At 47.8% G+C, this 72,089-nt stretch overlaps 2 protein-coding genes and 1 pseudogene across 2 annotated transcripts in view; 1 reads left to right on the forward strand and 2 right to left on the reverse strand.

Annotated features, from left to right (window-relative positions):
- Positions 1-6,258: 6,258 nt before the first annotated feature.
- NMT2 (N-myristoyltransferase 2) lies at positions 6,259-54,007 on the reverse strand. Its single transcript, XM_040434553.1, has 13 exons — positions 53,849-54,007; positions 48,249-48,384; positions 39,636-39,674; positions 39,188-39,332; positions 30,080-30,198; positions 25,708-25,799; positions 18,242-18,358; positions 17,279-17,449; positions 12,568-12,676; positions 11,884-12,054; positions 8,251-8,418; positions 7,321-7,458; positions 6,259-7,000 (listed from the first exon to the last, which is right to left on the reverse strand). The coding sequence occupies exons 1-13, from the start codon at positions 53,956-53,958 to the stop codon at positions 6,980-6,982; spliced, it is 1,536 nt and encodes a 511-aa protein (XP_040290487.1). The 5' UTR covers positions 53,959-54,007; the 3' UTR covers positions 6,259-6,979.
- Positions 54,008-54,488: 481 nt separating this feature from the next.
- LOC121002923 lies at positions 54,489-54,593 on the forward strand (annotated as a pseudogene).
- An 11,388-nt stretch (positions 54,594-65,981) lies between these two features.
- FAM171A1 (family with sequence similarity 171 member A1) overlaps positions 65,982-72,089 on the reverse strand; it is a 107,718-nt gene continuing 101,610 nt past the window's right edge. The window contains exon 8 of the mRNA XM_040434554.1: positions 65,982-68,249. Coding sequence (XP_040290488.1) covers positions 66,680-68,249 — 1,570 coding nt within the window. The 3' untranslated portion in view covers positions 65,982-66,679. The remainder of the gene's footprint in view (positions 68,250-72,089) is intronic.

Here is a 72,089-nt window from a genome sequence, read left to right on the forward strand (position 1 = left end):
ATGAAAGAAGGTTTGTACACAAACATAGAAGAGGATTCTTTACGGTAAGAGCAGTGAGACTATGGAACTCTCTGCCTGAGGAGGTGGTGATGGTGAGTACAATCAAGGAATTCAAGAGGGGCCTGGATGTATTTCTGGAGTGTAATAATATTATGGGTTATAGTTAATAGAGAAGGATCGTTGATCCAGGGAGTTATTCTGCTTGGAAGGAATTTTTTTCCCCTAAAGTTGGGAAAATTGGCTTCTACTTCACAGGGTTTTTTGCCTTCTTCTGGATCAACCTGCAAGATAACAGGCTGAACTGGATGGATAGATGTCTTTTTTTCAGCCTTATAAACTCTGTTACTATATATGTTACTAGGATTGTCAAGAAAAGGCCCTTCAAAAATTTGCGGGAGATTCACAGGAGTGGACTGCGGCTGTAGTCAGGGCTTCAAGAGCCGCCACACACAGACACATCCAGGACATGGGCTACAACTGCTGCATTCCTTGTGTCAAGGCACTCATGAACTCGAGACATTGTCAGAGGCGTCTTAGCCGAGTTCAGGAGAAAAAGGACTGGACTGGTGCTCAGTGTTCCAAACCCTGTTTTCAGATTAACAAAATTTTGCATTTCATTTAGAAATCAAGGTCCCAGAGTCTGGGGGAAGAGTGGAGAGGCACACAATCCAAGTTCCTTGAGGTCCAGGGTGATGTTTCCACAGTCAGTGATGGTTTGGGGAGCCATGTCATCTGCTGGTGTTGGTCCATTGTGTTATATCAAGTCCAGAGTCAGCGCAGCCGTCTTCCGGAAAATGTTAGAGCACTTCATGCTCCCCTATGCTGACAAGCTTTATGGAGATGCTGATTTCTCAGCAGGACTTGGCTCCTGCCCACACTGCCAACAGTACCAATACCTGGTGTAATAACCATGATATCACTCTGCTTGATTGGCCAGGAAACTCGCCAGATCTAAACCCCATAGAGAATCTATGGGATATTGTCAAGAGGAAGATGAGGGACATCAGACCCAACAATGCAGATGAGCTGAAGGCAGATATCAAAGCAACCTGAGCTTCCATAACACCTCAGCAGTGGCACAGGCTGATCTCCTCCATGCCACGCTGCACTGATGCAGTAATATATGAAAAGGGAGCCCTGGCCAAGTACTCCGTGCATATACTGGACAGACTTTTCAGCAGGCCAACATTTCTGTATTAAAATTATTTTTTTAATTGGTCTTACATAATATTCTAATTTTCTGAGATCCTGACTTTTGGGTTTTCATTAGCTGTAAGACGCAATCATCAACATTAAAAGAAACAAACACTGGCAATAGATCACTGTGTGTAATAAATCTATAGAATATGTGAGGTTCACTTTTAGAACTGATTTACTGAAAAAAAATTAACTTTTTGATAATATTCTAAGTTATTGAGATGCACCTGTAAATCCTGTAGAATAGCGTCTCCCTGCATTCACCATAGTGAGCGGCGACTGGTTGGTTATTCAGCAGAATCACTCACTGATGGCGCTGGCCCCGCTGATCAGTGACAAATAGCAAGGAGAATAAATGTATATTTAGAGATATTCATCTATTGTCCAGTATGTGAGGGAGCAGCCGTCTTCGGTCAGTCCTGCTCTCTACTGTACTAGGAAGAGAGATGTGCCTTAGAAATGCTCATTTCGAGAACGTCACGTAGGGCGCATTCACACGACCGTGCCGTGTTTTGCAGTCCGCAATTTGCGGAACAGAATGGGCGGGGCATTATAGAAATGCCTATTCTTGTCTGCGATTGTGGACACGAATAGGACATGCTCTATATTTTTTGTAGGGCCACGTAACGGAAGTACGGATGCGGACAGCACAGTGTGCTGTCCGCATTTGTTGCGGATCCATTGAAATGAATGGGTCTTCACCCGCTCCAGAAAATTGCGGAACGGATGCGGACCCATTCATATGGTCGTGTGAAAGAGCGCTAAGGGACATTTCTGGGCAAGTTTTCTGCTATAAATATACAATTTCTCTAAATGGAATGTACTAGAAAAATGTTCCCCATCACTGTCCCTACACATTAGAAAAAAAAAACAACAAAAAAAAAAAACAAAACACGACAGTTACACTTTAAAGATGTTTCTAAAATAAAATTTTACGGGGTTAAAAAAATCTTTTTAAGAGCAGTTTCACCCATGGAATTTATTTTTATTTTTTAAAAACTAATTTTTTGATGTTTTTTTTGGGTCCTTCCTTTATATTTTTCTTACCTTTGAATTTTAGCTTAAAGGGGTTATCCAATCCCTATAATGCCCCCCAAAATACCTGGGCACCACATACAGGTTATACTTACCCTGCTCCCCCCCTCCTAATGCTCACACGGCCGCCACTGCATCGCACCATCTCGCAGATCAAAACATCCTGCGACAGGGAGAGGCAGCAGCGGCTGTGCAGGCATCAGGAGCAACACGGGTGTCGGGGAACGGGGTAAGTATAACCTTCATTTGGTGCCTGGTGCATTTTGGGGAGCATTAAAGGGGTTGGATAGCTCATTTAAAAATAGGAATTAGACTTACCGGTAATTCAGTTTCCAGAGAGTCCCTCATGACAGCACAACAGGAGGTTGTTCCCCTTTAACCTTCTTGGGACAGGAATTAGAGAGGTTAAAATCTCCCTCCCATCTCCACCCACCAGTGTTTTTCCAGATTACTACACCTGGAAGGATGCAACCGATTTATTAAAATCATAAGAAAATCTTATATGCAATATGTACACAGTGGTTAGTAAGGGAGGGAATGTACGGGTGCTGTCATGAGGGAATCTCTGGAAACCGAATTACAGGTAAGCCTAATTCGTATTTTCCAGCTCATCCTTCATGACAGCAACACAGGAGACGTACCAACTTATAATTTAGGGGAGGGACCAAGTCTAAGGACAACATATCTCAGATATTTATCATTATATAAAAATATAATTTCATAGAAACAGGTTCTGTCTCGGGTTTATTCCTTTTTGATTCTGCCATAAAACTAAATCTTGAAGACAGAATTTGTGAACCCAGTCGTAACTCTGAAATGTCTCTATATCTGCATCCTTGATACATTCTGTTTATAGACTTAGAGGAAGAATAATCATCTTATTAGACATCGACCATAAAAAGGATGTCCTTTACCTCTAAGGCTACTTTCACACTGACGTTTTGGCTTTCCGTTTGTGAGATCTGTTCAGGGCTAATGCATTCTGAATGGAAAAGGATCCGCTCAGAATGCATCAGTTTGCCTCCGTTCCATCCACAGTGCCATCCACAGATCCCCCTCTCCGACGCTCAAAGGAGTATACATTTATTAACTGTAATCTGTAACTTTAACTTTAAATGAGCGCTCATCTCTTTACTAGGGTAGCTTACTCTCAGCTCCGCTAACAGGCAGTGCGGGCGGCGCTCACTTACTGACGTCACGCGCCTGCGCCGCCTAGTGGGAGGAGCAGGCACGTAACGTCAGTGAGTGAGCGCCGCCCGCACTGCCTGTTAGCGGAGCTGAGAGTAAGGTACCCTAGTAAAGAGATGAGCGCTCATTTAAAGTTAAAGTTACAGATTACAGTTAATAAATGTACTCCTCTGAGCGGCGGGGCCCTGTGTATTCTAACCCCCAGGCAAGCGTCCCCGTCCCCATGGGAACGCCTGGGGGTTAGAATATACCATTGGATCTGAGTATACCCGGCGTATAAGACGACCCCCGACTTTTGAAAATAATTTTTAGTGTTAGAAAGTCGTCTTATACGCCGGCATATACGGTATGTAAGAAACCGAGCCAAGCTGACCGCACTGGCACACGGCAGGCATGGACGTAAATAATGAGGTAACCAAACTGTACCATTTACTTCATACCGGTCCAGGACAAGTTTGGGATCCCGTACCAGGAGGTGTTAGTATGAACTCAAGCGACAAGAAAGGAGAAAAAACCCTCCCAACGAAACCAGGGCAACAGAGAACCCACCTGCCCGTATAAATTCAAGGTGGCACTAGCCAGGAGACACAGGGACTGAGGAGTGGCAAAAGGTTACAGGACCAGTGCAGCGTACATAGCCGCAGCTTATATGTGTGAGCACGGCTGTAAGTGTGAATGTGGACAGAGGAATGCACAGTCTCTATCGCCGTTTTGTAGCTCCATGGGTTGGCGTGCAGTGAGGGGAGTCTCCTTCCCGGAGGCGACAGAGGTGCCCTTGAGGTTATGGGTATTAGGTGCAATGAAGGCAGGGTCCCTAATGTTCGTGACATCAGCACCCTTAGGTGCAAATAGATAGAACAGGGAACAGTTTAGTTGGGATAGCTATAATCCATACAAGACGAATTCCCAGCCAGGATGGTGCTGCCTCTCATTATAACAGGTCTGGGTAGGATTCAGTGCTCTGGTCAAACTAATGTTCCTTTCAACTTTTAGATTGAACTACCACTCATCTCTACTAGGCTTCCCCTAATCCCCTGTCACACTGGGTCCTTACCCGATTTCTTCACCTTAGGACCCCTTTAGCTTTAACTTAACTTCCTGCCTTCTACCTTGTTACTTTTATGCGTCAGGCCCTTCAAAAAATTGGGGGCACCAGCAGGACGCAAGGGTCAGCCGGCCACTGACCGGAGGCAGCAGCCCCGCGCACGGAGGCAGGCCATGCACAGACACAGAAGCAACAAGCCAGGCACAGATACATTTTTTCCTAGATAAAGGAATCAAGTCAGACATAACTAAGCCAGGTTGGTAGACCTGAAAGGTTTAAGTCTGCGACCTTGCCAAAGCAAGCACCAATAATGTCATGCAGCTTCTGCCAACACTTGCATACGGAGCATTGGTAAGGAGACAAGGCCCCATCCAGCTGCTGACTGTTTCAGATGCACTGAGGCGAGATTCTGCTGAACTCCATTAAGGAACAGCGGATCTAAGCTCCATGAACCCATAACCGTCCATAGTGCGGTAACCACCAGCTGCATTACCCACTTCATCAGGGTTAGGAGCAAGCCAGGGGACCTCCGCATAAGAGGTACTGGCACAGCCACTTACAGGGTAGGAAGGATGAGGATGAACCTAACGATCGAACCCAGGCCATTAGAGAACCCACCTATAGGCTCGGACTCCGCCAGGTGGGTTCCAGGCTGCTAAGGGAACTCTACCCCGAGAGGTGTTAGCAAGGTTATTCGAGACCTGGAAGGAGAGGCCGGACACTCCCCGATCCTAGTCACAGCCTTAGGCCCTAAAAGTTCTTGTAGAATCTCTTCAACCCAAGAGCAGGGAACCTCTCTGCGTCTATCCCATCGGGACAGGAAGAACACTGGTGGGTTGAGGTGGGAGGGACCTTTTAACCTCTCTGTTTCCTGTCCCAAGAAGGTCAAAGGGGAACAACCTCCTGTTGTGCTGTCATGAGGGATGAGCTGGAAAACAGAAATGCAAGGCTTTGAGAACCACCACCACAACAGGAGCCTAAGTAAATATCCAATAGGTCTTTCACACGGTCAGTATTTTTGTATCAGTATTTGTAAGCCAAAACCAAGAGTGGGTCCAAAACACAGACGAGGCCCAGATATTTCTAGTATACCTTTTCTCTCTAGGTCCCACTTCTGGATTTGGCATATAAATACTGACCGTGTGAAAGAAGCCATAGGCAGATATCCAAGGAGGACTCCCAATACCCAAAAGCCAAAGTCTGAGGCTGATTTTTTCCATGAAACCTTCTGCCGCTGTGCCCCATGACAACACTTCCTGACCAGCTGGCAGGATTGTCGCTGACTTAAGGCCTTGTACACAGGCTGATGATCCGGTGAAGGAACCTTCCTATACATGATTGTTTCCGAGCATGCCGGGTGTAAACATGTCCTTCAATCAACGCTCGTTTATTGGATAATCGCTACTTCTATACAGACAGAAGAATCATTATTGGCGGCTTGTGTAAACAGGATGTGCTGCCGACAAATGCAAACTGAACGGGGAAGAACAATCGTATTAACAATTGTTCATCCCTAGACATTTTGCATGTTATCATTATTGCTCAGCTAAATGGGGTTGTCTCATTACCAATGTATACTCTCAATGATGCCCAATGATAACAAAGCACTGCCTGGACAAGGAACAGGAAGTGTTGTCATAGGGGCACAGAAGCTCATCTAACACAGGGTTTAATAATTACCCACATTATGGGAGCATTCAGCGTCTGATATTAAAGGGATCTCCTCGTTTTTTTTTGGTCATTTCAATATGTTTTACTTAAAGCTCTGAACGGAATTAATACTTTGGCAGGGAAACGTCAGAAGAAGGAATAATCTGGAGGACATGAAGGCGACACCGCTGAGCACATGGCGAATGTTCTTACCGCATTTACTAGAAACATGACACCAGCTCGCCCATAGTTTTTTTTTAACAAATGACCAGATTTTAGTATTGCCAATTTGAGAGATGCGGCTCGGTGATCCTTGGACTGACTCTTCTCCCGGCGACTGCCGATTTCCCGGATTTAATGACACAGACAAGCTTTAAAGCAAAAACCAGGGTGGGCGCTAACATTACAGACACCGGGCGGCACTGACCAGCCATCCACTGTCATTTATTTCTGGCCCTCTGACAACCGCATAGTGGAGACGCTCCAGTCGACGGTGCATTGCCAAATCGGAAAAAAGTTTATTTTACATGCAATCCGTAGTCCGATCCATATAAAAAAGGATGGTGATGTGAAGACCGCAGGACCGGTCGTGTCCTTGAACAGTTTAACCCTTTCCAAACGTATAGGAATGTGTGCTTCAGCTTGACTTTCGCTCTGTGGGGTGGATTTTCTTCTGTAAATAAAGTGTGTGCGCCGGAAGGAAATGACGACGGCGCTGTATAACGTCTGGGCGATGGCAAAGCTCCCCGGCCGCTGCGTCCTTCACACCACCCGGCTCCAGCATCTGCAGTCACTTTGTGCTTTCCTGAAGAGCAGCTCCTGACTCACGAGTCCAATGACTGAGAAGGTCTACTATGGCGGGGTTTACTGTAACACCAGGCCGACCTGAAAAGAGGAGAAGGAATACGTAAGCGTCCTACAGTCATTTTTCACGTCAATCATGGGATAACACTAACTAACTATCTCCTGGCTCTGCTCGTCCCTCTCTATTCTTCTAATAGTCTAAGGGGAGTAGGAAGGAGAAGGTAAAATTAATGCAAAAATAAAATACATTTTTGGCCACTGTTCGATAGGAAATCGCGACCACCTTGTCTCCTCAATGTGAGGGACAACCTATGAGGCAGCTGACGCAGTTTGACAATGTGAGGATCCCGCCAACCATCTCCCCATATCTCAGCTTCCAGTCCAGATGGGTCAAGTCTCACCTTTTCAGACTCCATAGCCGGGCATCTCCAGTTGAACAAGTAGTACTGCAAATTACCGTCACCTATGCCAAACTTCAGCTTTTCCAAGAAAGTCTTATTTTCCATCAGATCAAGAGCGTTGAACACATCAAATCCTTTCTGCCGACAGACGAGAAGACGACAAATTAATGGAGGCTCGAAGTCATCGGTCAAATTGTAATTCTGCTTTAAAAAAAACTTTAGTTTTAAAGCAAATAAAGAGTTAAAGAGGTGCTCCAAAAAATATAAATTATTAATGAAAACCTTAAAAGGGGTTTTCCATGATTTTAATATTGATGACCTATCCTCAGGATAGGTCATCAATATCAGATGAGAAGGCCATGTGAGCGCAACCTTCCCCTCATTGGTAACCTGCTCTCCGTCGACATCGCAGCAGTGTAATTACATAGAAGTGAATCGGACGGCTCTTTCCTATTCAAGTGTATACTACAGAGCCGTCCCATAGAACTGAGTGGGACGGCTTGTTTTCACCTGCTCACTGCGGCGATGTCAATGGTGAGCAGGTAAATAATGAACGGAAGGCTATGCTCGCATGGTGTGCACCTTCTCTTCATTCAGCTCATAGGCGGGTGTCAGACATTCGCCGATCTGATACTGATGACCTATCCTGAGAATAGGCCATCAATATTAAAATCCCAGAAAACACCTTTAAAGTGCTGCAAAAATGTTAAAAAATATATCTTTTCTCACTGACCCCGGTGCTCCCATTACAGCATTTCCAGCCCCCCACTGACTGGTCTTTACTTCCTTGTGGCATGCAGAAAAATGGCTGCTCAGCAGATCACTGGTTGAGGTGGTCACCCCCTGGGCCAGTCGTGTCATTTCCTGCACGTTCAAGGCCGGACAACCCGTTTATCTCTGAAAAGCAAGAAAAGAGCAGAATGCACTTACTAATTTGGCGATAATCAGTGCGTCGTTCATTAGCTCCAGCAGAGGCGTCTCCGTGTGGACGTTGTAGAAGGAATAAGCTGCTTTGAGGGTTTTATGCACAGGATGATGCATGACTGTGGAAGGTAATGTGTAAAAACTGAAGAAGTCCGTCAGGACGCCGTTAGAGCTCTGCAAGGAGAAAGAAATACGCCAGTTAACCCCTCCAGGACTAGGCAATTTTCCAATTTTTTGCATTTTTGTTTTTTACTCCCTGACTTCCTAGAGCCATTACCTTTTGCTTGTTTTTTTGCAGAAGTTGCACTTTCTAATTGCACCATTTAATGCTGCATACGACGTAGTGGGAAGATGGGAAAAGTGTCACCGTTTTATGGGTTTTGTTTTTATGGAGTTTCCAATGTGATAGAACAGACCGGTGCCCTTCATTCTCCGGGTCAGTACGAATACAGCAATACAAGATTTGTATAGTTTTTCTTGCGTTTTGATACCGAACAAAAATTCTAAACTTTATTTAAATATTTAATTTCTTTTTCTTTTTATGTCCATATTTTGACCCCCGCAACTTTTTCATATTTGTGTCCATGGAGCTGTATCAGGGCTCATTTTGTGCTCGGAGATTTGTATTCTTTCAGTGATAACATTTAGGGCGAGTTCACATCACCGTTTAATTTTTCCATTCTTCTGATCTGTCAGAAGAACAGATTAAAAAAACAAAACAAAAAGACGGATCCTGAGAATCAGTTATGCACATTCAGCATTCATTTTAGCGACTGCATGCAGGGCTTTTTTTCCCCATCTAAAATAACGGATCTCTGACGGAAAAGGCTAAAACGGATGCCAAACGTGCATAACTGGCCAGTTTGGATTTTTTTCTGTTACGCCGCATAGGATAAATATTTTTATATTTTAATAGTACAAGTGTTTAATTTTTTATGGAAAGTAGAGTGCTTTTAACTTTTATATTTACCACTTCCTGACCGCCCATTGACTACAAACGTCCTTGGGCAGTCGGTTTCTCTCTGAATGGACGTTTTGGAACATCCATTCAGAGATCGCAGCTGCATGCTAATCCTGCAGCGGCCGAGCAGGGGGCCCACTGTCAGTAACAGCAGGGCAACCCAGAGGGGACAGTGCCCAGGTGTCCCTGTCTTCTAGATTGCTGTATACACAGCGCTATGCCGCTTTCTGTCCCGGCCCGGTGGTCATGTGACCGCTGGGGCAGTGCAGGAGCTGTCGGGTCCTCCATAGACCTCGATCAGCCCTGCACTGAGGCTGTACAGCGCAGTATACTGCTGTACAGCCTCTCTGGGGGGGTGTATTTCCACTGTAACTGGGGCGGCTACTATGTCAGCCCCAGTTACAGGAGAAATCAATAGTGAAAAAAAATATATGAAGTTAAATGTCCCCCAAAGGTCTTGTATGACCTTATGGGGGACACAAAGTGTAAAATAAAATAAAAAATGTAAAAAAATAAGAGTTTAAAAAAATAAATAAATAAATATTTCCCCCCCCAAAAAATAAAAGACATATTTGGTATCACCGCGTTTGCAACGACCGGCTCTATAAGAATATCATATGATCTACCCCATCAGGTGAACGCCATAAAAAATAAATAAACCTTGCGCCAAAACAGATTTGGTTAAGCAATCAAAAAGTCATATGTACCGCAAAATGGTAGCAATAAAATAGTCACCTCATTCCACAAAAATTTTGCCTCCACACAAGACCATAGCCAGAAAAAAATATATATGTCTCTATTAAAATTGCAACACAAAAACATGATTTATTTTTTTCTATGCTCTTATGTACAATGTAAAAAAATAAATAAAAAAATAGACATATTTGGTATCGCGCGTCCGTAACAATTGGCTCTACAAAAATATCACATGATCTACCCCATCAAGTGAACGAAGTAAAAAGAACAAATAAAAATTATGCCAAAACAGTTTTTTTTAGTCACCTCACAAAAAACATATCAATCAAAAAGTCATATGTACCCCAAAATGGTAGCAAGAAAAAAAGTCACCTCGTCCCACAAAAAACAAGCCCTCACACAAGACTATAGCCAGAAAAATGAAAAAAATATGGTTCTTTTTACTTTTTGTAAGCAATCATTATATCCATTACAGACTACAGCGTGCTGTATAATCCAATGCTGTGCTGCCCCCTGCAGGCCTGTATCGGAATATTTAATACACTATAAAGCGGACGGCTCACCAAACAGATTCTGGGAATTAATCTGTTGCAATTGTGTCGAGTCTCTATACCAGTCTGTTACCGACAGAAATAAATAATAACTAAAAGAAAAAAAATGAAGGTATGCCTCTCAAGGCTCAAGACAACAAGTAAACTATTTATATTATAAAATATACATTTAACAATGGTGGTATTTATTCCAGAGCATCACGAGTGTTAACATGCGCCGAGCCACTATCAGACTGCTATTACGTGGAAACACCGGGAGGGGTGATTGAGACCGGCTCCGCTGAGCATTATTACTTTGAAAAATAAAAATATTTACTACTGAAAGAGCGGGATTCCGCATAGGTGCATCCTACAGCCTGCTATAATAGGATTATATGGCGATATTTAAAAGACAGTACTGTTTACTTTAGGACTGCAACATATCATATTATATCTCTACAGCATATTGGTACAACATATCACTGTAAGGCCTCATGTACACGACCGTGCTGTTTTTTGCGGTCCGCAAAAAAAGGAAGCCGCCCGTGTGCCTTCCGCAATTTGCGGAACAGAACGGGCAAGAATAGGACATGCTATATTTTGCGGCCCCACTGAAGTGAATGGGTCCGCACCTGAGCCGCAAAAAATGCGGTTTGGATGGGGACCACAACAACGGCCGTGTGCATGAGGCCTAACTATAAATGTATATGGTATTTTATACAGAGACAAATAGCAGCAGGGCCCGCAGCACCATTTATGTGGACTGGACCTCCACGGTTTTATTTTATATTGTTTTCTGGTTCTCACCTTCATTTTTTCTTTCTGCATTGGATTATGCCAGTGATATGCATCGGAGCCTCCAGCAGGACCCAGCCTATAACCATGATCTAATCGCTTCCCCCATCTCAGCTGGGGAAAGCTGTTACCGGCTCCTGCATTTTCACCACTCAGATGCCGTGGTCACTATGGACCATGGCATCTCAGGGGTTAAATGTCTGCGGTCAGAATTATCGATGATCACAGATATTAGCCCCAGGCCTCTGCTGTGTAAAACAATGGGAATCTAGGTGGCCATACAAGGAGGATGTCTTGAAGGGGTTGTCTAACCCTTTCCATTCACAAGGATAGGCCATCACTATCTGATCAGTGACGGACTGACATTCCACATTCCCCCGATCAGCTGTTCTGCAGGGGCTCTGGCCCTTGTGTAGTGCATGCAGCTGGTTACCATTCACTTCAGCGGGAGCAACACTGCAGTAACCGGCTCTGTCCACTGCACAGTAGATGGCGCTGTGGAGCTACTGCAGAACAGCTGATCGCCCCTGATCCCGAGGAACCGATTAATGCGATGTCTCACTAAAAATGACTGACCGATTCCTGGAGCAGTCCCGTCACTGCACCTGTACTCACCTCCATAGCCTGTGATGTAACAGCCAGAGAATGGGGACTTACCTCTACCACAAAGGTATCAATAATGTGATCCTGAGGGAACAACCAGTGTGACACCTCCTCTTCATCCAAGACTGGAGCGAGGTGAAACTGGCTCAAATAGTTATTTACTAACTGCTGGACCATCGGGACGTCTTTCTTCTCCATTGATCTTAGCCCCGCAGTCTTTGTGGCCTTTTTGGTTAAAAAGGGGAAAAAAGAAAGAAAAAAGGTGAACGGTTTGGTGTTAATAGTTGGATGTGACTTGGTATTGCAGCTTAATACCATTCACTTGAATGGGACTGAGCTGCAGAAAGGTGCGCTGTGGCGTCCTCCGACGGCTGATCGGTGGGGTACTGGATTCCACCATCCGAGGATATGACATCAATAGGGGTAGTCCAGGATTTTACTATTGATTATCTATCCTCAGGATGGGTTATCAATAACAGATTGGCATGGGTCCAATGCTGGAATTACGCAGCTATGGGAGCAGGTAGACGGACCAGTGTAGTGTCGGCACCGGAGCTATTGCAGAACAGCTGATCGGCACTGGTGCAGAGTGTCCAGATCAGATACTAATGGTCTATCCTGCGGATAGGCTACCAGTGATAAGATCCTGGACAACTCACTTTCAGTAACTACCCCAAAATGAGGGCACACCCTCCCCTCCCCCCCCCAAACAGTCCATTACCAGCTCCGGCTACTTACATCTGGCAGTCTGTACAATTTCATCGTCCTCTGTAACGTCATATTTCGACTTAGATGAGAGAACTTCACCTCTACCAATTTCCTAGGGTTCAAGGAGCGATGCCAGTACCTGCGGGGGGAAGAACACTGGATTAATGCTCCCATGCACCAGCAGTGAAGAGGTTAACCCGTGGAAGCGGGGGGCCAGGCTCCACGACCCCCTATATTCTCAGTTCAGGCACACTCTCGATGAAAAACATTCTTTGTAGCCCAGGACGACTTTCGCATACAAAGTTTTCCTTCTTGTCTGAAATCTACTTTTAGAAGCTCCTTCACAGCCAAACCCGGATCCCCCTCTTCGGTACGCGGCATCTGTAATCCCAGCCAAGGTCCGCGGGTCACAATGGCGGAAAACAAAAAAGCCAGAAAATTGGATTTTAAGACTCCAGCCGGGCTGCCAAATACTGAATGTGAATCTAGAGACAGGGATATCTGAGGCTGGGGAGGAAAGGACACACACGATGAATCTGCCCCCAATATTTCATTATGTATGTATGAATGGTAGTCACAGCCCCGCCCACTTCAATACCACTATAAAACCCAAAAACCCAGAAGGTAGCTCCATCTCGACAGTATATGCCATAACTGTCTGACAGGTGGGGGGGCTCCACTTTCAGGACTCCCACCTTTTGAGAAAGCACAAACTCCTATTATCTACAACATACAGATCAGCAGGTAGGTGCATCCTCCTCCATGCTGGGGTGCAGACCAAGGGATATATGTATTAAGATGGGACTACCCCTTTAAGAGCTTACTCTGGCTGTAATGTAGATACTGTGTTCTGCCTAGTGCATGGCACAGGGAGTGCACCACAGAGGGAACACCGGTCACCCCCTCCTCCTCTGGTCTGCACAAGACATAATACAAGCTCCACACTCTCCAGCCCCCCCCCCCCCCTAGCTCCGGCCACACTCTCCAGCCCCCCCCCCCCCACTGGCTCCAGCCACACTCTCCAGCCCCCCCCCCCCCACTGGCTCCAGCCACACTCTCCAGCCCCCCCCCCCCCACTAGCTACGGCCACACTCTCCAGCCCCCCCCCCCACTAGCTACGGCCACACTCTCCAGCCCCCCCCCCCACTAGCTACGGCCACACTCTCCAGCCCGCCCCCCCCCCCCCACTAGCTACGGCGCCACACTCTCCAGCCCCCCCCCCCCCCACTAGCTCCGGCCACACTCTCCAGCCCCCCCCCCCCCCCCACTAGCTCCGGCCACACTCTCCAGCCCCCCCCCCCCCACTAGCTCCGGCCACACTCTCCAGCCCCCCCCCCCCCCACTAGCTCCGGCCACACTCTCCAGCACCCCCCCCCCCCCCCACTAGCTCCGGCCACACTCTCCAGCACCCCCCCCCCCCCCACTAGCTCCGGCCACACTCTCCAGCCCCCCCCCCCCCCACTAGCTCCGGCCACACTCTCCAGCCCCCCCCCCCCCCACTAGCTCCGGCCACACTCTCCAGCCCCCCCCCCCACTAGCTCCGGCCACACTCTCCAGCCCCCCCCCCCACTAGCTCCGGCCACACTCTCCAGCCCCCCCCCCCCCCCCCCCACTAGCTCCGGCCACACTCTCCAGCCCCCCCCCCCCCACTAGCTCCGGCCACACTCTCCAGCCCCCCCCCCCCCCCACTAGCTCCGGCCACACTCTCCACCCCCCCCCCCCCCACTAGCTCCGGCCACACTCTCCAGCCCCCCCCCCCCCCCCCACTAGCTCCGGCCACACTCTCCAGCCCCCCCCCCCCCCCCCCACTAGCTCCGGCCACACTCTCCAGCCCCCCCCCCCCCCCCCACTAGCTCCGGCCACACTCTCCAGCCCCCCCCCCCCCCACTAGCTCCGGCCACACTCTCCACCCCCCCCCCCCCACTAGCTCCGGCCACACTCTCCAGCCCCCCCCCCCCACTAGCTCCGGCCACACTCTCCAGCCCCCCCCCCCCCCCCCCACTAGCTCCGGCCACACTCTCCAGCCCCCCCCACCCCCCACTAGCTCCGGCCACACTCTCCAGCCCCCCCCCCCCCCCACTAGCTCCGGCCACACTCTCCAGCCCCCCCTTCCCCCAGCTCCGGCCATACTCTCTGTCTCTATGAATTTGCTGTTATTAACAAGATCTTTACAGACTGCATACTGGAATCCACTAAGGGGAGGGGTTATGCTAATTTGCATGAAAAGGGGCATTTCCTGTGTACAAATGTTTCAGGGTTGAACTGTGTGGCGCTCCACGAATCAAATCTTGGTATGCACACATGCATTCATATGGCGAGTGCAAATAGGTTAATTCATTTTAGCAAATCCTGGATACAGGACACGGGATCTGTTCTCAGTGTGGATAGTGCAATGGTATAGTATATATATATATATATAGCGCAGTCTTCATTTGCAGGAACGTGCAGGCGAGCAGTGGTCAGCGCACACACACGGTGCCGTCCATTCTGCACAGGCTCCTCTCCGAGCGCTAAAGATAATATTTGCTAAGCGCTCCAGGGAGAATTAAGGAATTATTTTTTGTGTAAGTTTTTGGCTTCACAGGAGAGGCCCTTCTCCAAGCAATCTCCAAACTAAAAATTGTAGACTATTTAAGGGCCCATTCAGACGGCCGTAGTGCTTTACGGATACGCCAAATACGGTGTGCTGTCTGCATCTTTTGTGGCCCCGTTGAAATGAATGGGTCCGCACCCGTTCTGCAAAACTGTGGAACAGATGCGGACTCAGTCATACGGCCGTCTTAATGAGCCCTTAAAAAAGGAGCGTGAAGGGACGGACAAGATAAAATCCTCTTTACAATCCACAAGGAACCTGTATTTTTATGCCGCCAGTTGTTTTGTACGTTCTATACACAAATCTGAGTAAACCTGCAAATATATTGAATCTGGTATGGATCCAGACTGTATAATACTCCAGAGCTGCGTTCACCATTCTGCTGGTTGTTTTTGAAAACAGCTGGCAAGCTTGTTCTCAGGCACATCCTAAACAATTTAAGGGGTATTCCAGTTATAAAAAGTTATCCTCTATCCACAGGACAAGGGATAACTATCAGGTCAGTGGGGGTCCTACCGCTGGGACCCCCACCAATCATGAGAAACCCCCTGTAATGGATGGAGCGACTGGTGGGAAATGCTCGCCACAGCTACATTAATTTCTAAGCGCTGTGCTTGGATATCTTCAGCGCCCCTATAGAAATGAAGGGAGCGGTGGCGTTCATTTCCAACCAGCCACTGGCCCCCGTTCTCATGATCAGCGGGGTGCTGGTGGTCATCAGGAGATAGGGGATAACTTGTTCTAATCGGAATACCCCTTTAAGCTGAGCTCCTATAATTGGATGACTGTACCGTGCCCAATGGAAAAATGGCATGTCCCAGAACACCAGTCTCCAGAGAAATCTCACCAGCTGGTGGATTTCAGCTCTGAAGCATTTAGTCTGAATGCAGCTCTTGGCTTTAAAACAGACTGTAACTAAAGATCAGTACTGTAATATTTTATATTTTTTTACATTTTTATCACACTTTTTAAAAAAAAATCCAATTAAGAGATTGCTTTTATACCTGTGTATATTAATCGTACTACCATATAATAATACATTATGACAGCCAGAGCTAACTGCAAAGGGGTCCTCTGGATCGGGAGATACAGTGATCTAATGGGAGAGGAGAACCCCCCCTTTGATCATGCCATGGTCCCGCTTGACTGCTGCAATCAAAGGTCTAAATTGCCATTACAGCAGGAGCGCTGCTCCAAGAGGCAGTCAAGTATCTGCTCCAGGGCCGCGGGGGAGACTTAAGGGGCTTATTCTATGCTGCAGCACGACCATTGGCAATTGGTAAAGGGGTTGTCTAAAGAAAAATATTCTACAGTTTTCAAACCAGCACCTGGATCTGAATTCTTTTGTAAATTAATGCAATTGAAAATGTAGTATAGCCACTGAGCTATTCACTGAAATCTATCTGTACAGCGCCACCTGCTGTTTGTTTTATTCTTATTTCTTTGACCTGCTCACTGAGATGGCCGCACATGCTCAGTTTCATCCTTCAGCTGCCTCCTGAGCTTTGATAGGTAGAGCATGGACACGCCCCCTGAGCTGCAGCAGAGAAGGCACGCGGACAAGGCAAAACGCGGACAAGAATAGGGCAGGTTATATATTTTTTTGCGGACCACGGAACGGAGCAACGGATGCGGACAGCACACAGAGTGCTGTCTGCATCTTTTGCGGCCCTACTGAAGTGAATGAGTCCGCATCCGAGCCGCCAAAACTGCGGCTCGGATGCAGACCAAAACAACGGCCGTGTGCATGAGGCCTAATATAGCAGACATACTGAGCAGCGCTTTACAGACAATGGTATCACACTGTACCCGAATGGGGCTCACAAGTTCCCCATCAGTATGCTTTTGGGGTGCGGGAGCAAACCCACACATATAGGGGGAGAACGTACAAACTCCATGCAGATGTTGTCCATGGTCAGATTCGAACCCAGGACCCCATCGCTGCAAGGCACCAGTGCTAACCACTGAGCCAGCGTGCTGCCCATAAAAATGGCTAATAATTAGTCTTCCGTATATATACACACACTACACAAACCTTGTAAAACGAAGGCCATAAATAAAGTCAATTCTATGCCACAGATTGCAGACTTGACATGAGGCCACATACCAGCACAGACCCTAGCACAATACAGGCGATGCATACTGTACCTGCATGTTGACACCGGCTTTGGTAGAACAACCCCTGCTGTATAAACGGCTTGGAAAATGCCCTCCAGGTTCACCCTCCGGGTTATCTCTCGGATGAGGACTGGAGCCACGCGCTTTGATCGCAGCTTTTTATGGACACAAAGGAAATTGATTTCTACCATCTTCTTTAAACTGAAAGCAACAGAATGATTCGGTCATCTACAGCAGGGTTTCTTACATCTTTCTGAACTATGTATCCCCCTACTCAAACTAAAGGACCCTTTACACGGAACATTATTTCAGCAGATTGTTGGGAAGGAAGCGTTCCTACCCGACAATATGCTGATCGCTAGCGGTGGAGACCGCTGCACTTAGATGCAGCGATCTCCTCCAGAGTAAGGGGAGGAGTGATCGCTAATGCCATCGCTCTTCCCTGTAATGACTTGTTATTTGCCGTCAGGAAATGGCGTTGTACACCGCGCGATCTGCTGGCGATAAACGATCATTTTTGTGTGCGCACAAGAGAGCCCTGAAACGGATCTCACAAGCGGATCCAGAAACGCCAGTGTGAAAGTAGCCTAAGGAGTCTGTCTGCTCACCAGATGACGAAAAGACAGAAAATCCACAGGCAGCTAGTAGAGCATGTACACAAAAAAGGATTCCATATTTTTAATAAAGACCAACTGAAAAAATGATTTTTAGCTCAAAATAAGTACAATGCAATAATAAAAAGAACTGCCCCCAAAAAGGTGTCCATAGCCTTTAAGTACCCCACCCCAAGGTCATGACCATGCAATGTGCTGCCTTTAAAGAACACAGCATAAAAACGGTGCAGGGCACTGTGCGCATTCCCTTGTTACATGTACCCCAGGGTGCAATTGGCAAAATGTTGTATCATGGTACCACCACTCTGGCACAACATATAGCCACTGCTGGACAGTAACAGTTGGTACACTAAGATCCGGTAAAATGTGCGTTACTTACGTGTCGTAAATACGGATGGTCGCAGGAACCGCACTTATAAAGCCAACTAATTTCTTGTTGGAAGACACTCTTACACCACAGTGCCACTGAGACAACCAGCCCGGAGGACGCAGCGCCCTGGAAGAGACAAACCAGTATTCCCATCAGTGATCCACCTACTTAACTCCATAAACTGGACCACACAATTTATCTGGGTTAAAGGAATATCTGAATATCATGGAGAATAAGGCCTCTTTCACACGGGCGTCACGTGTGAGGGCCGGACAAGATGCGGGTGCGTTGCGGGAAAATTTTAATGACGAACCCGTTAAGGACGAACCCGGACTTCTTCACAGAAGTTCAGGTTTGGTTTAGGTGTTGTGTAGATTTTATTAATTTTCCCTTATAACATGGTTATAAAGGGAAAATAATAGCATTCTTAATACAGAATGCAAAGTAAATTAGGGATCGAGGGGTTAATATATAAAAAAAATGTATTTAACTCACCTCATCCACTTGTTCCCGGGCTGGCTTGTCTTCTTTCTTCTTCTTTGAGGACCTGGGAGGAAAAGGACCTTTGATGACGTCACTACGCTCATCACATGGTCCATCACCATAGTGATGGACCATGTGATGAGCGCAGTGACGTTACCAAAGGTCCTTTTCCTCCCAGGTCCTCAAAGAAGAAGAAAGACGACAAGCCGGGCTGCGCAAACAAGTGGATGAGGTGAGTTTATTTTTTTAACCCCTCCATTACTAATTTACTTAGCATTCTGTATTAAAAATGCTATTATTTTCCCTTATAACCAGGTTATAAGGGAAAATAATAAAGATCGGGTCCCCATCCTGATCGTCTTTTGGCAACCATGCGTGAAAATCGCACTGCATCCGCACTTGCTTGCGATTTTCACGCAGCTCCTCTCCCTTCTATGGGGCCCGCGTTGCATGAAAATCACCGCTCATGTGCACAGCCCCATTGAAGTGAATGGGTCCAGATTCATTGTGGGTGCAATGCGTTCACCTCACGCATTGCACCCGCGCGAAAGGGGCCTAACTGTTCGCATATCGAGGTTTGCAGTTTTTGGGTCTTACCACAGTCTTAAAGAGGTTACCAAATAAAGAGAGCACCAGCCCACATGCTCTATTAGGGTAAATGGACATCAGAGGGTTCTCGTGAGTAGGCTCCGTTCTGGAGGACTCGTGTCGTCCTTTTATTACATGCATAGCCAGTTTTCTGAATGGCTGCCATGTTATACTATATTTTCTTTGCAGTAGAAATGTCTGGCTTTCGCTGGGAGCAGTGGTGTATCTGCAATGTAGGCAGACCAGGGGACTGCTCTGGGGACAGAGGGGAGGACTGCTGGGGTTCCCGACACAACTTCTCTTCCTCGGGTAAAAACTCTGCATTTTCAAGCAGCCGTCACTAGGGGAACTCAATGCAAAGAGATGATTACAGCTTCCACCGTAACTGCATAAACTCCTATGCACTGAGCTCCCCCTAGTGGTGGCTGCAGGTAGACAGCTTTGCAACAGAAGAGAACAAGGAGATTTATCAATGTATTTTTGTCTGTTGACTGGCATAAAAACATTGAGAAATATGGTGTTCGGAATGACCGCCATAATTTTAAAGCACTTGTTCCACCAGTATTTCCAACATAAAAGTTGGACAAAGTGGTTGAGGCCAAAGGTATTTTTTTATTACTTTGTATTTAATTAAAATTTCTTCAGCATTATTTGGGGCGTTGCGTTCTACAGTGCCTCGGAGTGACTGACCCACGCATTCTTTAGCTAAGTTTAGCTATGGGGCCCATCTTTGAAGAGACCCCCCAAGGGGTATTCAAGGATGCTACTATTGATGGCCTATCCTTAGGACAGACCGTCTGTATCTGATCGTCAGAGGTCCGGCAACTAGCCAATCAGCGGTTCCATAGCAGCTCCAGCCCCAGAGATACACAGCTAGCAACTGTCTGATTAAAGTGATTGGGAGCAGTGCTGCAGTAACCAGCCTCAAATCCAGGCATTTACTAGCGGTACAATTTTTGCATTCTTATTTTCACTGCAAAAACAGGCAAAATACACCCACACAGCACACCAGCATATCTGGAGAGTATTTTATACTGATTAATTGACTAACGGGAATAAAAGGGTCAAGTAAAAACTTCCAGAGGTGACATGATCGCCTTTAAAGCAGCGCAAAAACATGTGCCGAATAACCAACAGACTGTGCTTCCCGTAATGGAATTTCAAGTGTTTTTGAGGTGTATTTTCGGAGTGTAATAGAAGAAGTGATACGAGCTGAACGACACAGAAAACTATGAGAGGAACGATGGTAAGACCCCTTTTAAAAAGTCTTTGAAGGTTCTCTTATCCAAGTTGCCGTACATCAGAAGTAATAAGTCAAAGCAACTAGACTTATATTTTTGTCTTGCAGACATTTTGCTAGTCATCCGACTGGCTATCTGGAGTCAGCAGTATTTAATGCCGGAGATTTCTCGTACAAGCCACGACTAGCGAAATGTCTTCCAGACAAAAACACAAGTCCAGTTGCTCTGTATTATAACTGCTGATTTAGCGCAGAAGTAAGATCTAAAAGAAAAGGGAACGACATTACCGTAAGGCTCCATTCAAAACAAGGAAAGCAGCAATGTGTGTTCCGCATTTTGCGGACCGCACATCGCCGGTAGTATAGAATATGCCTGTTCTTGCTCGCAATTGCGGACAAGAATAGGACATGTTCTATATTTTTGCGGAACGGAAGTGCGGACCCGGAAGTGCGGGTCCGCAATTCCGTGTCTGGGCAGCACGATGTGCTGCCCCATAGAAATGAATGGGTCCGCAATTCCGTTCCGCAAAATGCGGAACTAAATTGCGGACGTGTGAATGGGGCCTAAGGCTATGTTCACATGTTGGAAGCTCCATCTTTCTAGGACAGAAAGAATGGCGCTATTTTTCCCATTAAAATTATGGACAGAGCAACGGAAGCCAAAATTCAATGGGCTCCATGGGTCGCCTCCGGTGTCTGTCGTGCAATAGAGTCTGCACTGCGGTTTATAACGGAATCCATGACGCAGATATGAACAATGCCAAAGACGAGTCTGAGATCCTCTGACAACACTTCTGTGGCATCTAAGTGTAGTCATAGGAACACTGGATCTCAAAATCAAGAATGAAAAGAAAGAAAATGATTGTTTGCTATAAGGTCCATTCCAATGACAACACTGAGATGCCATAGCACAGGACAGGAAGTGTTGTCAGTGTGGGGGTATGTAGAGAAGATATTCATACTGGAGACCCAGGACCTCAAACTCTTTTGATGGCCTTTGATTAGGATAGATCATCAATATCTGATCAGTGGGGATCCGACTCCCAGCACCCCTGCCAACCACTGCCTGAAAAGGTTGTGGTGCTCCGGCGAGTGCTGTGTTCTCTTCCTAGGCCAGTGACGTCACGGTCATCGATCACATGACCTACGCACAGCTCAGTCCCATTCAAGGGCTGCAATACCAAGTACAACCACTATCCACTGTATGGCGCTGTGTTTGGTATGCTGTGAGGAGGAAGCAGTGCTGTCCGAAGTAGGGTTGAGCGATATACCGGTATCACGATATACCGCGGTATTAAAAAAACGGCGATATGGCAATATCGCCGTTTCGTAAATACCGCGGTATTTCGTGACGTCATAGAAGCGGTCATGTACGCTGACCGCTTCCAAGTCTGCGGCCGCCCGCCCTAGCATGATCCGATACGGGACATTTGCAGAGTACTTCTACTCGTGCAAATGTCCCCGATACCTGCTGGCCGCTTGCGGCGGCGCTCTCAGCAGTTCGGCCGGCGTGGGGGAGGGAAGGAATTCTGTGACTCGCATTTCCTGCACCCGACCTCTGAGAGGACGCTGTGATCCGCGCAATTAACCCCTCAGGTGATCACAGCGTCCTCTCAGAGGTCGGGTGCCGGGAATGTGGGCAGTGCCCCCCTCCTCCCTCCCTCCCCAGTATTAATCATTGGAGGCCACAGGGTCGTCGTCCTCCTCCTCCCCCCATCATTGGTGGCAGTTTGCAGTTCCGATCGGAGTCCCAGCAGTGTAATGCTGGGGCTCCGATCGGTTACCATGGTAGCCAGGACGCTACTGAAGCTCTGGCTGCCATGGTATGTTAGTGAGCAGCATTATATTCACGTGCGTCGTGGCCGCCGGGCGCTCCTTCTTCTCATAGGTCTGTGCGGCGCATTGCTAATGCTATAAGCCTTAACAATGCGCCGCACAGACAGAAGAAGGAGCGCCCGGCGGCCACGACGCACTTGAGTATAATGCTGCTCACTAACATACCATGGCAGCCAGAGCTTCAGTAGCGTCCTGGCTGCCATGGTAACCGATCGGAGCCCCAGCATTACACTGCTGGGACTCCGATCGGAACTGCAAACTGCCACCAATGATGGGGGGAGGAGGAGGACGACGACCCTGTGGCCTCCAATGATTAATACTGGGGAGGGAGAGAGGAGGGGGGGCCCACTGCCACCAATGATGGGGGGACGACCCTGTGGCCTCCAATGATTAATACTGGGGAGGGAGGGAGGAGGGGGGCACTGCCCACATCCACCAATGATGGGGGGACGACCCTGTGGCCTCCAATGATTAATACTGGGGAGGGAGGAGGGGGGGCCGACTGCCACCGATGATCGGGGGGGAAGACCCTGTGGCTTCCAATGATTAATACTGGGGAGGGGGGGCCCACTGCCACCAATGATGGGAGGGGGACCCTGTGGCCACTGCCACCAATGATTAATACTGGGGGGGGGGGGGGGGGGGCCCTGCCCACGGCCACCAATGATGGGGGGGGGGGGGGGAAAGACCCGGTGGCGACTGCCAGCAATGATTAATACTGGGGGGAAGGGGCACTGCCACCAATGATGGGGGGAGGAGGAGGACGACGACCCTGTGGCCTCCAATGATTAATACTGGGGAGGGAGAGAGGAGGGGGGGCCCACTGCCACCAATGATGGGGGGACGACCCTGTGGCCTCCAATGATTAATACTGGGGAGGGAGGGAGGAGGGGGGCACTGCCCACATCCACCAATGATGGGGGGACGACCCTGTGGCCTCCAATGATTAATACTGGGGAGGGAGGAGGGGGGGCCGACTGCCACCGATGATCGGGGGGGGGAAGACCCTGTGGCTTCCAATGATTAATACTGGGAAGGGGGGGCCCACTGCCACCAATGATGGGAGGGGGACCCTGTGGCCACTGCCACCAATGATTAATACTGGGGGGGGGGGGGGCGCACTGCCCTCTGCCACCAATGATGGGGGGGGGGGGGGGGGGGAAGACCCGGTGGCGACTGCCAGCAATGATTAATACTGGGGGGAAGGGGCACTGCCACCAATGATGGGGAGGGGGACTGCCACCAATGATTAATACTGGGGGGGGGGGGGCACTGCCCACTGCCACCAATGATGGGGGGGGGGGGGGGGGGGGAAGACCCGGTGGCGACTGCCAGCAATGATTAATACTGGGGGGAAGGGCCACTGCCACCAATGATTAATACTAGGGGGGGGGGGGGGGGGGGGTTACCAGAGGGGGCTGATAAGAGGGAGAGGCTGGGGGGGCTGATCAGAGGCTGGGGAACTGCCCGTCTGCCCCCATACAGTGTAATGTCTCCTTGTGGCTGCCCCCATACAGTATAACGTCTCCTTGTGGCTGCCCCCATACAGTGTAACGTCTCCTTGTGGCTGCCCCCATACAGTGTAACGTCTCCTTGTGGCTGCCCCCATACAGTATAACGTCTCCTTGTGGCTGCCCCCATACAGTAGAACGTCTCCTTGTGGCTGCCCCCATACAGTAGAACGTCTCCTTGTGGCTGCCCCCATACAGTAGAACGTCTCCTTGTGGCTGCCCCCATACAGTATAACGTCTCCTTGTGGCTGCCCCCATACAGTATAACGATTCCTTGTGGCTGCCCCCATACAGTATAACGTCTCCTTGTGGCTGCCCCCATACAGTATAACGTCTCCTTGTGGCTGCCCCCATACAGTATAACGTCTGCTTGTGGCTGCCCCCATACAGTATAACATCTCCTTGTGGCTGCCCCCATACAGTATAACGTCTCCTTGTGGCTGCCCCATACAGTGTACATCTCCTTGTGGCTGCCCCCATACAGTGTAACGTCTCCTTGTGGCTGCCCCCATACAGTGTACATCTCCTTGTGGCTGCCCCCATACAGTGTAACGTCTTCTTGTTGCCCCCCATACAGTATAACGTCTCCTTGTGGCTGCCCCCATACAGTGTACATCTCCTTGTGGCTGCCCCCATACAGTGTAACGTCTTCTTGTTGCCCCCCATACAGTGTAACGTCTCCTTGTGGCTACCCCATACAGTATAATGTCTCCTTGTGGCTGCCCCATACAGTATAATGTCTCCTTGTGGCTGCCCCCATACAGTATAACGTCTCCTTGTGGCTGCCCCCATACAGTATAACGTCTCCTTGTGGCTGCCCCCATACAGTATAACGTCTCCTTGTGGCTGCCCCATACAGTGTACATCTCCTTGTGGCTGCCCCATACAGTGTACATCTCCTTGTGGCTGCCCCCATACAGTATAACGTCTCCTTGTGGCTGCCCCCATACAGTATAACGTCTCCTTGCGGCTGCCCCCATACAGTATAATGTCTCCTTGTAGCCGCCCCATACAGTATAATGTCTCCTTGTAGCCGCCCCATACAGTATAACGTCTCCTTGCGGCTGCCCCCATACAGTATAATGTCTCCTTGTGGCTCCCCCCATACAGTATAATGTCTCCTTGTGGCTACCCCATACAGTATAATGTCTCCTTGTGGCTCCCCCCATACAGTATAATGTCTCCTTGTGGCCCCAAGTGTTTTTTCTTCTAAATGGGCAGTTATCACGATAAATTTCTTAATATCGTTATCGTGGGAATATTTTTGATATCGTCCAACCCTAGTCCGAAGTACTGCATCCCCTTCAAACACGATCAGATACTGATGACCTATTCTGAAGATAGCCCATCATTATAAAAAAAAAAAACTTTAAACGATGAACACATTATGCAAACCAAGTAGGATGTAGATACTGACTTAGACGATGTGTTGCTGCTGTCATGGACACCTTTTACGGATCTAAATCATCATAGACTTCAAAACCTACATTTGATCTAGACTTGAGGAGGGTCAATTTGGCTATGACCCAATTTGCATTGTAGGGTCCTGTGTTACAAAACCACCCAAGAAACTGACAGACACTAATGTAAGTCAACAGACGCTGGTGGCATCAGTCACATGATGGATCCGGAAGTATGCCGTGGCTTCCATTATAAAAAGAATGCCTTCCAGCGATAGTCTCAGCATGTCAACTGTACATGTTACAGGCCACTCTTTACTTTCTTCTTGCAGGTCTCCTTTAACTTGACATATGAATGGACCAGGGTTATAATGGCAGACAACGGAATCTCATTTAGTGTGAACCCTGGACACTCACCATTGTAGGAACTCTGGAGAATAGTCAAACCGGAACATGTTATCGTCATCCTCCACGTAATTCTCGTTCAACAACGTGTAAAGTTCTTTTAGCTGGTGGGTGGAAGGAGACAAGAGAAATATCACTGTTACCATGAAACCCAGACAGAAGCCTAATAACTACCGGCTGAAGAGTGACTTTCATGTCATGCAGCAGAGGTCGGACATATTAAATACTGAATGGACCATAATAAGACAAATACAAATGTCAGCTCTGTGGAAAGAGGACCTGCAGAAACGCTGAAAGCATTTGACAAACTTACAAAGGGCAAGTTCACATCGTGAGGATGCATGGATATGGTAGATAATCCAAAGGAAAAATCTGCAGCAGAGACCGATACCTGTCACAGGTTAGCCATGGGATCTGCATTTGGTTTTTCCTACCGCAATTTAACTTCAGCACTGCTACCGAATATAGCAGATAACGGGGATAATGCCTGCGATTGGCAATAACACCGATCACAGACGTTTAATTCTTCAGATGCTGTGGAGAAATGCGACCATGGCATCTGAGAGCGGAAAACCTTGAAGCTCTGCACGCCCAGGGCCAGACAGCCTTCCCCTTGCTGAGATCGGGGTAAGTGTTCTTTAGTGGCAAGTTTGAAAAAAAAAAAAAAATATATATATATATAATACAGTCCTGATCAAAAGGTTTAAGACCACTTGAAAAATGGCAAAAACCATATTTTACATTGTTGGATCTAAACAAGGTTCCAAGTAGAGCTTCAACATACAACAAGAAGAAATGGGAGTGAGACAAAACATTTTTTGAGCATTCAATTAATTGAAAATAACGATTAAACTGAAACAGGCTGTTTTTCAGCTGATCAAAATTTTAGGACCACATGCCTTTAAAAGGCCAAATCTGTGCAAAGATGTGGATTCATTGTCATTTTCTGTCAGGTAGTCACACGTTGTGATGGCAAAGGCAAAAAAACTCTCCCTTTTTGAACGTGGTCGGGTTGTTGAACTGCATCAGCAGGGTCTCTCACAGTGCGCCATCGCTGCTGAGGTGGGACGCAGGAAGACAGTCATTTGGAATTTCTTAAATGATCCTGAGTGTTATGGAACAAAAAGGTCAAGTGGAAGACCCCAAAAAAATTTCATCAGCACTGAGCCGGAGGATCCAATTGGCTGTCCGTCAAGACACTGGACGATCCTCGACCCAAATTAAGGCCCTTACTGGTGCTGACTGCAGCCCCATAACCATCAGACGGCATCTGAGACTGAAGGGCTTCAAAAACAAAAAACGTCTTCAAAGACCTCGTCTCCTTGAACGCCACAGAACTGCTCGTTTGGACTTTGCAAGAGAGCACCAAACATGGGACATTCAAAGGTGGAAGAAAGTTTTATTCTCCGATGAGAAAAAAAAGTAACCTTGATGGTCCTGATGGTTTCCAACGTTACTGGCATGACAAGCAGATCCCACCTGAGATGTTTTCTACGCGCCACAGTGGAGGGGGCGCCATAATGGTCTGGGGTGCTTTTTCCTTCAGTGGAACAATGGAGCTTCAGGAAGTGCAGGGGCGTCAAACGGCCGCTGGCTATGTCCAGATGTGGCAGAGAGCATTCCTCATGACTGAGGGCCCTCGTCTGTGTGGTAACGACTGGGTTTTTCAACAGGACAACGCTACAGTACACAATGCCCGCAGGACAAGGGACTTCTTCCAGGAGAATAACATCACTCTTTTGGCCCATCTGCGTGTTCCCCTGATCTAAATCCAATTGAGAACCTTTGGGGATGGATGGCAAGGGAAGTTTACAAAAAAGGACAACAGTTCCAGTCAGTAGATGGCCTTCGTGCGGCCGTCTTCACCACTTGGAGAAATGTTCCCACTCACCTCATGGAAACGCTTGCATCAAGCATGGCGAAACAAATTTTTGAAGTGATAAACAATAACGGCGGAGCTACTCATTACTGAGTTCATGTTTGAAAGTTGGATTTCTGTTTTGGGGGGGGGTTTAGTTTTTTTTTGGAGGTGTGGTCCTAAACTTTTGATCAGCTGAAAAACAGCCTGTTTCAGTTTATTCGTTGTTTTTATTAAATTTAATGCTAATTTTTTTTTTTGTCTCACTCCCATTTCTTCTTGTTGCATGTTGAAGCTCTACTTGGAACCTTGTTAAGATCCAGCCATGCTAAATAGGATTTTTTGCCATTTTTCAAGTGGTCTTAAAACTTTTGATCAGGACTGTATATAGGCATCGCTGCATCCAAAAACACCCATACTATTAAAACATAAATGTATTTATCCCATACGGTAAACAGCATAATGGAAAAAAATAAATAAATGGTTGATTCGCCATCTTTTGGTTGCTTCACCGCCCCAAAAAATGTAATGAAAAGTGATCATAAAAAATGTAATGAAAAGTGATCATAATGATGGAATGCAATACTGAAGGCCTCTTATAGGCTTCCGTGGTGCATGCAGTCATAGTCCGTGGTAACGGAATCCATTATGGAATTCTTAGATAACTTGCAAATTCGATCATCCCTACTACTGACCACTTCCATTATGGAAGCAGTCATCAGCATGCAGGAGGCATGGGGATCGGTGAGGGAAGCACTTTGAAGGGCCCCGCTCTGCACGGTGTCCTGGCGGCATACAGCATCAGGACGTATTGCACGTAGACGCACACTATGACCCGACAGATCACAGTGCAGCGCAGACCAGAAGACTATTAAAATATATTTCCAACTACCGTACCTTTCATTAGTTATAATGGCTTGTTTTGTCTGGGACACAATAATCACAGGAAATAAAATGGTCGCCGTCCTATTAGTTCACACAAAACCTGTCCTAATCACACAGCAGGACAAGTTACTTCACAGCACCGAGCTAAAGAGCTGCCTCATCCTCCTCTATGTTCTGCAAGTCAGGGATTATGATCCTGAATACAGTTATAAGATCTTCAGCTGAATCTCTGTAGGAATGTTGTTCATGAGAAGACATGAAGTACAGAGAGGACGGACAGGACAAACTGTGGTAATGGACACTGCATACAAGTGCTGCTGCTCATCAGCCACATCACCATCTCCTCTCTGTACTTAATGTGTCCTCATGAACTCCATTCCTACAGAGATCCAGCTGAAGATCTTATCATGTGTATTCAGGATCATAATCCCTGACAAGTACATAGACCAGAGAGGAGGATGAGGCAGCTCTTTAGCTCAGTGTTGTGAAGTAACTTGTCCCGATGTGTGATTAGGACAGGTTCTGTGTGTACTAATAGGACTGCGGCCAGTTTATTTATCCTAATAATTGCTTGGGTATTGATGGCCTGTCCTCAGGATAGGTCATCAATATCAAATAGGTGGTGGTAGGGTGGCCACTTGCTTCCTCCCATAAAGCCGGACATTCTAGGCTAAGCCCCCGTTGCTAAAGGAAAAAAAAAAGGAATGGAAGACCGTCAGGTGAGCTGCACTGGGGCGTGGAGTGCTTCTCTCACCCTCAGTCAGCCACAGAGTGACATGTCTGCCGGCTCCAGTGATGAGAGAAGCCTCAGGCAGTCAGGTTGTGCCTGCGGCTCATGCTCAGACAGAACAATGCTGCTGTCTAAGCATGAGCTACTGAAAAGGGGAACATCACTGCGTCCGTCTAGACTAGGGATGGCTAACCTCCGGCACGCCAGCTGTGGTAAAACTTCCACTCCCAGCATGCTCCATTCATTCCTATGGAGTTCTGAGAACTGCCAAGCAAGTGTACACCGTCGTAGTTTTACCACAGCTGCAGTGCCGGAGGTTAGCCATTACAGGTCTAGACCCTGAGCCGGACAGAGGACAGGGAGCCAGGAAATCGGTTTGTCCAGCCTAGGACGCCTGGCCACCCTAGTGGGGGATCTAACAATTTGCACTCCCACCGGGCCGCAGTCGACGCTGGAAACTTTACAGTGGACAGAACCAAAGCATAATAAATAAAAAACAAACAAAAAAATCACTTGGATGCTTTTCCTCTAGCTAGAAAGTCTAACATTCAGCAACCAGCCAGTTCTTTTTGGTTGCAGGTACAACTATTTTACCATATGGTGTCCTGTGTTTCTGCACAGTATTCATAAGAAGCTTCTTTATCTAACATACTGTATGTCCTCCATACTGAAGGGGGAAGTGCCACCGGAAGTGCCGAGAGGCGGCTGAACAAAAACTACAGCACGCTGAAGTTTTTGTCTGGCCGCCTCTCGGCTTGTTTGCCGTGCTGCGGCTGGACCTCTGGCGGCACAGTGGGCTACCGTTAGCAGGGATCCGGAAGGCTGTTCCCCCGCCGGAACAGCCTGCCAGACCCTGCTGCTGCAAGTGTGGAAGTAGCCTTAGTGAAGCCTCCCAGGATTTGGTGACTTACCACCTCAGCGTTGCTCATGTCTAATGTGTCCCACATGAAACCTTGAGGCAGAGAGTATGGCTCTTGGCGTATGTTGTCCTTGTCGGGTTCAATCGGACCATGACCGGTTATAATTTCGTCTAGAATGAGAAATGATGAGAGTTAACACTCGGGAATCATGCCCACCCTGGCAAGCAATGAAGATAAAAAAGCAATTTTGTATAAAAAATTCATTAAAGAGTTTTTAAAGGGTTTCTGTCACTAGAATTTTCACTATTAAGCTGGCTGCACCTAACTATGCTAATCTTGTGACTATTCATGCCCCCGTTACAGCAGAATTCTTACTTTTATAATATGCTAATTAGCCTCTAGGAGCGGGGGAGGGGGGCTTGCTCCTGCTCCTAGAGGCTCCGTTGTCCCACCTCATTACATGCCCTCCAAGTCTTGATTGACAGGGCCAGGCAGCGTTCGCATCCTCCTGCCCCGCCCGCGCAGAATACTGAACGGCGCGAGATATCCCCAGTGCACAGGTGTGGCAGGAGGATGTGAACGCTGACTTATCAAACGGCTGATCGGCAGGGGTCCCGGGGGTCGGACCCCCGCTGATCAGATGCTGATGAGCTATCCAGAGGATATATCAGTTTAAACAAACTGCAGAACCCCTTTAAATAAGTACTGAGCTATAATGAGTGTTTATATTTTTATATATTTAGGTCAGAGATCAGAGATAAGAAGCCATCAGCTGAGATGTCTGACAGAACAGAGTGAAAATTCAGAGCCTGCTACTAGGGAATCTCAAGGCTGCACAGAGACAAGGGTTCCACATTTTTTATAAAGACCACAGGTGTACATTGCCTTTAACCACCTAACTGTTTTGCCCGAGTCTAGCTCAGGCAGTGGGAAAAGTAGCTAACAGAAGGGGGAGGGCTGATTTAGATGCTGCTATCTCCTGAATGGTAGCAGCTAGTCTTGTTTGAAAGCTGACATTCCATGCTTTCATACAAGACCAAAATGACAGCTAACGTCCAAGTAACAGAGGAGAAATCACAGTTAGATCGAGTCGGTAATAATAGAGGGTAAAACCTCCTTTTACTTTCACTTTCAGCTGCAATCACAGCATTTCTATCAGTGATATCTTCTCCTGTCCTGAACATATTGCTGCAATGCCAGGTTTCAAACAAGACTAGTTGCATGTTTCTAGCGGCTACCAATCAGGAGATATCACCATCTAAAGCAGCCCTCCTCCCTCCAGTTAGCTACTTTTCCCACTGCTGGAGCTGGACTATGGCAAAACAGTTAGGTGGTTTAAGAGGTTTTGCTACTGTTTTTAATACTGATGACCTATCCTCAGGAGTGCCAATGCCTTCTCAAACAGCTGAACAGCAGGGGTCCCGGATGTTGAACCCCCACTGATCATATACTGATGACCTATCCAGAGGAAAGATCATCTGTATCAAAATCTCGGAAATTGGGGGTTTTCAGGAATTCAATATTGATGACCTCTCCTGAGTCAGCTTGTGAAAGGGCTTGGACGGTTTTGTAATTGGAGGAGGCAGCTTGCAGCAGCAGAAGCCTTCCCCCTCTACTCTGTTCCTGAACACTAAGTACCACCCCTTTTAGTTAAGCCCACCCCTGCAGGGAGCAGAGAAGACGGGGTGCAGGATGCCTGTCTCTTTTGAAAGATTTCTACAATATCAGGAGCCTGCAGATCGACAGTCTCTGACAGGAGGGGTTCCTTTGAGTACCATGGTTCCCTGATGAAATTTAAAGGCGTTGTCCGGTTTCAGGAGGAAACTGGACAAACCCCAGGATCTATCTGAAATTTTGAACAAGTAAGTACTTGTCTCACAGATTCCGCTCCGGTTCTCACAGCTTCTGGCCACTGCAGCCAATCACTCTATGGTCTCCTCAGGTGCACCACTGAGACCAGTGATTGACCGCTGACTTTGTAAATAGAGCCCAGCTGGGAAAACCGGAGAGGAATCTGTGAGGCAAGTACTTACCTGTTAGGGCTCTTTCACACGAGCAGATGCCGTGCGTGGAATCCGCTGCGTGAAAGACAGCCAAGCCCCGCTCCGGACATCAGGGACAAGGAGCATTAACATGATTGAGAATGCTCTTTCCCTCTCTGTGATCTTTTTACTACAAAATTACAGTTAGATAAAGTGGTCACTGTGATTTTGTAGTAAAAAGGTCACAGAGAGGCAAAGAGCATTATCAAGCATGTTAATGCTCCGTGTCTCTGCTGTCCGGAACGGGGCTTGGCTCTCTTTCACGCAGCGGATTACCCGCACGGGATCCGCTCGTGTAAAAGAGCCCTTATGGTAAACAGATACCAGCTGCTCTATTCTTCTCACTGTTCTGCAGCAGTTGTCATGGTGGACGGTGAAAGCAATAAAAAGCCCTGAAGATGTGACAGAACTGCAGGTAGTTACCCTTTAACAAAGCTGGATGGAAATATCTGGATAAACTGGGCCTTTAAAGAGGACCTTTCATGGGAATTTGCTAGTTTAATTAAATATCTTTCCTTGCCGGCTGATGCGGACACCCTGTTTTTTTGCTATTTTTTAAATACCGCTCATACGCCCAGTTGTACCCCCCTGCAGTTTTCGCACCGAGTATGTTAATCCTGATCATCGGTACAGGGAGGAGGAGAGGACAGGGTTTCTCAATGGGCGTCTCCTTCTCCCTGGCTGTGCCACGATCCAATCACATCGGAAAGCTTCACAGCCAGGGAAAAGGAGACGCCCAATGAGAAAACCTGGCGTCTCCTCCTCCCTGTACCAATGCTCAGGATTAACATACTGAGCGCGAAAACTGCAGGGGGGCACAGCGGGGTGTACGAGCGGTATATTTTTTTTTTAAGAAACACGGTGTTAGCCTGCAAGGAAAGGTATTTAATTAAGGGTCCATTCACGCGTCAGTGGTGTATTGCGGATCTGCAATACACCCAGCCGGCACCCCCATAGAACTGCCTATTCTTGTCCGCAATTGCAGACAAGACTAGGACATGTTCTATTTTTTTCCGGAGCTGCGGACGGGAAGATCGGGGCCGCTTTCCGGAAATGCAGATGCGGAGAGCTTACTGTGTGCTCTCCGCATTCATTCCTGCCCCACTGAGAACGAATGGGTCCACACCCGTTCTGGATATTGTGGAACGGATGCGGACCCATTCCCTGAACGTGTGAATGGAGCCTAAACTAGCAAATTCCCCTTAAAGGTCCTTTTTGAAGAGGCCTTGTCACCTCTCCAGACACATCTGTTTTACTAAATATTTGTATTGCACATGAAATAACTCTAGGGCACCTTTAACCCCTTCATTACAGAGCCACTTTTCACCTTAAATCCCAAGCCGATTTTTTCAAATCGGACATGTGTCACTTTATGTGGTAATAACTTTGGAACGCTTTTACTTATCCAATCTATTCTGAGACTGTTTTCTCGTGACACATTGTACTTCATGACAGTGGTAAATTTGATGCAATATATTTGACATTTATAAAATGATCAAAAATTAAGCAAAAATTTGGAAAAAATTCACAATTTTCAAAATTTGAAGTTTTCTACTTTTAAAACATAAAGTAATTCCTCAGAAAATAATTAATTATCAGTCAACATTCCCCATATGTCTGCTTTATGTTGGAATCATTTTGTAAATGTAATTTTATTTTTTTAGGACGTTGGAAGGCTTAGAAGCCATTTTCAACAAAATTTCCAAAATTAAAAAGTAATTTTGAGGGGCTTACGTCATGGAAACCACCCATAAATTACCCCATTTTAAAAACTACAACCCTCAAATTATTCAAAACTGATGTTTCAAACTTTGTTAACCCTTCAGGTGTTCCACAAGAATTAAAGGAAAATGGAGGTGAAATTTCAAAATGTCACTTTTTTTGTAGATTTTTTATGTTAATCAATTTTTTCTTGCAACATAGCAAGGGTTAACAGCAAAACCAACCTCAATATACATTACTCTGATTCTGCAGTTTACAGGAATACCCCATATGTGGCGTTATACTGCTCTATGGGCACGTGGCAGTGGTCAGAAGGAAAGGAGCGCCATATGGATGTTGGAGGCAGATTTTGCAAGAATGGTTTTTAGGCACCATTTTGTGTTTGGAGAGACCCTGATGTACCCCTACAGTGGAAACCCTCATAAAGTGACCCAATTTTGGAAAATACACCCCTTAAAGAATATATTAAGGGGAGTACTGAGCACTTTGACCCCCTAAGCGTTTTACAGAATTTGGAAACACTTGGCTGTGAAAATGAAAAGTTTCATTTCTTCCAAGAAAATGTTGCTTTAGCCCTAAATTTTTCATTTTCACAAGGGGTAACAGGAGAAAAAGCACCCCATAATTTGTTACCCATTTTCTCCTGAATACGGCAACACCCCATATGTGGTGGTAAACTGCTGTGGAGGTACATGGCAGGACTAAGAAGGGAAGGAACGCCATATGGCTTTTACAGCGCAGATTTTGATGGATTGGTTTATGGGTGGCATTGGTTTTTATTTTTTAAGGGATTGTCTTATGTGGGGGCTCATTTTTTGCAGGATGAGGTGATGTTTCCATAGGTACCATTTTGGGGTACATAAGACTTTTTGATCGCTTGGTATTACACTTTTTGTGAGTCATGGTGAAAAAAAATGGCTGTTTTGGCATAGTTTTTATTTTATTTTTTTACAGCATTCACCGGAGGGGGCATATAATGTGATATTTATTATAGAGGTGGTTGTTATGGATGCGCCGATACCTAATATGTCTATCATTTTTATTTTTGTTAAGTTTTTGCCCTCATTGCGCGCTCTTCAGCGCTTGCAGTCACCTTACACTGCGAGCTCTGGCTGAAAGTGTGGGCAGCGGATGCGACTTCCAAGCGTTCCCTAACCGGACTTCCCTTCGCCGGAGCCCGTCTCTTTGGTACCTGGCTGGATAAAATTATTTCCAAGGCCACGGTAAGAGCACCCATCTCCCACAACTTAGAGCGAAGCGTGCCTCTCACGCTAAATCAGGTTCCTCACGTGGTAGGCCCTTTCGTCAATTCGCTGGTTCCCGCCCTGCGGCGAGCTCTTTCGTCTAGGGGGGTGTTTACTTCCCAGGATAGGCGCAAAAAGCAGTCCTTTTGGGCACAGCCATCCTGGCGTCCCAGGCCGCTCGACCTTCCGCAGCTAAGCAATCCTCAGCCTGAAGGTGCGCCCCCACCCAACAGGGTGGGGGGCCTTCTCCTCCTCTTCCAGGACGTCTGGCGGACCTACGTCTCCGACGCTTGGGCACTCGAGATTGTATCCTCAGGATACGTGATCGAGTTCTCGTCCCTCCCCCCAGACAGGTCTTTCGGCCGTATATATCCAGGGCGCATACCTTCACGTTCCCATTGCGCAGTCATCAGCGCTTCCTGGGGTTTGCAATTGGAGACCATCATTACCAGTTTGTCGCCCTCCCGTTCGGGCTGGCGACTGCGCCTCGGGTCTTCACAAAAATTCCGGCCCCTCTTCTCGCCCTGCTCCGTTCCATAGACATCTTCCTTATGCCTTATCTGGACGACATCCTCATCAAGGCTCCCTCTTTCGCTCAGGCATCGAGCAGCGTAAAGATCACGCTGGAAGCCCTTGCACGTTTTGGGTGGCTGGTCAATCTTCAGAAATCATCTCTGACTCCCTCCAGACAACTGATCTTTCTGGGTATGCTTCTGGACACGGAAGAGGCACAAGTTCGCCTTCCTCCGGACAAGCGACTGGCCTTACACCGCTCGGTGAGGGTTCTTCTCAACTGCAGGCTTCCGTCCATTCGCTTCTGCATTAAGATGTTAGGGAAGATGGTCGCCTGTTTCAAGGAGATTCCCTTCTGGGAAGGTCCTTCCTTCCAATATCCTGGATGGTTGTTACCACCGACGCAAGTCTGCAAGGTTGGGGAGGAGTGTTCCCTCCCAGAACAGTCCAAGGCACTTGGTCTCGCTCGGAATCCAAGCTTCCGATCAATGTACTGGAGCTCAGGGCGATTCTTCTATCCCTACGGCACTGGACCCATCTCCTGAGGGGTCGCCCGGTCAGAATCCAGTCGAGCAACGCCACGGCGGTGGCGTACATCAACTACCAGGGGGGGGAACACGCAGCTTCGCGGGGATGCAGGAATCGGCCAAAATCTTACGCTGGGAGGAGGCCCATGTACCGGCAATTTCAGCAATCTACATCCCGAGTGTGGAGAACTGGACTGCGGACTTCCTCAGCAGGACGACAATAGATCCGGGTGAATAATCCCTGCACCCGGAGGTGTTCGAGGCAATCTGTCTACGTTGGGGGTCGCCCGGACGTGGACTTGATGGCCTCAAGACTCAATCGGAAACTTTCCACCTTCTTCTGAGCAAGAGATCCGTAAGCTTGCGGCGTGGACGCCCTGATCTCCCCTTGGCAGGGGTTCTCCCTCCTTTACGTGTTTCCTACCCAGAGTTCTATGGAAAATCAGGATGGAGGGCATTCCGACGATCCTAGTCGCCCCAGATTGGCCCAGTCGCGCATGGTACGCCGACCTCGTTCTCCTTCTAGGAGACGTCCCTTGGTCACTGCCACTCAGAGACTACCTTCTCTCGCAGGGACCGGTCTTCCATCAGCATTTAAGGTCTCTTCGTTTGACGGCGTGGCTTTTGAAACCGCCATTCTGACGCGAAGAGGGTTTTCGGCGGATGACATCGGCACTATGATTCAGGCCAGGAAGCCTGCATCGTCCAGGATCTATTACAGGACCTGGAGGTCCTTCCTGGGTTTCTGTGAAAGCCGGAACATTCCCCAACTTCGTTTCTCTCCTGTCGTTTTTTACAATCAGGGTTGGAACTTTCTATCCCTGGGGCCTGTAAGAACCTTCCTTCAGGGAGTGGCACATACGGTTCCTCTGTACCGTCCTCCTTTACCGCCTTGGGATCTGCGCTCCAGGCTTCCCCCTTTGGGCCCTTGCGGGAGATTTCACTCTGACTCCTGTCCTGGAAGGTAGTTTTCCTTGTAGCTATCACATCCATCAGACAGGTGTCCGAGTTGGCAGCGCTCTCTTGCAGAGACCCCTTCCTGGTTCTTCATAAGGATAAAGCGGTTCTCCGGCCCATTCCTTCCTTTCTCCCGAAGGTGGTCACTGACTTCCATATCAACGAGGAAATTGTCCTTCCCTCACTGTGTCCCTCTCCTGCACACCCTAAGGAAAGGGGGTTACACCATTTGGATGTTGTCATGGCTCTGAAGATTTATTTAGCAGCCTCCGGTTCCTTCTGGCGTACGGACTCCCTTTTTGTCATTTCGGGGGGTCCTCGTAAGGGATTGGCGGCCTCCAAGGTGGCAATCGTACGTTGGATTCGGGCTGCAATAGCGGGGGCATACCGTGCCCGGGGCAAGGTTCCACCCTTAGGTGTCACGGCTCTCTCCACCAGAGCGGTGGGCGCATCTTGGGCTCTGAGAAATCGCGCTTCGGCTGCGCAGTTGTGTAAGGCGGCTACTTGGTCCTCCTTACACACAGTCACAAAATTTTACCAGGTGCATACTTATGCATCGGCGGACGCTGCCTTGGGCCGCATGGTCTTGCAGGCGGCAGATTGTTAGATGCCTGCAGGGATGCTTGCTTCCATGGGTCTGTGTTTTTTTTCCTCCCTGTGGACTGCTTTTGGATGTCCCACGGTTCCTGTGTCCCCCAATGAAATATAGATTTTTGTAAAACTTACCAGTAAAATCTCTTTTGCACTCTTCATTGGGGGACACAGCACCCACCCAGTATTGTTGTTCGGCCACAGTTGTGACGGTTGCTGGTTAGAACCCCGTTGGGTCCTTGGCATGGTTGGTGTGCCACGTTTTTTCACTGGTTGGCTTGCATCTCCTACTGCTTGTGCACAAACTGAAGCTCTCTCTCCAGGCTGGAGGGGGTATAGCTGCCAGGGAAGGAGCTAACAGCTTTATCTAGTGTCAACGCCTCCTAGAGAACATAGCTATACCCATGGTTCCTGTGTCCCCCAATGAAGAACGAGGAAGAGATTTTACTGGTAAGTTTTACAAAAATCTAATTTTTTGTGTTACCATTTTCTGAGAGCCATATTTTGTTTTTCATTTTTTAGGCGATTGTCTTAGGTAGGGTCTCATTTATTGCGGGATGAGATGACGGTTTGATTGGTACCATTTTGGGCTAAATACGCCTTTTTGATCACTTGGTATTACACTTTTTGTGAGGCAAGGTGACCAGAAAATGGCTGTTTTGGCACAGTTTTTATTAACTTTTTTATGGCGCTCCCCTGATGGGGTGGATCTTGTGATATTTTTATAGAGCCGGTCTATACGGACGCGCCGATACCTAATATGTCTACTTTTCTCTTATTTTTAAAAAAATTAATTTTGGGAAAAGGACGCTTTTTTTTTTTTTACTTGAAACTTAAATTTTTTTTGGTCGAACTATTTTTATTACTTCTTTTTTAACTTTTTTTTTTTTGTCCCACTTTGGGACTTCAACTTTTGGGGGTCTGATCCCCTTTACAATGCATTACAATACTTCTGCATCGGGCTGCCGTCCAAGCCATCGGGTCCCCGTCACAGCAGCGCGGGGACCTAATGGACACCCCACACCCAGCAGGATACCGCATGTGCAAGGGTTAATGCGTCAGCATCTGTGTGTTCACCGCGCATACAGCAGGTGTCCGGCTATCAGTGACTGCCGGACCCCTGCAGCTGATTGGGCAGGTGCAGCTGTACGGCGCTGGGATTTGTGACCCTGTTTCCAGCGCCGTAAATGTACGGCGCTGGTATCCTACGGGTTAATTATCTCCCTATGTGGTGCTGTTCCTCTGTTATTCTTCCTAATGAATAAATTGACAACAGGCTGTTACCGGTTGGGGGCGTGTCCCTGCATACTCAAACACTGTCCAATCAGTGCTGACAGTATCAGATAGTGTAGGGACACGTCCCTTTAAGAAGCTACCAGTTTACTAAAATTTATAGGAGGAATAATAGATGAACATCACAATATAATAAAAGAAAAGATGCTCCAGAATAGTTATTTAATGAGAATAAAAGGTTCAGTAAAACCAGACATGTCAGGAGAGGGGATCGTACGTTAACACAGAACAAGCACTGGATAAATAGCGAGTCCCCCCATGCCAACTTACTAAGTTTCGGTACAGGCTGCGTATCCCAAAACTGGTATTTACGTTTGCTTGCCTCGTCAAGGTTCTTCGCTGGTCCCTGGCAGGCGGAAAGTAGCTCCATGGCTCTCTGAATATCCTGGAGCTTTTGCATTGGGATGGCAGGGTTCTACAGACACAACAGGTTACATTAAAATGGCGTTAAAACAAAAAAAATAAAAAATTGGGAGAGATTTATCAAAACTGGTGCAAAAGGAAAACTGGTATGGTTGCCCATAGCAACCAGATTCCACTTTTCATTTTTCAGATCTCCTTTGGAAAATGAAAGGTGGAATCCGATTGGCTGCTATGGGCAACTAAGCCAGTTCTACTTTACACCAGTTTGGATACATACAAATATTCATAATAATAGTAAATCTACAGCATACAATAATGTGACACTTGACACAAGCATAAAAACAGCAGCACTTACCATGATATCCTCCTCTTCTTTGATCCTGTCCTGTCCCATCTTGCAATAAAAGTGGAAAAAAATTGAAAAAAACAAGGTATTACATTCTCATTTTCAAAGACCTTAGACAAAACTGATCTCTGGCTGGGGGAGGCAGCCTTCTGAAGCAATAACCCTGCCCACTAATCTGTCTGTAAAGGAGAACAGGCAAATTAAAAGGGGTTTTCTGGGACTTAAAGGGGTTGTGCCACGAAATATACTCTACATATTGTTCAAATCTGCACCTGGATCTGAATACTTTTGTAATTGCATTTAATTAAACATTTAGCATAGCCACTAAGTTATTTTATAAAATGTATCTGTATAGCACCACCTGCTGTTTGTTCTTTTCCTTATTTTTAGTCCATCTCGCTGAGCTGGTCGAACGTGCCCAGTTTAAATCTTTAACTGCTACCAGCCGTATGTTCTGTTAGAAGCTGTGGCAAATACAGGGGGAGGCACTGGCACTTCGTCTTGTTTGAAAGATGACATTCCAGGCTTTTATACAAGACCAAAATGACAGCATTAGCCCAAGCTAAACAGGAGATATCACTGCTTTTCATTTCACTTTCAGCTGTATTCATTGCATCCCGATTTCTAACAGTGATATCTCCCATGTAGTACAGGTAATGCTGTGATTCAAGTATTGTTTGAAAGCCAGCTTTCAAACAGTACAAAGCCCATATCTCTAGCTGCTACCAAACCAGAGATACAGTCCAAATCAAAAGTTTAAGACCACTTGAAAAATGGCAAAAAAAAAAATCATATTTAGCATGGCTGGATCTTAATTTGCAAGTTTGGCGTTCGGGTTATCTAAGAATTCCATAATGGATTCCGTTACCACGGACTATGACGGCATGCATCACGGAAGCCTATAAGAGGTCTTCAGTATTGCATTCCATCATTATGATCACTTTTCATTACATTTTTGGGGGCGGTGAAGCAACCAAAAGACGGCGAATCAACCATTTAGATTTTTTTTCCATTATGCTGTTTACCGTATGGGATAAATACATTTATGTTTTAATAGTATGGGTGTTTTTGGATGCAGCGATGCCTATATACAGTCCTGATCAAAAGTTTAAGACCACTTGAAAAATGGCAAAATCATCATATTTAGCATGGCTGGATCTTAACAAGGTTCCATGTAGAGCTTCAACATGCAACAAGAAGAAATGGGAGTGAGACAAAACATTTTTTGAGCATTCAATTTAATGAAAACAACGAATAAACTGAAACAGGCTGTTTTTTAGCTGATCAAAAGTTTAGGACCACACCTAAACTAACTAAAGCTAACCCCCCCCTTCCCCAAAAACAGAAATCCAACTTCCAAACATGAACTCAGTAATTAGTAGCTCCGCCGTTATTGTTTATCACTTCGAAAATTTGTTTCGCCATGCTTGATGCAAGCGTTTCCATGAGGTGAGTGGGAACATTTCTCCAAGTGGTGAAGACGGCCGCACGAAGGCCATCTACTGTCTGGAACTGTTGTCCATTTTTGTAAACTTTCCTTGCCATCCATCCCCAAAGGTTCTCAATTGGATTTAGATCAGGGGAACACGCAGGATGGGCCAAAAGAGTGATGTTATTCTCCTGGAAGAAGTCCCTTGTCCTGCGGGCATTGTCTACTGTAGCGTTGTCCTGTTAAAAAAAACCAGTCGTTACCACACAGACGAGGGCCCTCAGTCATGAGGAATGCTCTCTGCAACATCTGGACATAGCCAGCGGCCGTTTGACGCCCCTGCACTTCCTGAAGCTCCATTGTTCCACTGAAGGAAAAAGCACCCCAGACCATTATGGCGCCCCCTCCACTGTGGCGCGTAGAAAACATCTCAGGAGGGATCTGCTTGTCATGCCAGTAACGTTGGAAACCATCAGGACCATCAAGGTTACATTTTTTCTCATCAGAGAATAAAACTTTCTTCCACCTTTGAATGTCCCATGTTTGGTGCTCTCTCTTGCAAAGTCCAAACGAGCAGTTCTGTGGCGTTCAAGGAGACGAGGTCTTTGAAGACATTTTTTGTTTTTGAAGCCCTTCAGTCTCAGATGCTGTCTTATGGTTATGGGGCTGCAGTAAGCACCAGTAAGGGCCTTAATTTGGGTCGAGGATGATCCAGTGTCTTGACGGACAGCCAATTGGATCCTCCGGCTCAGTGCTGGTGAAATTTTTTTGGATCTTCCACTTGACCTTTTTGTTCCATAACACTCAGGATCATTTAAGAAATTCCAAATGTCTTACTGCGTCCCACCTCAGCAGCGATGGCGCACTGTGAGAGACCCTGCTTATGCAGTTCAACAACCGGACCACGTTCAAAAAGGGAGAGTTTTTTTGCCTTTGCCATCACAACGTGTGACTACCTGACAGAAAATGACAATGAATCCACATCTTTGCACAGATTTGGCCTTTTAAAGGTTTGTGGTCCTAAAATTTTGATCAGCTGAAAAACAGCCTGTTTAAGTTTAATCGTTATTTTCAATTAATTGAATGCTCAAAAAATGTTTTGTCTCACTCCCATTTCTTCTTGTTGCATGTTGAAGCTCTACTTGGAACCTTGTTAAGATCCAACAATGTAAAATATGATTTTTTGCCATTTTTCAAGTGGTCTTAAACATTTGATCAGGACGGTATAAGCACCTAAAGCAGCCACCCCCCTCCCTAAAAGTAATTTGCTACACTATATATACCCCGAATGGCTCCTAAAAAACCTAAAACTAGGCAAAATATAAAAAAGAAAAAAATGTTTAAGATTTTTTTTTTTTTTTTAAGTTATGACTGCTAGAACACAAATGGGGAAAATATTATTGGACCTTAAGGCTAAAATGAATTCTGCAACTGAGGGGTTCAAAATGCAATAGTGTCCCCTGATTTGTGCGCCAACAAGATTTACTGCAGACTAGGGTTGTTTCGGGCATCAAATTTTCAATACTTTTGTCCCAGTATCGATACGATACCGGGATTTGCCTTTTATCGATACTAGGCTGTGCTACTGCACAACCGGGTATCAGAGAACATGGATCGCTCTGCCCTCAGCGTGCGCCATGTTCCCTTAGCAGCACAGGGGAGAAGGAAGCAGTCTCACCCTCCCCCTGTGCTACTGCTGCCACCAATGGGAATGAAGAGGAGGGGAGGGCGCACTGCGCCACCAATGATAACTAATGTTTAATACATTACAAATACAGGCGGCAGAAACACACTGCCGGCACCCGACCCCTGACAGGTTGCTGCGTCCAAGGCAATTAATCCCTGAGGGGTTTACTGCTGCTGATCGCAGCTCCCTGTCAGAGGTCGGGTGCCGGCAATGTGTTTCTGCCGCCGGCTGTATTTGTATTAAACGTTAATTATCATTGGTGGTGCAGTGCGCCCCCGCCCCCTCCAGTATTAAAAACATTGGTGGTGCAGTGCACCCTTCCCTCCCCCCCAGTATTAAGTCATTGGTGGCGCAGTGCGCCCCCCACCCACCAGTATTAAAATCATTGGTGGCAGTGGCCAGAGTCCCCTCACCTCCTCTCATTGGCAGCAGTGTCTGATCGGAGCCCCAGCAGTGTAATCCTGGGGCTCCGATCGGTTACCATGGCAGCCAGGATGCTACTGAGGCCCTGGCTGCCATAGTCAGCTCCCTGCTGCTGTGTGCACTATGCACAGGGCAGCAGGGAGAGTGTAAAGTCCTAGTCACCCTGATAGAGCTCTATTAGGGTGAATAGGACAAGGGATTAAAAGATCTCAGGTTCTAGCCCCTAAGGGAAGGGGGGGGGGGGGGGAATGGTTATTAAATAAAAAGTAAAAAAATAAAAATAAAAAAATTATGTATAAGTCACCCCCTTTCCCAATTTTACATATAAAATATATAAACAATAAATAAACATATTACATATCGCCACCTCCGAAAAGTCCAAACTATTAAAATATTTTAAAAATCTCCTATGCGGTGAACGCCGTAACAGAAAATAATGAATAACGGTTCCAGGAGCCCAAGGCGGTCTCTTTACTCGATCCCAGTACCTCCCCTTTGTGCCATCCAGTCCGCCCCCTCCTCTGCGACGTCACGATCAGCATAGATCTCCTCCCTCCTGGTCATCAACGTCACAGGGCTTGGCGCACGCGCAATAAGTACAGTAAGGTTGATGCTCACTGCAGAAAAGTCAATGCGCAAAAGCGGACAGTTTCCTGTTCACAATATCTCCAAGGGACACGATGACCAGGTGGAAGGAGTTCTATGTTGATCGCGAAGTCACAGAGGAGGGGGCAACCTGGATGGCGCAAAGGAAGGTACTGGCATCTTTAGGATAGGTAATCAATATCTGGTTGGTGGAAGTCAGTTTATTTTTCTGGTTTTAGTATGCCTTTAATGAAACCAGTATTATCTACAGAGGGCATGCAGGGGGCGAGCAGAGCAGGAAGTCTGTGAGGTGTAACACTAGCCAATCAGCACAGAGCAGGAAGTCTGTGAGGTGTAACACTAGCCAATCGGCACAGAGCAGGAAGTCTGTGAGGTGTAACACTAGCCAATCGGCACAGAGCAGGAAGTGATGTAAGAGAAGGGGGCGTGTTTTTGCAACTTCTGCTGTACAGCTCAGTAACATGCAGCAGTAGTGGTCATTGCCTGCAGTGATACGGACCTATAGTGCACAGAGCACCTTAAAAACCTGCGCTAGAGGTTTCAAGGGCGATTGACTCAAGGGCCCTGGTACGTTAGAGAGTTGCACTTCAAATAATGGAGCACACTGCACTACTGACAGACTGACTTTAAATCCTGCAGCCCAGTAATAGAGACTTGGGCCTTTGGTGACCACCATACTTTGTCACAAGAGAGGACTAAAGCCTAAATGTGAGATCCACTGCCCCAGACGAGACGCACAGTGCGGCCCACTGTTCTCTATACAAATAAATTGTTTACTTAACTTGTCCCCTGTGACCCCGTGTAAAGCAGCTGCTGCGAGAACCCATGAAATAAATAATTCACAGCAAAGGTACACAACGCGTTTCTGTCTTTCTGCAGAACAGCGAGCATAGGAAAGTCAAAGACAAGATGCTATTTTTTCTTTACCACATCTATTCACACACTGCACCATTGTTTTGCAGTCAGTACGAGGGGTAGGTGTGAAGCCACGCGAAATGTTCTAGTATTTTATCTATATTAGTCACAGGAGTTTTATTATGGAGGCAGAGAGGTACGCTCTGTGATCCTTCTCGCCTCTGACCACAGACGTCCTATAGCTGAGCATGAAACCATCGTTTGGCTGTCAGATATCACTCTGAAAGGGGGGAGGGGAGGCGTGCTGTGACTATCGGGAACAGGGTGGGTAAGACACGTGGCGATTGCCTGATAAGAAAAAGGAGGAAGGAGTTACTAGTGAGAGAGGGGAAGTCTGCCATAACTACTGGGGAAATGTGTCTGCAGGCACTGCTGAGACTACAGGGGAAGAATGTGGTAGTACTGCTGAGACTATTGGGGATGTGTGTGTGTGTGTGTGTGTGTGTGGGGGCACTGCTGAGACTCCTGGGGATGTGTGTGTGTGTGTGGGGGGGGGGGCACTGCTGAGACTCCTGGGGATGTGTGTGTGTGTGGGGGCACCGCTGAGACTCCTGGGGATGTGTGTGTGTGTGTGTGGGGGCACTGCTGAGACTACTGGGGATGTGTGTGTGTGTGGGGGCACTGCTGAGACTCCTGGGGATGTGTGTGTGTGTGTGGGGGCACTGCTGAGACTACTGGGGATGTGTGTGTGTGTGGGGGGGCACTGCTGAGACTACTGGGGATGTGTGTGTGTGTGTGGGGGCACTGCTGAGACTACTGGGGATGTGTGTGTGTGTGGGGGCACTGCTGAGACTCCTGGGGATGTGTGTGTGTGTGTGTGTGGGGGCACTGCTGAGACTCCTGGGGATGTGTGTGTGTGTGGGGGCACTGCTGAGACTCCTGGGGATGTGTGTGTGTGTGGGGGCACTGCTGAGACTCCTGGGGATGTGTGTGTGTGTGGGGGCACTGCTGAGACTCCTGGGGATGTGTGTGTGTGTGGGGGCACTGCTGAGACTCCTGGGGATGTGTGTGTGTGTGTGGGGGCACTGCTGAGACTCCTGGGGATGTGTGTGTGTGTGTGGGGGCACTGCTGAGACTACTGGGGATGTGTGTGTGTGTGTGGGGGCACTGCTGAGACTACTGGGGATGTGTGTGTGTGTGGGGGCACTGCTGAGACTACTGGGGATGAGTGTGTGGGGGCACTGCTGAGACTACTGGGGATGTGTGTGTGTGGGGGGGCACTGCTGAGACTACTGGGGATGAGTGTGTGGGGGCACTGCTGAGACTACTGGGGATGTGTGTGTGTGTGGGGGCACTGCTGAGACTACTGGGGATGAGTGTGTGGGGGCACTGCTGAGACTACTGGGGATGTGTGTGTGCGTGCACTGCTGAGACTACTGGGGATGTGTTTGTGCGTGCACTGCTGAGACTACTAATGAAGTGTGTATGGGTGGGACACTGTGCCCCCCTCAGCAACGCTGATCATCTGAGAAACTGTGGGCCAGCTATTGGGCGATTTCCCATTACTTGTTTCTCTGCTTTCTGCATACAACTCCCAGAAAACTCTAGCATGTACTGTATGTCCTTCACATCACTACTAGTCAGTCTCCTTTCTCCTCTGGTAGCTGTAAATATAATCTCCAGTAAATTTCCAGTCAACTTTCTTCACTATCTAGTCCTTCCTCATACGGCAGCTATAAATATAGTCTCAATTAAAGGGGTTCTCCAAGACATTATAACTAGGGATGAGCAAATTTAATATTTTGAACTTCGTGTTGTGGTATGTTACCACGGACCATAATGCAATTCCATGACTAAATGCCTTCAGCTTATACCACAACACGGACTCGAAGTTCAAAATATGAAATTCGCTCATCCCTAATTATAACGGATGACCCATCCTCAGGATAGGTCAGCAGTATCTGATCGATGGGGGTCCAACTCCCGGGATCCCCGCCAATCAGCTTTTTGAGAAGGCAGCAGTGCTCACAGTAGCACCGCGGCTTTCTATCAGCTTTTCCTAGGCCAAGTGACGACATGTTCATCGGTCACGTGGCCTAGGAGCAGCTCAGCCCCATTCAAGTGAAAGGGCCTTAGCGCAATACAAAGCAAAACCACTGAAGGCTGCAGCACTCACAGCATCATCGTTGCCTTCTCAAACAGCTGATAGGCGGGGGTCCCGGCTGTTGGACTCTCGCCGATCAGATACTGATGATGTATCCAGAGGATAGGTCATCAGTTACAAAATCCTGGAAAAGCCTTTTAAATTCCCAGACAGTCTCCTTCCCCACCTGGCAACTGTAAATATAGCCTCTCGTCAGTCTTCTTCCCCATCTGGCAGCTACAAATACAGTCCCGAGATAGTAGGCTTCCTGTGAAACTGCTTAACTTTAGGCCTTTTTCATAAGACAAGTGATGAAAAAAAACAGGCGGTAAAATGGTCCTTTTTATTTTACGTCTGCCTTTCTGAAATAAGGACATTAAAAACAGCTCCCCTTGACATTGCTCTGAAAACAGGTGTTAAAAACATGGCGATTTGTTCCGTGAATAAGGCCTTACAGGATGGTTTTAGGTGTGGGAGAGAAACCTGAAGTAAATGCATGTGAAAATAAGAAGAGAACATATGAACCCCATGCAGATGTCGCTCTGGTTGCATTCAAACCTAGGACTTTCTTCTAGAAAATGTTTCAAAGGCTTTCTGAGCTTATCAAAATACACAAAAGTATCTAGTGTATCCAAATAATCACTAGATGATGACACCATAGTAGTACTTATTTTTCTCTTTCATTATCCTACCAAGCTTGGTGCAGCAGTTGTTTTCATGCTACAAGGGCTTACTTCCCCTCTCCTTTCACAGACATCGCCTCCATTTACAACTGTTGCAATTTGTAATGCAGCGAGGTAATTACTCTTTGCCTGCTCTTCTCTTGCTCACTGACTCTACATTATCTGCTGCCCAGCCTGTGAAACACAATCCCTCCGGGCACAGGGAGGAACGGAGGAGAGGTAGGGAGCTGTGGAGATAAGAGGCATGAAATGTATGACGTCCTGTACTCCAGAGGGACGTCACACAAGCAGGATCAACACCAGCAACATGGTCATGTGACTGCACGCGAGACTGGCTTAGGGTACTTTCACACTTGCGGCAGGACGGATCCGACAGGCTGCTCACCATGTCGGATCCGTCCTGCGGCTATTTCGCCGTGCCACCGCTCCATCCCCATTGACTATATGCAGTAATTTTAGTCCGGCGGCCTATCGCCGTGCACTGCCGTGCTGCGCCGGAGCTCCGCCCCCGTTATAGTCAATGGGGACGGAGCGGCAGTCCGGCGGCAGGGCGAAATAGCCGCAGGACGGATACGACATGGTGAACAGCCTGTCGGATCCGTCCTGCCGCAAGTGTGAAAGTAGCCATACAGAGGTATCTAAGCTACAGACACTACAGTGTCTTACCGCAAGTAAACCATTTGCACATACTGTTTAAAGATTGGAAAACTCCTTTAATTTACGATTAAACCCCTAGTACATGGTACCTACCCATGACATGGTTTGGTTTGCTGGAATGCACAACAGAGCTACTTACCTTGGAAGGCTGTTGCGTCCTAATTTCTTGAGAATCAGACGCAGAGTCCGACTTGGTGCCCCCAGAATTTGGCTTTTCCTTTTTCCTCTTTTGTTTCTTCTTCTTCTTTTTAGCTCCAAGATCCCCGGATGGACTCCTGTTCCAGAAATATTCAGATAAAAACGTCAAGTCTCCAGAATGCTGCAAAACGTAAGTCTTAAAAAGGATAAAATAAAGGGAGTGCAGACTGCAAAAGGAAGGGTTAGCGTGTCTCGAAAACTGTGAAAGACTGCGAGCCCCATTCGGGACAGGGACTGACGTGAATGGCCATGATCTGTACAGCGCTGCCACATATGCTGGCGCTATATCATAATATTAATAAAAAGGCGTCAATTCGATCATTCCAGGAGAAAGTTTGACTTTTTGCAATACAACCATAAGAACCTTCACAGGCAGAAAACGACAGCTTCTCTCGACCTTTCGACGTCATTTTACACTATATCCCAGAGCTGTATTCACAATTCTGCTGGTTCTTATTAGAAATGGTTTAAAGGGGTATTCTGGTTACTTCAAGTTAGCATAGTGGATAATTATAAGATCCCATACCCCCGAAAGTAATGGAGCTGCAGGTCGGGCATGCACAGTGCCACTTCATTCATCAGTATGGCACTGCCGCTTGGCTAGGTCGGGCAGTCCCAAAGGGGATCGGTCAAACCTCCACTGGTTATTAGCTATCCTGTGGATAAGGGTTCACGTTATGTAACCCGAACACCCCTTTAAAAACGATGGAGAGGAGTACCTCCCGTTCCAGGGGATTGACCGCCAAGTAATGCTACATTTTCCCTGAATGGGCCGCTGGCAGAGGAAACACCCGGCTGGCCGCAGCTTCCCAGCTTTTCACCAGGGGTGACGGGAGCAGGACCAAGGGCGATCCCCTGCTTTTCAGGGTAACACTTGGCCCCCAAACTACCAGCAAACTCGTAATAAACCGCATCATAAAGCGATGGTGCAGAATACCAGGCTGGAGATGGAGGGGGAAGAAGCAGGGGATATTTAGGTGTAGCATCCAACGTCACCCTGGAAACTGTGCAGACAAAGATGGAATTGTGCCGCAACGAGGGAGAAAAAGCTCAGGGACAGGAGAGAATGAAGTGAGGAGCGAGATTTCCTCCACACGAACAAACATTTCATCTCTGCGGGGTATTATGTCTCCACCGTACCGGCCACAAACCAATAACCACACAGATAAAAGCGTAATATCCCACAAATTCCATCACACCCCGCCAATCTCAAAAGGGGGTGTCCGGTTTCAAGAGGATCCGCCTGCAATAAAGAAGCGATCATTAATTACAGATCCTGCACCGCCACTCCAGTTCTCCCCGCTGGGATCCGTTAACCCCACGGGAGCTGTGACATGTTGACAACACGTGACTGCTGCAGCCAATCATTGATCTCTTCAGTGCACCTCTGAGGCCAGTGACTGGCTGCAGCAATCACATGTTGCCACCGCTGCAGCCAGGTACATAGATAGAGCTCGGTCGGAAGAACCAGAGCTGCAACATGTGGATCCGCTAACTAAGTAACGATCCCTTCCTTACTGCGGGCAGATCCCTGTGTTGTCGGGTTTCCTCCTGAAACCAGACAATCCCTTTAAGGCCTCATGCACACGACCATATGTCGCAAATCACAGATCTGCAAAAAAATACGGACGACGCCCGTGTGCATTCTGTATTTTGTGGAACGGAACAGCTGGTCCCTAATAGAACAGTCCTATCCTTGTCCGTAATGCGGAAGGGACATACGGAAATGGAATGCACACAGAGTTTTTGCGGACCCGTCAAAATGAACGGTTCCGCATGTTGTCCGCAAAATAAAATGGAACGGACACAGAAAACAAATACGTTTGTGTGCAGGGAGCAGCGCTATTTTTTTGTGTATGAATCTATGGGGGGGGGGGGGGGGGGGAGATAAATAAATACATAAATAGGGGACATGCTCTGTTGGATTTGAGAATCACCTTCTACATGAGTCTTTAAAGGAATTTCCCCCCTATCAGCAGGGGGCTACGTATAATGGGCACCGCGTCCCAAAAGCCTCTGCTCCGAGAGGATTTAGCAAGCACTATCTGTCTCCATGTGAGCGTCCGTAAAACCCTAAGATCTGGGGACGGGGCGGCATCCGAAGAGGTCTACGTGATGTCATCACAGCGCGGTCCGGTTATAAGGGGGGGGGGGGGGGGGGGGGAGTCTTAGAATTTGGAAAGAAATCATATAGTGGTCGTGTCATCTCACTGCTCCAATTTTTAAAGGGGCTCCTTTCATGTAATGTGTAGGGGAATGGCTCTTCTCCAGGCAGATTTCACTTCTAATACAGTCAGCGATTGAATTTTTGCGTTCTCTGATTCGCAGCTGTATAAATGGGTCTATATCCAGACACCGAACGAAGCAGCTCTTTCTGCCTCACTCGGAGGGGGAAATCTCAGCATGATCTGGAGCAGTCATTGGCAGCAGGCTGCCCATAACCACTGCCGGTGGGTACACATCTGAAGAAACTTCCTCAGGGAACGTTCACATAGTTTTCTTGAGGGCTGAAAAAAAAACTGACACGGAATCTCCTGTTTTTTTTCCAGATGCAGCTTTTTTTTTTTTTTTGCAGAGGGGCAAAATCTAGGGCAAATCCGCAAGTAACCAACAGGGATTAAGTGCGGAAACGCAGCAAAAACTGCACAATAATCCACATAAACTATGCTGCCGTATGCATGCACCCGCAAAGCCTATCACGCGAATTCTGCCACGCGCGCTGGAGGAGGCGCCCACCGGGGAGGACCACGCGCGCTGAAGGAGGCACCCACCGGGGAGGACCACGCGCGCTGAAGGAGGCGCCCACCGGGGAGGACCACGCGCGCTGAAGGAGGCGCCCACCGGGGAGGACCACGCGCGCTGAAGGAGGCACCCACCGGGGAGGACCACGCGCGCTGAAGGAGGCGCCCACCGGGGAGGACCACGCGCGCTGAAGGAGGCGCCCACCGGGGAGGACCACGCGCGCTGAAGGAGGCGCCCACCGGGGATGTGGCCAGAATGCAGGCAGAAGGTGGGCACCCCAGTTAATAATAAGCAGCCTCCCCCTCTGAAGAAAATGGGGGCGTTTCTGGATGAAATCCGCACTGGATCTGTAACAAAACGAGGCGCTGCGGAGTAAAAACCTGCACCGCAGGTCGATGTATGCGAAGAAATACTGTGCAACGAAGACAGGAGTCACTGGGGGTCAGTTAGGTTTGTATGGCGTAAAGGGCATTTTTGTGACTATAAACTCCTGTGCAACAATATTTTGTCACACGGGTATTTTTTATGCCAAGTCTGACAGATGGGTGGGATGGGGGCACGGTGGGGGCGTGTCAGGGGCCGGAGTTCCATAGAAACAGTCGAAAAACGGCAGCGTAGATAGCCCTGGCGATATATCGAAAATGACACACCGTTGGAGTGTCGCTTCAATGTGCCCCGCATGGTGACTGGTACTGCGGGGGTTAAAGCTCGGGTACTCTAATGTATTCAAAGGGTAAGGGCGCCACACCTGTCCATGGGTTGTGTATGGTATTGCAGCTCACTTCCACTGAAGCGAATGGGGCAGGGTTGCAGTGCCACACACAACCTGTAGCAAAGTGAGGCGCTGCATTTCTAATCCTGCACAACCCCTTTAATCCCGTGACACAGAGCGCTGGTAGTTGTGCCCGAGCCCAACGCCACATAAGACAGCATTACTACCGCAGCAGGTGATGGCCGGAGGGCCCTAGGGCAGGTTTTACACCAGGGGTGAGGGGCTCTACCGTAATCCGGAGCAGCTTGAGGGAGGCTGCGGGTGAGGAAGCAGCGAGCAAGGCCGATCTGTGACAGTAATGCTCCATGTGCTGCAGCCCACACACCGGCGCTGAGCACTGCGACCACAGCGGAGGGTGACGCATCCAGATACTGCACTGAACCCCCCCCATATAGGCAAGAGAGAGGGGGGGTCTATACGAGACCAGGAGGACTGCACGGCCTCTCAATAATAGGGTGGGCACCAAGACCCCCTTCCTACACCCCAAAAGTGGATCAGAGTTATCCCCAGTATTTACAATTCTGCATACTTCAGAGCTGAAATCTCCCAGCATTCCCTGCTGGCTCCATGACATCACTTGACCAAGTGATCTGCATTCTGGAAGTGTCTCAAGCTGCGTCTATCAATATACCTCTGCTGACCGTTTCCAATGACGACCGGCAGAATTGTGAATGCAGCTGTGGAGTATAACTCAGACTGTTAATCAAAGTGGACATAAACTACAACTGCCAGCATGCTCTGGCCGCCTTCTGTCTGGGCATGCTGCACATCACTGTCACGTTAGTATAGGTGGGGTTCCTTCTTTCTCAGGACTGGTGCGATCAATACGTTACTGGTGGGGTGCCTGCCCCCCCCAAAATGGCAGCAAACATACTGAATTTTGTAGGGGTGCAGCTCCCCACGGCCCATGTGTGAGGACTGCAGCCAAGTTCAGAAAGGAGGTGCGCCCCAATAAATGTGTGGACCCCAGAAAATAACCACACCAGCCACAGATGACTAGGTCCCTGCATAACTACAACTCCCACCAGCCGGAGAGCGACATCCCGCTACAATAAGCTGCGGGGGCAGGGAGGGGGCCGGACATGTCACCTCAGATCTGTGCGGTCTGGAGAGTCCCTGGAAATAACAGAGCAAAGAGCAGGAAGACTGGACCGTAAGGAGGCGATCCGGTGGTGGTAAGAGTGCCACCTGCCCTGGGGCATCAGAGCCAATCTATACAGTATGGGGAAAGGGGCAGGAACCTCTGTAGATTTGGGGGGTCTTCTAGGTTAGGAGACACCTGGCTGTGGCACACTAGGTAGGATTTCAGGCAAGTGATGCACCGGGACACGACAGATTCATCATGTTGGGTACTGAGGGCACAGGAGGCGCCCACCAGGGAGGACCACGCACAAGAATAGGCCACGTGCAGGAAGGTGCCCACCAGGCAAGGCAAGAGCAGGAGGCCACCGGGGAGGACCACGCGCGCACTGGAGGGGGCGCCCACCGGGGAGGACCGCGCGCGCTGGAAGGGGCGCCCACCGGGGAGGACCGCGCGCGCGCTGGAGGGGGCGCCCACCGGGGAGGACCGCGCGCGCGCTGGAGGGGGCGCCCACCGGGGAGGACCGCGCGCGCGCTGGAGGGGGCGCCCACCGGGGAGGACCGCGCGCGCGCTGGAGGGGGCGCCCACCGGGGAGGACCGCGCGCGCGCGCTGGAGGGGGCGCCCACCGGGGAGGACCGCGCGCGCGCTGGAGGGGGCGCCCACCGGGGAGGACCGCGCGCGCTGGAGGGGGCGCCCACCAGAGCATGTGGCCAGAATGCAGACAGAAGGTGGGCACCCCAGTCAATAATGCACAGGAGGTGGGTACCACCATGAAAAGTTACCCTGGGGTGGCAGGGATGATGCCAGCTCTGGAGGCCGCCGTCTCCTGTAGTGACGTGTGTCCAGCATGTTATGTGCAGGCAGCAGCCGCACACTGCACCACCGCACAATGCCCGCCCGCACCACCAGCCTGGGCACCCAGCCCGCACCCTCCACCTTCCTCACCCCTTAGCATGCTCGGCCTCGTCCTCGTTGTCGCCGTCTATACCGCAGGTGTCCTGATCGTCCAGCTCCAGGCTCTGCTGGCTGGCCGCCGACTCACTGTCCTCCGCCATCACGACACAGACACACAGAGAGGACTGAGCTGGAGCAGGGCACGATGCATCCCGCTCAGCGCCCCCTGGCGGCCAGGAGAGAAATGACACCGCGCGCCTCTTCTCTCCCCTCAACAGAACAAACCTGTTTGACGCTTTATGACCACAAGAGGGCGCCCAGACTCTGCCAGCTTCAGGCTCCCACAGACCGCATAGTAAACTGGGGAGGGAGTACCAACAGGCAGTGTCGGATTGGTGTGCCAGGCGAGGGCCCACCAGTAAAATTTATTTTGGGGGCCCACCATACGGATACATTCAAATACAATAAATAATCAAGTGTTATATAAGTGAATATATGTATGTAGTGCAGTAAGTCTACTGTCTGTGTTATGTGCCACTTGTGCAGAGGGTGGGAGACTAGAGGCCCACCTTGCTCAGGAGCCCACCGGGGATTCACCTGTACCCCTGTGGGCCAGTCTGAGCCTGCCAACAGGTCTGGGTGAGGGTCAATGTATGCCATGGTAATGATCACATTAAATATCTGTACCTATGAACCTTCTCGGCCTTTTGGCTAAGATCAAGTGTAGTATCTGTTCTTATCAGTTCTGGAGCTTTCCACTCTGGAATGTAGGGCAGAGAACCACAGGGAAACCCTAGGGTGTACGGCCTGGGAATGCACCCAGTGCTAGGTGACCAAGGGCAGAACGTATGTCAACTGATGGCATTAGTGATCCTGATCAGTCAGAAAAATGCACTGAAATGCCAGATCCATCTTTCCGGTGTCATCCGGCAAAACGGATCCAGCATTTTTTTTTTTTCACCTTTCCTGTATTTTGAATGCCGGATCCGGCACTAATACATTCCCATGGCAAAAAATGGATCCGGCTTTCAGGCAAGTCTTTATTTTTTTTTCCGCCGGAGATAAAACCGTAGCATGCTACGTTTTTCTCTTTTGCCTGATCAGTCAAAATGACTGAACTGAAGACATCCTGAACGGATTGCTCTCCATTCAGAATGCTTGGGGATATGCCTGATCAGTTCTTTTCCGGCATTGAGCCCTTTTGACGGAACTCTATGCCGGAAAAGGAAAACGCTAGTGTGAAAGTACCCTAAGCCAGGGGCTGAGATGTTTGAAAGCCTGAGGTGCAGAAGACTGGTGACCCTAGGGGGTCTGAACTCACTGGGGGTGGGAGCCCACTGAGTGATGCAGACTACAGATGAGCGAATTTCATCTTATGAAATTAGTTCCCGTTTCATTTGGTGGTAAAAGCAGAATTGCGTTATGGATTCCGTTACCACGGACCATAATGCAATTCTATGACGGCATTTATAACGGAATGCCTTTAGAGGCATTCCGTTATTCATTCCGTCATAATAGAAGTCTATGGGCTGCAAAACGGATCCGTCCCGTTTCCGTTATGCAGGGGAGTCCTGTGTGTTCACTTTACACGTTTGTGTGTCACATGAATATCTTGGGTTTTGTCGCCCTTATGCGTACCCCTTTAGGCCTCATGCACACAAATGTATGTATTTTGCGGTCTGCCAAAAACGGATTCACTAAAAATACGGATGACGTCCGTGTGCATTCCATATTTTGCGGAATGGAACAGCTGGCCTCTAATAGAACAGTCCTATCCTTGTCCGTAAGGCAGACAACAATAGGACATATTTTATTTTTTAGCAGAACAGAAATGCGGTAATACGGAAACGGAATGCACACGGAGTAACTTTTTTTGTGGACCCATTGAAATAAATGGTTAAGTATACGGCCCGCAAAAAAAACTTATCGGACACGGAAAGAAAATGCGTTCGTGTGCATGAGCCCTTAGAGGTCTAGGGAGGGTGTGTGTGGCCATCCCAGTTCCGCCCCCCCCTGCAAAAACCCCTTGAGGTTCTCCCTCCGGGGAGAGACCAGAACTAGTAGTCGAGCTCCGTGCCTACACCCTCGGTGGCAGCCTAGGTGAAGGCCGGCGCACAGATTTGGCGTACTCCTGGCTTCAGCTGGGTGTTGCCTTTTGTCTCGGTCCCTTTGCAGGAGCCTTCTGGCCCGGAGCGACTAGGAAAGGTTTATGGGGGGCGCTTCTCTTACGGAGAGGGCCTGCGATAGACCGTAACGTTGTGCGCGTTTTTGTGTGGCACACTGCATGATTTTGTTGCACGGGTGTAAAAAGCACGCTCCTCAGGCTTTTTAAAAAAAAATCTAAATTCTGTACCTATGACACCGGCTGACCTGTTACATGTGCACTTGGCAGCTGAAGACAACTGTGTTGGTCCCATGTTCATATGTGCCCGCATTGCTGAGAAAAATGATGTCTTAATATATGCAAATGAGCCTCTAGGAGCAACGGGGGCGTTGTCGTTACACCTAGAGGCTCTGCTCTCTCTGCAACTGTCATGCCCTCTCCATTTTGATAGTGTAGTTTAGGCAGTGTAAATGTCATCACACCTGGTCCTGTCAATCAAAGTGCAGAGGACGCGGCCGCTGCAGAGCCTCTAGGTGTAACGGAACTGTGTTTTTATACTGTTGAATGTACTACAACTCCCATTTTGCACATTAGTAAACAGATTTGTTCACTTTGTCCGGAGTTACTCCAAGCAACCAATCAGATTCAAGTACTTATTTCCCAGAGACCTTACTGAAAGTGAAAGCAGCGACCTGATTGGTTGCTATGGGCAACCTCACCCTGTTTTCCATGCTGCTTCCCCTCATCTTTCATTCCAGTTGACCTAAATGACGTGACCTAGAAAATTCCCCGTCTCAGATTCCACCATAGAACATGAAGCTTATATAAAGGTCTTCTGCTTCTGGAGACATTTCCTAATTTTGCAGTAATTAGCTGCGGTTCAAATTAATTTGCCTTTTAACTAAGTTTAGTCCTCCTGTTTAAAAAAAAAAACGTAAAATGAGATAATTCACTATAAGGTCTGATTCACACGACCGTAAGGCCTCCGTGCCCGTATCCCGGATGGCAAATGACGGGTCCACAAAACACGGGCACCGGCCACATGCAATCCGTGCTGTGGATGCGGACCCTTTGACTTGAATGGCTCACGATCCGCAAAATATGGCAAAACATAGGACATTTCCTATCTTTCACGGGGAAACAATCAGAAGCGCTTCCGTGGGCTTTCGTGTCCGTGCCTCCGCATCGCAAAAGCTAGGAGATATGCTATTTTTTGCAGATCACAGACCCATCCAAGTCAATAGGTCCGCAGCACGGGCACGGCGACCATGCGGTCACACACTGCTTTGCGGTGTGCATATTGTTTGGCCCAAAAAACACCTCTAGAAAAGCCTGACTTAGGCAGTGTTTTTTGAGCCATTTTTTACCTTTCGGTTTTTGTATGTCTTGCGTTTGTTGTTGTTGTTTCGGTTTTTTTCAAGCACGTGCCCCTTGTAGAGTCACTTCCTCTGCAGAGCGGTGTGGGGAGAATGTCAGGGCCACCACGAAGCTTTTGCTCTAGGGGACACATGGCGACACACTCCCTAAAAGCTATTTTATTGGGTTAAGGAGTTATATGTATACTGTTGTACGCTTTTTTTGGGGGGGGGGGGGGGGGTTCTCTCTGTCCCCTCCCCCCATCCCCATTTTCTTATATGTATGTGGAGTCATTTATCGCAGGTATTGAACCTGAGGAGATGGGGTCAACTTGAGGCCAGCTTTACTGAGGTACGAGCCGTTGTCCTAATCCGCCCCTGGTTGCTAGGGGATCTTATTGGATGTTTGGAGCAGAGCGGGAAAATCTGACAGATATGATTGGTTGTCATCTCCAAAGGCGGGAAGGATCCCCTTTTTAAACCCGGTTCTCTGGTGATTGGTGTCAGTTGGAGCTGTAATACCGTGCCTCGCCCCTCCCCCTGTTCAGGCGCGATGTTTGTTGTAGGGGTGTTGTTGCCCGGACTTGTTTTATGACTGCAGTATGATATGGTGGTTTTAGCTATTTATTTAATTAAAGGATATATTACTTTATTCTGGTTCTTTATTCATTATTTAATCCTAAATAAAAATTGCGGACCATTTTATCCACAGAAGGAAGTGTCTGCGTCTTTATTTATTGTCCGTTTTATTATTTGCTTGTTAAGTAATGGGAGTTGTGCTGCCTTGTATTGGGACAATATGGCCTCTTTCACACAGGGGCGTTGCGGGAAAATGTGCGGGTGCGTTGCGGGAACATGCGCGATTTTTCCGCGTGAGCGCAAAACATTGTAATGCGTTTTGCACTCGCGTGAGAAAAATCGGCATGTTTGGTACCCGAACTTTTTCACAGATATTGAGACATTATCCGTCACTTTAGATGACCGGTTTCCTTGGCTGCGTGTGGCGAGACGATACGTTTCTATCCGTTAAGCGTATCCATTTTTATCCAGAGACTTCCTGCTTTCTTTGGTACACTTCAAATCTTTATTTAAAAAAACAAAAAAAAAGAAAGATTTCACAAAAACGTAGTATAATTTTTTTGTTAAAAAAAAACAAAAAAACAACAACACACAGATGTATTGAAATGTATGCACATCCGTCCAACACATGATAAAAACAGGATAGATAACCACAAAATTGCATATTTTTATACAATATATCTAAATGTATCCGCTTGACGCACAGCAAAAACGAGGTGCGAACAGCGTTATATACACGAATCCCTTAGGCCAGTTTCACGTAAGAGTAATATTTCGGCACCCATAATACCGCTGCAAGTCCCGACCCAACTGCAGTGCTAAAGACCCAAACTGAAAGAAGAGGGATTTACCATGCTGTAGGTTTTGGTTATTATAGTCACAGCAGGACTTACAGACATAATACAGGTGCAGAATTGCACCCACATTACGCTGGTCAGAAGCCGGTGCGGTGGGTACTCTGTTGCTGCTATGTGGGTGCTGTCGTCCTGCTCAGTAATAGTACTTTGCTTTTGTACTTGTAGTATTTCGGTCCTGGTTGAATGCTCTGGTGGCAGGCTACAGACTTCTTAGACCAGGAGTAGGCAACCTCCGGCACTCCAGCTGTTGTGAAACTACAACTCCCAGCATGCATACTTGCTCTGCTTTCATAGAATGAGTGAATAGAGCATGCTGGGAAGTGTAGTTTCACAACAGCTGGAATGCCGAAGCCAGGTTGCCAACCCCCTGTCTTAGACCCAAGATTCCAAATTCTAAACCCAATAGTAGCCAATCACCCAAACCCCCCCATTGTGCACCAGCACCAGCTGGGAGCCCCGAGGCTGGCATGCAGAAGGCATGATGTTCTCATGGTTACCTGGATTTGCCATTTCCTTGTCTCGTACTTGTTCTCATCATACATGACATCTAAGATACATTTCATTCATATATGCAGGTGACATTGCTATAGTAACTCCATATCTGATGCCACGTCAGACGGGTACATTTATAGTTGTTCTTCGTTGTCAGAGCTTTGTTTACGCATAAATATACTTGGCAGACAGTTATGTGACTCACATTACCATTCTTACCGCAGTCTACCAGATCACACACCGAGGGGGGCAGCCAAATGATTTCACGATTCATGATAAAGTAGCCATAATCCTAGGGCGGTGACCTGTATGGCACCGGGTACACGTGGGGATTTTCATGCAGATGTCACAGCATTTCCAAACCAAAACCCACATGAGTTACTTGCAGAATTTTATGCAAATTTGCAGCAGATCTCCCTCTTTGCATGTGGTACAATCCGCACAATCGTCATACTGCGGAATTTAAAATGCACACCACAGGTCAAAAAAAAAAAAAAAAAAAAACTCAAAACACTGTACACATGAAATTTGGAAAATCTCATTAAGGCCTCATGCACACGAACGTTGTTTTGGTCCGCATCCGAGCCGCAGTTTTTGCGGCTTGGATGCGGACCCATTCACTTCAATAGGGCTGCAAAAAAAGTGCTCCGTTGCTCCTCTTCTGTGGTCCGCAAAAAAAAAAATAAAAAAAATAAAAATAACCTGTCCTATTCTTGTCTGTTTTGTGGACAAGAATAGGCAATTATATTAATGGCTGTCCGTGCCGTTCCGCAAATTACGGAACGCACACGGATACCATCCGTGTTTTGCGGATCCACAATTTGCGGACCGCAAAACACACAACGGTCGTGTGCATGTAGCCTAAGGCCTCTTGCACACAAACGTTTTTTTTCCCCCCATTTACATTCCGTATACGGAACCATTCATTTCAATGGATCCGCAAAAAAACGGAAGGTACTCTTGTATGCCTTCCATTTCCGTTCAAAGATAGAACATGTCCTATTATTGTCCGCATAACGGACAAGGATAGGACTGTTCTATCAGGGGCCAGCTGTTCTGGACGTAATCCGTATTTTTTGCGGATCAGGTTTTTGCGGACCGTTGTGCAGCCGTTCCGTGCATTGGGGACCGCAATTGCGATCCCCAATGCACGGGCAACATCCGTGCAGCGGGCTGGACCCATTCAACTTGAATGGGTCAGTGGTCAGTCCGCACCGCAAAAAAATATGACATGTCATATTTTTTTGTGGTGCAGAACAACGAAAAGAAACACCACGGAAGCACTCCGTAGTGCTTCCAGCGTTCCGTGACTGCGTTCCGCATATCCGGAATTGCGAACCCATTCAAGTGAAAGGGTCCGCATCCGTGATGCGGGGTGCACACGGCCGGTGGCGGTGGATTGCCGACCCGCCTAACTTTGCGGTCATCTAACAATCTAGCTCAGCGATCAGCAACCTCCAGCACTCCTGGTGTTCTGAAACTACAACTCCCAGCATGCTTCATTCACTTCTATGGGAGAAGAACAGCCAAGCATGTTTGCATGCTGGGAGTTGTAGTTTCTCAGCATCTGGAGTGCTGAAGGTTGCTGATCTAGCAGATGCAGGCTTTTAGGCAAGGCCATATAACCCATGGGCCAAACAATTTGGGGATCATTTGCGATCAGAAATACGCCTATATTGGGTGTATTTCTGGCGCAGATTGCGGTGAAAAGGTAATTTGCACAGCAATCTGCGGCTTTTCCCTGCTTGCGCCAGGTCTAAAAAAGGTGGGCGGAAAGGGCGAAGCGCAGGCCCGTCTCATTCATCATTTTCCACGCCTGTTTTAGGCGTAGAAAATTGTCTAAATGTAAGACAGCTAGAAAGCTGGTGTAGATTTAGAACGCACTGGATCCGCCAAAGTTATGTAGAGGCCGGCGCAGGTCTTTAAAAAGAACGGCATCTAAGGCCTCATGCACACGACCGTTGTGTGCATCCGCGTCCGTTCCGTCATTTTTCACAGTTTAGCGGAGGTCCCATTCATTTCTATGGAGCTGTGAAAAAAACTGATAGTCCTCAGTTTTTTCTCCGCGTCCGTGATCCGTGATTCCAGTCCGTCAAAAAAATATAACCTGTCCTATTCTTGTCAGTGGAAATCGGAGGACGGACCCATTCAAGTCAATGGGTCCGTCAAAAAAAACGGATGCACAACTGGTATGTCATCAGTGTCCGTTTTTTTTCTACAAGACCTTGGTGCAATAAATTACACTTTTCATTACCCTTCCTTTTTTTCCCCCTGTCAGACAAAAAAAAAAGGAAGACACAAGGAAACACAACTGAAGCAAAATCGGACACGGACCACTGAAGCCAAATCACTGACAGTGAAAAAACACTGTCGTGTGCATGAGGCCTAAGACTAAGGGAAAGGCGTTCTTTAATCAAAATCGCCTGGATCTATAAATGTCACACGCTACTGCAAAATAATGTTCATAACTAAATTTCGCTTCTCAAGGTTTGATTTTGGTCCGACTTTCACATTTGCATCGATGGAAATTAAATCAGGAGTCCTTTAGTGGTTGAAGGGTGACTGGCAGCAGTTTTGTCCCTATGACACTGGCTGACCGGTTACATGTGCACTTGGCAGCTGAAGGCATCTGTGGTGGTCCCATGTTCATATGAGCCCGCATTACTGAGAAAAAAAGATGTCCGTGTAAAACAGGCCAAAGGCATTTTTCTCTCTGCAACTGCCATGCTCTCTCCACTTTGATTGATAAGGCCAGGTGTGAGGACATGGCAGTTGCAGAGAGAGCAGAGCCTCTAGGTGTAACGGCAACGCCCCCGTTGCTCCAAGAGGCTAATTTGCATATATTAAAACATAATTTTTCTCAGCAATGCCGCCACATATGAACAAGGGACCAACACAGATGCCATCAGCTGCCAAGCGCACATGTAACAGGTCAGCCGGTGTCATAGGTACAAAACTGCTGACAGATGCCATTTAAATGATTGAACTCATTTGTGCTACAACAAAGGTTGGACTCCTCCATCAAATGTCTATTCCACTATATTGAATGTAGTAAAAAAACATTAAAAACACACTTTTTTTTTAACAAGTCAATTTCAATGTGAAAAAAAAACAAAACATATATACAGTACAAGGTATGGAACGCGAAAAGTTCAAAAGGTCTTCAGTCCTGGTACGGCTGCTCATCACCAAAGTAGGCATCTTGCCAGAACCTTTAGGGTCCATTCACACGTCCGTAAGTGTTTTGCGGACACAATGTGTGCTGTCCGCATCTTTTGCGGCCCCGTTGAAAATGAATGCCGCCATTTAAAAAATAAAAAAAACCTGTAGAAATGTTCTATCCTTGTCTTCAAAACAGAGATGAATAGGACATGTTCTATCAATTTTGCGGGCCAGGACAAACAGATGCGGACAGGAAGATGGCGTGCGGTCTGCATCTTTTACAGCCCTGTGGAAATGAATGGGTCTGCATCCAATCTGCAAAAAATGTGGTGTGCATGGAGCCTAACAGGAGAACAAACACAGCACTTACATGATGCCACGCTTTTCGTCATTTCAGCTGCAGATCCACCGGTTCCCAAGGCTCCTCTTCTGCCCTCCAGGATGGGTATCCTGCTTCCCAGCCTGCCTGATGCATATTGTGCATTTGGTAGCCCAATGCAAATTAACTTTCTTCCCAAAAAAAGAGGAAAACTGAACCTCTGATCAGTGGCGTGCTAAGGAGGGGGGCGGTCCGCCCTGGGTGCCCGCTCTCAGGGGGTGCCAGAGCCTAGAAGCAATGAGCGCTTCAATCAATATAGATGGAAGCGCTCATTGCTGGAGCGCAGGGAGCTGCGGTCCTGTCACTCAACTCCCTGCGCTCCGTCTCTCCCGCACTGAATGGTGAAGCAGAAAGACTTCTCCCCGCTCCACCATTCAGCCTGCAGGCTTAGATCGTGCTGCTGTCCTGTGTGGGCGGAGCCTGCATACCGGAAATCTGCATAAGCTCCGACCACAAAGTGCTGCAACGCGATCTGCATCTGCAGGGGGGAGAGGACTGTGAGCTTCAGGAACGGGACAAGGTGAGTAGGTACTGTGGAGTTTTATTTTTTTAGGCTACTTTCACACTCGCGTTTGGTGCTGATCCATCATAGATCTGCACAGACAGATCCGTTCCGATAATACAACCGCATGCATCCGTTCAGAACGGATCCGCTTGTATTATCTTTAACATAGCCAAAATGGATCTGTCTTGAACACCATTGAAAGTCAATGGTGGACGGATATGTTTTCTATTGTGTAAGAGAAAACGGATCTGTCCCCATTGACTTACATTGTGTGTCAGAACGGATCCGTTTGGCTCAGTTTCGTCAGACGGACACCAAAACGCTGCAAGTAGCCTCCAGAGCGGAATGGAGACGGAACGGAGCCAAACTGATGCATTCTGAGCGGATCCTTATCCATTCAGAATGCATTAGGGCAAAACTGATCCGTTTTGGACCGCTTACATCTGGTGGCATCAGAAGTTCAGCTTTCTTTTCTTTGTGGAAAGAGGGTTAAATCTGCCTATAAGACCCCGTCCCTCTACTGTGGGCCATCCATAAAGAGAAATAGTAGCTCCCGAATATCTTTGGCAGCCTAAGACACTTTCTGCTCTCCATGGATTGGCCAGCACTGCTCATGTGAGCATTGCTAGCCAATCCAAGTGCTGGGCTGGACAAGCAGGAAGCGTCTTGGACTACCGATGCACAGTATATGTAGTCCCAGAAGCGGTGCGGCCATCTTGGATGACAGATGAGGTGCCCGGGAATCAGCAGAACTGCAGCGGAAAAGAAAAATGGAGATCACTAGGTAAGTGCTGTGTTCATTCCCCGGTTAAGGAGAACTCTCTTTAACTGCAGGGTCCCTTTAATGCCCTTTTACACGGGTGTTCCCGATTATTGCATGCAGAATTGATAGGGGCTGAATGATCGTTATTATGACTTTTCCCATACAGTTTCCTCTACTTTCAGCAGCTCATCCCTACTTACAAAAGGGCGATGTGCTGCCGATGAACAAGGATGTTACAATATGTGCCACATAAAAGAGGAGATCACCCGAAGAACGAGTGTGATCGCCAACACATCGTACCAATGCTCATTCCCAAAAATTGTCCCAATCCTCGGCTAATGTAAAAAGGCCTTTATAAAATGCTTTGCTGTCCTCATTTTAGGAGGTCTTATTTTTTTTTTCATGGGTTCCCATCAGGGGCAGATTGGCCATAGACCCTACAGGGATCATTCCGGGTGGGCCAATTTCCATGAGCCCTCCCTGCTGTCTACATACTACTAAGGGAACTATAGGGGTCATTATTAGAGGACGCGTCCAGGCAGCATGCTGAAGGTAGGGTTGGCTTGGTGTTGTGGTCCACATCTCACCTTCTAAGCCCCCTGGTCCATAGCCATATTACAGACAATTGGAGGATAGAACGAGGCAGCCATTGATGGTCACCACAGAGGGACAGCTGCTGAGGAGGTATTTTGTGCTGCACTGTGGTATTTGGTCCTGTGGGATGGTATTCTGTGATGTTCTAGGACAGTGATGGCTAACCTTGGCACTCCAGCTGTGGCAAAACTACAACTCCCAAGATGCCCCCCTTGCTTGGTTGCTCTCAGAACTCTATAGAAATAAATGGAGCATGCTGGGAGTCGTAGTTTCACCACAGCTGGAGTGCCAAGGTTAGCCATCACTGTTCTATGGTATTACTGACCAGGCCAACTTGTATTGGCCTAATCTACTAATGCTGACCCACCTTCTGTCAATTTGGACCCACCTACAACATTGGGGCATTTTCCTATTTCCTATATTATTTTAGATGATTTTTTTTAGGGATTGAGGTTTCTGAACATTCACGAAGATCCTGCATTCAGGAAAAAGGGAAACTACCGGCTACTGAAAAGTGAGGAAAATGCAATTGTATCCTATTATAATCTAATACAAGGTACAAAGAACTACATAACATGGTGCTGTAACACACTATGGAGGAAGAAGTGGTAACACCCCTTGGATGCCACAAAAAGGCTTGACCTACTACCAGGCTCGGACTGGCCCACAGGGGTACAGGGGAATCCCCCGGTGGGCCCCTGAGCAAGGTGGGCCCCTAGTCTCCCACCCCCTGCACAAGTGGCACATAACACAGTAGATTTACTGCTCTACATACATTTATTCAATGCAGAGCACCTCAACCAGCCTATGTTCATATAAAAAACTTGTTAAAATATTTATTATATTTGAATGTATCTGTACGGTGGGCCCCCAAAATAAATTTTACTGGTGGGCCTTAGGTATCCCAGTCCGACACTGCCTACTACCCTGAAACCACTACCCAAAAATATTATACCCAAGGTCAACTGAAAAAATTGCCTAAAATTAGTCATCAACAATACATTTTGTAAAGGCTTTATTTTAATAATTCTTGTATAACCAAGCAGTTCATTAAAGAGAATGCACAGAAAAGTCATTCCAGCAAATTCAGAATGTTAGAATAAGTTCATACATTCTCTGCCCACCAAGTCAACAGGGAGCAATCGAATCAGTCCTCGAAATTAACAGAAACCGTATTTACATAAATATGCGGGTGGCGCTAAGTGGGTTCTTGATGTCTTCTAGTTTTCAGCTACGTCGATCTCTACGGTACACAATGGTAGTTGGAGCATACAAGAAATTGTGAAATCTGATGCATGCAAGAAAAATTAAATAAAAATAGCCAAAAAAATACAAACAAGTTGAAATTAATCGAATTGAATGAATTAAAAATTTCGGAAGCTTTTTTTTTTAAAAAAAAAAGGCACTTGGAGAGTAGGGATCGATTCTATGGACACAAACTGTACAATGCACTTTTTGCTCAAGTTTAGGAAAAAAAATTCAAATAATGTTAATACCAGAAAAGAGATCAGACTCACAGCTTCTGAGCAGAAATATATTACAAAAGATAAAAGCTGATTAAAATGAAAAAAAAAAAAATAAGAAAAACCCCCAAAAAGGAATATATTTCTTTACAGCCTCATATTTAAAAAAAAAAGTAATAAAAGCGGCGCCTAGGCAAAAATGCCAATTGGTGTAAAAGCAGCAATGCATAGCCTTTTGCAAGAATGTCTACATCGCCTCTGTAGAATACAGATATACAGTACACATTGTGATACTATCGGTTTTCGAAACTACAAGTTGTCTTCATGTGCTCCCGTCATGGGGAGTTTAGTGGTCAAGACCTAGCAAGAAACAGTCAAGTTCTTAGAGTTCGGTACAAAAGCAAGGCTGGGGTAGTGCTACACTTAACTATCCACTCCTTGACTAACTATAAAATATTCCATAAAATCCATCCTGCGTCTTTTCCTTGAAACCATCTGTGAGCCTAGTCTTTATCATCGAAGATCAGGTCCAAATTTCACAAACAGACCCCCTCATCCCCCTACAAAGTAAGCATTCCCGAAAGAAAGAATATTTGGCAATTAACTACTCCATTTTGTAGCCCAGCAACTTATTTCATGTTGAAGGCCAGAAGAGGTCGCTCTTCCCGTTTCTGCCAAGGGCTTTTTTTATTCTCTCCTTGGTCGTCGGAACCATCGTCCTGAATGGAGTAATTGTGGTCAGGGCTGTTTAATGGCACTGGTGAGGAGTCTGCAGTTCGTTTGAAAGTTTCTTCCTGAAGGCTGGGTAGTTGGCCGCAGCTCTTTTTTGCTGGTGCCTCAATGAAAGGTCTATTATCCTCAGGACTACACACAGGTGTTCCACATTCGCTACCGCTTTGGTCCATATCGTCTAGATAAACAAGCTGTGTGTAAGCCGTGGTGCCGTCTGACAACTTTTGCTCATGCTGCTGGTGCTCCTGCAAAGTCGGGTGCTGCGAAGACAGATGGTGTTGCAGCATTGAAAATTTTTCACTTCTTCCTTTTCGACCAGATTTTGGTTCGTTCATGTCAACACCAGAGTCTAAACTGGCATCGTTGCTCCCGTTCTTCCCTGCTCTTTGGAGATCAATGTATGAATGTCTAATGTGGGCATTCGTCCGGCCATCTAAAGACACAAACCAGGCACGGGGATGAGGCATAGGTCTTCCTCCACCGAGCTCCATCAGTGCTTTCTCGGTCAACAGCTGCACTTCGCCATTAATCTGAGCAATAGCCGCATCGTTCAACGAAGCCGGAATGGAAACCGATTCGGACATCACTGGGTTTTGTCCGCTCCACTCCATGCCTTCACCATCTTGTAAATGTTGCTGTGACATTGCTTGAGAGTTTAGTTGGTTGGCTTGTACCTGTGGAGGATGTTGACCGTGAGATTTGGAAAGCTCAGCTTGAAGACGTTCCAGTTCATATGGTTGTTCCGCAGACACGATGAGATGTTCTCCTGGAAGCTTCATGTAGTGAGCAGGTATAACCAATGTGGGCAAAACATTTCTGTAAACGCTGTCATTCACCTGATCGACAGAATTGTAGCATATTAGCTGACCTGGACGAGGAAAAGAGGTTGGTCTTTCAAGGTGGTCTACAGACCTAGACATCATACATTCATTAGACCGTCGGTCCATGACCTGCTCTTGTTCAGGAGCAGAAGGCACAGGGTGACTTTGTTCCTGAATGTTTGGCTTACTTCCTGCTGTTAAGTGGTTTGCAGATGGATCTTTGTTTTCAACTAAAGACTGACAGATCACAGAGTTGTAACTCCGGCGGTACTCGTCGTTCATGGGAGAAACAAAACCATCTGAGATGTCCGCAGACTTTCTTGATTTTAAAATGAACTGATCCAAAGATTTATTGTACACCTGTCTCAACGTCCCACTTGGGGTCAAGTTATCCAAAGACATTCGGCTCTTCTCGTCTTGGTGAGAAAGAAGTTCTTCTCTTGAGCTGAAGTCCCGCGAGGTATTATATGAAGGCTTAAGCATTGGAGTATGCATGTCGATCTCTCCACTGGAGGACATCATCTCCATATGGATGGGGCTGATTAAGTTGATGTGGGACATTGATGTGGCTTGATCTTTCTTGGAAGAATCCAAAGCAGATGTGAGATGAAGCTTCCGGTGATGACGTGGCTTCAAACATTTCCTCCTAAGTAAACAAAACCAGATTTTGTAAATGCTATAAAATGGCATTGCATCAACTTAGTGTCAGATATGGAGACAAAATGCTGAATTGCAGGTGTGTGAACTGGAGACAGCATCCAAGACTTCAAAAAGTTGCATAGAATATATATAAAATAAAAGCGTATACAGGACAAGTTAGGGCTCTGTTCACATAACATTTGGGCCTTCTATTGGCGGTATATGTTGGAAGGATTTTCCGATATATACCTATTACACGCTGCATTATGGGCATTTGTTTTTGCTGCAGCAGTATATTGTGCTGCACTGCATCACCTCTGTATAGAGAACACAGGATCCTCTGTTCACAATAGGTGATATCATAGCTTATCTGCTACTTCCTGACCTCTGCACAGGTCACAGAGCAAGCCTAAAAAAATATCCCATAGAAGTCCCGTCCATTGTGTCTACGGCCAATGTGACTGCTCTCAAAGAACACGAAGCTTTGACTTATTTCAGGTCTAATGGCCAGTGTGAAGACTATTATTTTAGGATTATTTTTTAAATATAGATAGGGACATGGAAAATTAAAAAAGTATGTTTAAAGAGTCTATCCAGGAATGGATATTGATGACCTATCCTTAGGATAGGTCATCAATATCACATCAGCGGAAGTCCGACTCCGACCACTACAGCTGTTTCAGGAAGCCGCGGAGATCACCGGAGTTCCATGGGATGGAGCTGCAACTAGGCCTTGTGACCGATGTATGGTCATGCCACTGGCCTTGGAAGAGGCCTAAGTTCTCACATAGCTCTGCGGCCTTTTCTAACAGTTTCCGGGATCCCGGCCGATATGATCCTGAGGACAGGTCATCAATATCAATTCCTGATAATTTTATCGCTAGCATATGCTACAACCCTGTAGTCCGCGGGAAGGGGAGGGGTATCCGACCTATGAGACTGCCAGGAAGGAAGGTCCCTACAGCGTTTCTCCTGCACCACGACAGGACACCAACTGTGCATGGAACTGTAACACTGGGTGTACAATGTGCATGAAACACCATTAGGAGCGCAGCACTTACCTAATGCTGTCATCTCTTCAACCTAATGATGTTGGGTCCGAACAGTCAGACCCCCACCAATATGCCATGAATTACTATGGTGGAGCAAACTCTTTAGAACTAATGATAGAATCTTAGAAGAACGGCTGCAGAAAAAGACCACCTGGTTCAAGATGGAGTCAATTTGTCTCATCAACATGAGTTCTCCACCTGCGGCTGCCCCCACTGCTGAAGAAGCTCCCCCCTGCCCCTCTGATTGACAGGGACAGAAATCTCACCTGGCCCTGACAACCTTGTAGCAGCCCGAGCGCAGTGGCTCTGCATCCAGAGTGGCGACTGTGCATGTGCTGCTACCACTTACGGAGATGCAGCTATTCATGCGCCGCTACCCCGGAAGTGGAGCCACTGCGCTCGCGCCACTACTCAAAGTAGAGGCGTAGGAGCAAGATTGTCAGGTCCAGGCGAGATGGCCGTCCTGTGGCAGGTGGGCGCCCCTTCAGCAGCGGGGATGCAATGGACGGAGCTGGTTACTGCTCCCGTTCACTTTGAATCCTGGTGTATTTTATGACTACAGGGAAGCACACCACTTTCTCCAAAAACCTTTGATACTTTTCAAAAGTGTATAAAACACGTAAATTATTTGCGCACACAATGTATGCTTTTGGTTGTTAAATTCTGAGCATCTAAGCCCTGGATCGGGACACCCCAAACCCATTGGGAATCCCCACTTATGGACAAATCTTACATTAACCCTGCATATTTTTGGCCCGGGACAGCCTGAACTTGCAAGGACTCGCTCTGAAAATTTGGGACAGTTGGCAACTATGCGTTTGCCACTTTTTGTGACCGAATTCTGGAGCATTTTGCTTAGTAAATCTTCCCCATTATCTCTTATAATACACACCTCAGCTGCTGCAGAAACTCTTTCTAAAGACAAAGGGGGCACTTCCTGTTCAACACTTATACAAAATGCCCCCACATCTTTTCCCATAAAGAAAGTCTGCAGCAACTGTGGCAGGTCCGTCCATCTGGGGGTGGCAGAGCAGAAAGTACTTGCGACAGAAGCAATCTGGCAGACCTCTTTTAAAGGAAGAGATCAGCAGCGCCTATGTAACGCCAATCACCTCTGTCCATACAAACACATACAGGCAGGTAAATGGAAATATGTACAGTATACACACACAGAATAAATGAAATCCGCAGCACATCCAAGTAGTGAAGAAGTAAAAGAAGCTTTAATCACCAAGCATGCGACGTTTCAATCCTCTCAATGGGATTTTTCTCTATGCTAGTACATATTCATACATGAGGGTGTGGGATTTGTCACCCACCATCTGCGGGCGGGCGCCGGGCGGGCGGTTTACTTTGTCACTGCATCTTTATTTTACCTTACAATCGTGAGGCTCCAGTAACTAACAACTCTGCAGGCAGAGCGGAGGGCGGCGCAACGTCACTTACTCACGTGACGTGCCTGCTCCGCCTCCTTCATTCATAAAGTGGGCGGAGCAGGTGCGTCACGTGAGTAAGTGACGTTACGCCGCCCTCCGCTCTGCCTGCAGAGTTGTTAGTTACTGGAGCCTCACGATTGTAAGGTAAAATAAAGATGCTGTGAGCAGCAGGGCCGGGGCTGTTATGGGTAGGGGGATCGGTCTATGGCACTGCTATGGGGAGGGGGGATCTGTGCACTGTTATGGGGAAAGGGATCTGTGCACTGTTATGGGGAAAGGGATCTGTGCACTGTTATGCCCATAACAGTGCACATATCCCCCCCTCCATAACAGCGCCACCCACAGATCCCCCTCTCCATAACAGTGCACAGATCCCCCTCTCCATAACAGCGCCACCCACAGATCCCCCTCTCCATAACAGCGCCACCCACAGATCCCCCTCTCCATAACAGTGCACAGATCCCCCTCTCCATAACAGCGCCACCCACAGATCCCCCTCTCCATAACAGCGCCACCCACAGATCCCCCTCTCCATAACAGCGCCACCCACAGATCCCCCTCTCCATAACAGCGCCACCCACAGATCCCCCTCTCCATAACAGTGCACAGATCCCCCTCTCCATAACAGCGCCACCCACAGATCCCCCTCTCCATAACAGCGCCACCCACAGATCCCCCTCTCCATAACAGCGCCACCCACAGATTACCCTCTCCATAACAGCGCCACCCACAGATCCCCCTCTCCATAACAGCGCCACCCACAGATCCCCCTCTCCATAACAGCGCCACCCACAGATCCCCCTCTCCATAACAGCGCCACCCACAGATCCCCCTCTCCATAACAGCGCCACCCACAGATCCCCCTCTCCATAACAGCGCCACCCACAGATCCCCCTCTCCATAACAGCGCCACCCACAGATCCCCCTCTCCATAACAGCGCCACCCACAGATCCCCCTCTCCATAACAGCGCCACCCACAGATCCCCCTCTCCATAACAGCGCCACCCACAGATCCCCCTCTCCATAACAGCGCCACCCACAGATCCCCCTCTCCATAACAGCGCCACCCACAGATCCCCCTCTCCATAACAGCGCCACCCACAGATCCCCCTCTCCATAACAGCGCCACCCACAGATCCCCCTCTCCATAACAGCGCCACCCACAGATCCCCCTCTCCATAACAGCGCCACCCACAGATCCCCCTCTCCATAACAGCGCCACCCACAGATCCCCCTCTCCATAACAGCGCCACCCACAGATCCCCCTCTCCATAACAGCGCCACCCACAGATCCCCCTCTCCATAACAGCGCCACCCACAGATCCCCCTCTCCATAGCGCCACCCACAGATCCCCCTT

Source organism: Bufo bufo, chromosome 5 (assembly GCF_905171765.1).
Source record: "Bufo bufo chromosome 5, aBufBuf1.1, whole genome shotgun sequence".
Classification (NCBI taxonomy): domain Eukaryota; kingdom Metazoa; phylum Chordata; class Amphibia; order Anura; family Bufonidae; genus Bufo; species Bufo bufo.

Excerpts from the sequence above, each read along its gene's own strand:
- NMT2 (XM_040434553.1), bottom strand. The coding sequence starts at position 53,958 with ATGGCGGAGGACAGTGAGTCGGCGGCCAGCCAGCAGAGCCTGGAGCTG. Across the intron at positions 30,199-39,187 it reads GCAGCCTGTACCGAAACTTA|ACGAAATTATAACCGGTCAT; the intron begins GTAAGTTGGCAT and ends TTCTCATTCTAG. Across the intron at positions 12,055-12,567 it reads AATTGTACAGACTGCCAGAT|GCCACAAAGACTGCGGGGCT; the intron begins GTAAGTAGCCGG and ends TTAACCAAAAAG.